Source organism: Tetrao urogallus, assembly GCF_951394365.1.
Source record: "Tetrao urogallus genome assembly, chromosome: 12".
Classification (NCBI taxonomy): domain Eukaryota; kingdom Metazoa; phylum Chordata; class Aves; order Galliformes; family Phasianidae; genus Tetrao; species Tetrao urogallus.
In genome coordinates this window covers 13,678,978-13,751,066 of record NC_136825.1, presented here as the reverse complement: position 1 = coordinate 13,751,066, position 72,089 = coordinate 13,678,978, and the positions used below count along the sequence as shown (strand labels likewise).

The window sequence follows — 72,089 nt, the reverse complement described above, 5'->3', positions numbered from 1 at the left end:
TGTGTAGAATGGATGAATTCATACTTTCCTACTTTCTCCTTTTACCAAATTCACCTTTTGGATTTTCAAGTTTCTGGTGGTCTAGGTGTAATAAAGCTTGTTCAGGAAAGGGCGGTCAACAGGGCATCTCTCTAGTCTGTTCTCTGAGTGATTTTGCCAGCAGCATCCTGAGATTTGCATTCTTCCATCATTACAAATCTCCAACAACTGACTGTCCACTGTGTATTTTAAGCAGGTCGTTCTCTAGGTATTTGGCAGTTGATAGGAAGAGTTACAAACAAGTTCTTTGTCAGATTATAGTAGGAAGTCTGGGTGGTTTCATAGGAAATAATCATTATAATTCCAGGTACTGGCAGTTTAGATGTTTTCATTCATGTAAGTAAAAGTTCTTGTTATTCACGCTAAGTGTGCACATTCACTTTTCTTTGCCGTTTGTTCTTCCTCATCTTTTCAAATTTTCAAGACTTTCCCAGGATTGCACAGAGCAGCCATAAGGCTGACCTGCCAGACCTGTTCTTTGCACAAAGCCGACATCTGGACTAGAGGAAGTCAGTTTAATAATGTTACCCTGTCAGAATAACCATAGGAGTCTGTAAACGTATCCTTACTCTAGCTATTACCAACTGTCAGACAGCCCTTTCAGGGTTGAGAGTAGCCCTTAGTTATTTTTAGTCATAATTTTATTCTACTTTAATACTGTAACATTTGCTGTCCCATCCTGCCATCTCTGGAACAGATGAAAATATCTGGGTCAATGTGAGTTCTGGGACCTATGGAATCTTAAGACCACAGATCTGTTCAGGCTAGCTGTCAAAAATTGAGAGAGAAAAAATACTTTCTCCAAAATAATTTTGCTCGTAGAAATAAGGTAATCATGCTATATTTAAATAAAAAATTATATGGGAAAATGAGAAGAGCTGAAGAGTTTGCTTGTAAGCAATCTCTCTTCTTTTTATAGCTATCAACTTGTGGATTAGAGAACTAAGCACCATTAGAAGACACAATATCCATTTTACAACAAGAACTTAAAAACCATGAAGTGCCTTGTTTCCTGTTCATTCTTTTAGAGGTATATTTTTCTGGCACAGCTAGTACAGGAGTGCCTGTAATGCAATACCAATTTGGAGATCAATGTCTTCCCCAAGATATGTTTATAGCATGTTTACTTTGTTCTTGTCTGAGAGAAAAGCAATATTCTACTAACTCTGTTGCTATTTAAATCATGGCTGAACAGCATTTACTTGGGCTGTAGCCTCAATGACTTCCAAGTTCTTATCTTTAGCAGAAGTTCAGCCTTTTCCTTATATAAAATACACCTTTACTTAACTGTTGCTCTTTTTTACTGTCAAATGCTCCTACCATACCTAGGAAATGAATGGAGTTGCATTCCATGTCTTTGATGGCTCTGAACAGAGTTTTCTGTCTGAGTGAGCCATCTACAACAGGATATCTTTGTCACACCTTAATTGTGACTGCATGTGTCAGCTAGCAACTGGGGAGCTGGCCATGGGATTCTCAAGCACTTTGGCCCAAGTAACTTTCATGCGGCTGTGGCATATGACATGGAGTGCACGTGCTAGTGGCTGACCCAGTGTTTAGCAGTGATTCACCACTGGAAATGGTCTTTGAAATTCATAAATTCAAGGCAAGCCTGTTTTACCGGGACTGATAATGCTGTATTAGTTGCTGGAAGTTAATGAGGTCCTGTGTTTGAGTACAACCAGATTACAATGAAAAACGAACCACATTACGTTCTGTTTTGACAATTATTATCAGTTGGCTGTAATATAAATATGCAAATTTTTCAGCTTGAACTTTAACATCCTCTGTAGACACCATTCATCTCTTTAAAGTATTAATTTAAGTTGTAAAAGGATCCATACATCATTGCATGTCATTTTGAAAACAAATATTAATCAATTTTACACTCTGAATTGCCACAGCGCAAGTGTAATGTCCATTATTTTGGAACAAGTCAGTGGCAAGAAATTTACATATTCATCCTTGGCTTAAGAAATCATATGATAATACAAGTACAACACAAGAAATTCAAAAGACTAAAGACCTTATCGTCATCTATTCAATGGCAAAAAGCCTGCCTTTGCATTCCCAATGTGTTGGTATGCAGATTAGGAATATGTGTCTCATTCCTATCAGTATAACCTTGAAAGCTGGTGACAGCTGAAGTGTAGTCATAAGTTTTCTCTTCCACAAAAAAAAAAAAAAAAAAAAAAGAGAGAAAAGGCAACATAAATGAGTGTAAAGGATACAGCAATTTCAAGTGTTACGGTAAACTTTTTGATAGCGTATCTGACCACTTAGCTAGGCTGTGAGTATGTAGTCTGTGAGTGTGTAGATTGGAAGTGTGTTATCTCTAGATTTAGGTAAAATTTTTATTGCAGTTGCACCTTTGTTACTAAACCCAAGTTCATATTTATAATATGACAGGATTAAACACATCTGTTCTTAGCTAACATTATCACAAGTACTAAATGTGATGTCTTTCACAGTATTTTATATTGGCTCCTCCCAGAGAAGGGAGACAAAGTTCCCACTTGGAAAGCAAGCATTTCTAGCCAAGCACTGTGCTGAAAGCCTTGTACTGAAAGAAGTGGTGTCTGCAATTCAGCTTGTTTCTCTCTTTCTACAGAAAAAGAGAGACTGGGTTATTGGCTTACAGTCAGAATTAAAATAGACAAAGCTAGACAGTATTGAAAGTTAAACTCTGCTGCTGTTCTTCTATCATCAGTACATATCCTCATCTTCCTCATCAGTGGGGAACCTGTTTCTCAGGTTCAAGTCTGTTGATGATGGAAGTGAATCCCAACCAAGTCCAATCAGACCACTGCTCCTGCTTGGGAAAAGCAGGTTGCTGTTCTGGTTATGTCTGAAGACCAAAAGCACTCTGCTCCAACTAGGCCTGTGGAGAAAGCAGTGCATGTATCTCCCCTCATCTACGTTAATTACACAAAACCAAACTCTTCAACATAATTGGCCTAGCAGAGATTATACTGAAGCTCCCCCTAGTGGATTATTAAGCGAGAATTTATAAAAGCACGCATCCTTTCTCCAAACACCTTCTGCCACTGAATGTGAATGTGAGAATGCTGCAGGCGCAGTCCTGTTCCCTTGTAGCTGTCTGTTGTTATCTCGTCTCCCTGCTTGCTACCACAAGAAAGTTTGCAAAACAATGCTGGCCATAAACCTATGTTATAAAGCTAAATGACTGCAGCATCTCTTGGCTGGGTCAGTTTGGTTGTCACTTCAGAATACTGATGTTCCTTAATCATCTCCCTTTGTTTTCTGTTTAAGTGAATGGGGGAATAATTTGCCACACGTTGTCTGTCAATCCAGTATGTTGTAAAAGGACAGTTGAAGCAACACATATGGTCTTCGTTTCATAAATTTGTCATTATAGCATAATCAGATTGTTTGCACTTATCCTGCTCTTGCACAAGCTAATTCTGTATTCCTGGAGGGGAAAAAGAAAAAAGAGAAAAAAAAAAAAACCCAACACTTTCCTGGGTGTGTTTAGGCTAAAACTGCAAAGGGAATCCACGGACACTTGTGTGCACAGTTTACACAGATCTGAAGATGATCCTAAAGAGTACATGTGCAACTGACCAGATAAAAAAGCAGCAGCGCATCAGATGTGTCAACTGGATATAGGATTTTAACAGACATGGAAGCAATTAGGGTATTCTCTAGTTCAAAATACTCACATGAATGAACCCGCATTATCTTCTGAAAAGCGTAATAACACGTAATTGCAGTAACAATTCCTCTTCCTTTATCTCCTGAACATCAACACTGCGTACGTTTGATGATATCCCACGCGATGAATAGCAGGCGAGCTCTTCGCTAAGAGGAACACTTGCAGATGTGCTTATGTCCCAACACTGTGCCTGCTACCTAATATTAAGGAATTATGGTAGAAACGTTTCAATAACAAAGTAGAAGCATTTCAGTTTTCACTTGGCATAGATTGCAACAAACACTGCCAAGCAGCTTTATGGAGTTCTAAATCTTCATTCAATGCCCCTTTACATCATTTGAATGAAGATTTAAACCTCAATAAAACTTTTTGAGTGCTTGTGGCTGTATTTGCTGTATGCTAATCAAAGTGGGATGCAAGCAGACAAATGTGCTATAGTACACCTAATGATCAACTCTATATCTAGTGACGTTTTTTGTTTGTAAGATGAGTTGTCTTAAGGGCTCTTTTCATGGATGGTCCAGCAGTCCACTTTGAAATAGGCATTTATATCCATCTTTTTAGCCAACCATTCAAAAATATTGCTTTTTGTTTTTTCTGCTAGATCATACTTATTTTCCTCTTTTAGATTAATTTATTATAGGGAAAATATTTGAGAGAAAAATGTCTTTAAAAATAAATAAATAAAATCTAATATTTACAGGGAAGCATCACCTTCCACAGCATTATGGTTCTAGTCCCATGTTTGGTGATCAACCTTCGACAGTAATTAAGCTATTACAGTGCAGTGAGTTTGGGCATTCAGTGAGAACTTTAAATGAAATACAAACGTATCTGTGATACTGGCTGGAAATCTGGAAATTCAATACATGCTAGTGTATAGATGCAAACACAGGGTATGATGGTGTGGAATTTGAAACTATTCAGTAGGAGTATCCTGCTGAGAGAGTGTATGTATGCATTTATTATTTTTTTAAATGCAGTTACTCATTCAAGAAACAGACTGGATAAAAAAGGGTCTAGTAGGTGAATTGTGGAGAGGCTTTGGTGTTTGGAGTCTCTTTAGGAGGTGTGAAGCCTTTATGTATCTGAATTTCCACAGGTGCTAAGGCAAGTACAATTTCCCAAACCCATCTCCCTCCTCGAAGGTTCACATCCCATTGCAGGCTGTTTACTTTTCATTATGGATTTTCTTTACATTAGTATCTTCTTGTTCAGAACTACCTCTGTTTTGCACAGAGATACTTCAGTAACATCATTCTTTCTAGTGGAAAAAATAAAGGTGGAAAGCAATGTGTTATTGCTTGTGCTGCTAACATGCTGTGGCAACAGCTTTCAGTGAAGGTTTCAGATGTTTCTCTGTAGTCCCTAAGACATAAAACAAAGAGAAGTGTGAGCATCTTATTTACAGTACTATGAAGCAGTATCAACAGTGAGAAAAATGAAACTGATTTTTTCTTTTTATCACTCTTTCATGGGAATTTTAAAGAAGATTAAATGTTGGAACTGGTTAGCCCTCTCCTCTTGGCTGTCTAGCTGGTTCTGATTCTATAAAAGCCAACATCTAACCTATGAGGAGGGTATTCATTAGCTACTGAGGCAGACAAAAATAGACTTTATTGCAATACCCTGAGGGAGTTGTTCCAATTTTCCTAAAACATTTTAAGCTTAACTAAATCAACTGGAGACAAACTAATTCAGTGTCCTTGTGTTGAAGGAAATCATCTAATTTTTAGATTCTGGGTCAGAGATGCAAAGTTGGGGTGGCTCTGTAGAAGAGAGACCCTCCTCAGAGCCACCGGGTGGGTGCCAAGTTGGAAAAAGGACAGCAGTAGCATATATCTTTTTCCTTGCTGATTAGTATCTGACCTTATGGTTTCAGATTGAATTAAACTATATTTTTCTGCAGGCGAACCGTTTCAAATGTGTGTATGAAAATGTACGCTGTGTTGCACCTTTGCAATGTGCTTCAATAAATATCAGAACCAAAGTAATTCCCCGAAATAAAAACACACCAGGCTCCATTGGACTTATTTTAGAATCTTAAATAAAAAAACAAGATAAGGTCTCAAAAACACCATAGGCTTGTGAATTTATAGAGTTACTAATGGAAAAACAAGCCTGCGGGTTCTGTGTTGGACATCTGTCAATAAGCAATGGTAGGAAAACTCAGAAAAAAGCATTCAGCATCATTTCCAAATGATGAACCCAAGTAGTACATGAGGAAGATGGTGCTTTAAGCAGAATCATCCCTTCTTTTCCTTTGTTTTTCTAAGTATCGTCTTACCTATATTAAGGTAAACTGAATATATTAGACAATTACCTAAGGGGATTGTGAAACTGGGCTCTGCTTATAAAGCAAGTGGAGTTATGACAACTACGACCCTAGAGGAATCAAGGCTGAATAAAGACTGTCTCCATTGCAGACAAATGATGATAAAGTGATCCTTTTAGCCAACAGTCAATGGAACCTGACAAGGCCAAACCTCCAACTAATGAACAGCCCAACCTTTGCTACCAAGGAGATGTATTGAAAGTTTAATCTCAGTAAGCATCAAAATACATTTGCCCAAACATTTTTAACAAAAGAGTGGCATGTATCACTAAATAGCCACAAAGTTAGACAAGTGAGGAAGAAAATAGGGGGTGGGGGTGTATAGTCTTACTGTATCACAGGTGCACAAAATTGTCTTGATAGAACAATATCTTATTTCTCTTCTAAAATTGAATTTCAGATGTTACCTACGTCATACAGACCTAATAATACAGAAAGCAATTGTCTCAATGATTCCTATTAAATCCGTGCATTTCCAGATCCTTATAGAGTAATGTCAGTTACAGAACAATGTCAGGCTGACGGACGCAGCGCAGCATTAAAGAAAAAAAATCATGCACACAATAGGCCAGCTGCACATTAATAAATATGTAATGTTTGATTAAAAATATGGATCGTATTTTTCCCCCCAATTGCTGACTACCCCTAAGGCAGAAGATGTGATCTGGCTCCCACTGATGGGTTTATTTCTTGCTTGCTTTGAAAATACAAACTAAAATGTTTTCCTGTCCCAGCTGTTTCCTATTGTTCATGTTTATCAGCTCAAAGGGTGAGCGGAGGAATAAAAAATACGCTCGCATTTCAAATGTGCCAGTCAGTCAATCTATTGTTAAAAGAAGAAAGCCTAATTGTCTGTGCTGGCAAACTTCTTTTTGGTGAATGTCCAGTTTTTAAGAAAAGCTATTCAGCTGTGCCATTTGTTTAATACATGCATAAAAAATCTCAAGTTTTCTGTGGGATGGGATAGGGGGTGGGGTAAATCTAATCTTTAAGTTATAACCTTGAAACACTGAAGTGATGCCCTAAGTGTTATAGCTTAGGTATTACTTTTTTGATTCTTTAGTGGTCTGACTAAGTGGCTGGAAGGAATTTTCATGAATGAGAATGATTTCTTAAAACTGAAGCTGGGCTCGTTCCTTAAGTCTTAGGCTTAACTTTGCACCTTTGTAAAGCAGCACTCCTTTGAAATTTGAGAATTTGAAATCAGTGCAATGGTTAAGCTGTTTTTCAATTATGTTGAAGGAAATTTTGTATTTTTGTTTAAGTGTCTACTATTCTTCCCAAAATGTAGTCCTTCAGACTCATCCTAACAAGAAAGGGGAATCAGAGAAGGGAGGGAGCAGGTACTACTTTTCTGCATTGGAGCATCTTCCTTGTTTCCTACCCTTTTGATAATTGCACAGCTCTATCCTGTCTTTGACTGGTCTCCAGCTCATTCTGGCAGTGGTACTCTTCCAGCTCTTGAACCAAGCTCAGCTAATGAGAACTAACATTCATTTTACTCTTGAGAGAAACTTCAGGTAGCAGACTGCTGTTTTCACCAGGACTGCATTAGCACACCTTTCTATGGATAGAACTGTTATTCTTTAAAAGTTTTTTGAGGATTGGCTCATCAGTTGCATCGTGCTTGGTGTTATGCCTCTGTACAGTCTGAAAAGTAAAAAATATTTATCAATATAACAAGTGACTTCACATCTTTGCAAGGGGGCACCCTGTATCACTGTGCTGTGCCTCTCTTTGATGGAGGAAGAAACAAGTAGTGGCATTATCGCTCAGCTGTCACCCCCTTGTGACACTGAGATGAGATGTCACTCACAGCAAAATGTGCAGGTCTTTTTTATGTGGGGAGTTCAGTTAATTCCTCATGACATCTAAATTACCATCTCTGGGTACCTGGGTTAACACCTCCCAGAAACGAGTAAGGCAACAAGGTGATTGTCCCAAGTACTCTGTGGATAGAAGTAGCTGCTTTGGTACCCTGTGCTCATGTTTGTCTGGGAATCTAACAGCAAAATGCTGCCAAAACTTGGAAACTGGGGGTCTAGGGATGATCTACTTCCTCCCTCACAAAGCATGCTGAGGGCTTGGGGTTTTTCTGAGTGCACCTTCACTAAGAGTTTCTGGACTAAATGAATATTCCAGCTCATTCTGGAAAACATCTTGAACCGTCTTTATGGAAAGTTATTCCAAAGGTGATCAAGGCTACATAGCGCTTGGAACACTGCATTAAACCAGCCATCACTTGCTTACAAGCTTACTCTTGATTGCATTTGGATGTTTGTGAGTTTCTGAACTGCGATGTGAATCAGTCTGTGGTGTAAAGCTGCATCTCCCTGTTGGACTTTCAGTATCTCACAGAGCTCTGAGAATATACACTGGCAGTCTTATAACCAACACACTCCTTGGTGTCCCTGACTAGTTATGTCATACAATGTCATGAGCCACCTGCGATGTGAGGAAAGCAGTCTGAGAGTCACAGTTGTTGGTATGCTGCTTCCATAACTGTTAGACCTACATGTCCTGCTAAAAATCCATAATGTGTTTTGGGTTTTTTTTGCAATGGATGATTTTTCATGCCTTTGTTTTGTTTTGTTTTGTTTTCTGTTAGTTGAGCTATAACTTACATATGCCGAATATGTAGTATACAAGTCAATGCAAAGGCCGTGCTACCATTTACAAAAGTGCTATAGTAAGATAAGAAACTTTAATGGTCACAGGGAAAATATTAAAAAGAAATAAAAGAAAGGCTTTAACAGTAATGGGCAGATTTTTATTTTTTTTCATCTCTCCAGTTTTGTTTTTGAGATGGAGCAGTATATACAGTTGTGTTCTTACCTGGAAGTGTCTTCATAGCCTTTCAAACAGCACATGTAATAGCTCTGTCCTTTCTCAGCAAGTGGTGTCAGGCAGCTTTGGCTGCATACTGGTGAGATCAAGCTGACCTCACAGACAGGTGAGGTCACATTTCAGGTGCTTCCCTGACTGTTACTGGCTTTCTCTGTGTGTGCTCAGCCCTGGGTCAGAGCAGTAACAAGTTCTGTCCAATGTAAGTTCCAGGCAATGCCACATACATGAATATGAACACATAAAGCCAGCAAACAGGGACCTCCTGTTTCATGATCTGAAACAGCAGATCGGCAGGTAGTGTGTAGGAAAGTTCTGCTTCTGCCATTCTGATGTTCTCCAGCCACTAAAAGGAGATGGTCTGCCTAAATCACTGCTGCTTAATGATCAGGTGACTTTCCGAAACAGAGAGGAATTTGCAAATTGATTGCTTAGTAATTAATTGTTATCAAGAAGCTATTTTTAAAACTTCTCAAAAAGTGATCCATAGCTTCAGAGTTCAGCTCCCAGTAGAAGCAACCTAAAAGGAACCCGCACCTGGAAGTCTGCTGCCTTATTTCAGCCAGATCCCTTTTTTCTTTTCTTTTCTTTTCTTTTCTTTTCTTTTCTTTTCTTTTCTTTTCTTTTCTTTTCTTTTCTTTTCTTTTCTTTTCTTTTCTTTTCTTTTCTTTTCTTTTCTTTTCTTTTCTTTTCTTTTCTCTTCTCTTCTCTTCTCTTCTCTTCTCTTCTCTTCTCTTCTCTTCTCTTCTCTTCTCTTCTCTTCTCTTCTCTTCTCTTCTCTTCTCTTTTCTTTTCTTTTCTTTTCTTTTCTTTTCTTTTTTCTCTCCTCTCCTCTCCTCTCCTCTCCTCTCCTCTCCTCTCCTCTCCTCTCCTCTCCTCTCCTCTCCTCTCCTCTCCTCTCCTCTCCTCTCCTCTCCTCTCCTCTCCTCTCCTCTCCTCTCCTCTCCTCTCCTCTCCTCTCCTCTCCTCTCCCCTCCCCTTCCCTCCCCTCCCCTCCCCTCCTCTCCTCTCTTTTAAGATTAAAGAAAAAATCTCACGCCACAGATCCTTTCCTGGTTTAAAAGAACATTTCTTCACAACAGATTTTCCTTTAATATTTTGTAAAAAGGTAATTTTCTCTGTAGGAAGCTTTTCTGTATTTTTAATCCTTTGGGAGGCATAATAGCTGGCAAGACCTGGCAGAATTAGTGATATTATTGGACTTGTAATTGTCTAACATCTTAGTTTTCTAGATGGAAAGTCAATACAATATGATATCCCCAAGCCAAATTAATATAGTGTTAAATGTGTTCATTTGAAACTGCTTGAACTGCCTGTCTGAAATCATGCATAACCTAAGCTTCTGGCGGTAGTAATGGGGGTAGGTAGGGGTTTGATCTCTTGAGAAAAAGCTCTCCCTTTGTCAGACTTTGTAGCAAAAAATTCTGTTGTGACTGATTTTCCTCCGGTGGCCCAGGGCCTTTCCAAGAGCTCTAAAGGATACAGAAAGCCATAGGGTCATAGGGTGTTACTGCACAGACCATGTTTAATACAATATTTTTTTATTATAATTAACATTATCTTCTGTGTTATCAACTTCTTTTGATAGTAATGCTCACTACAGTCTGGTGTGTGAGGCAGGACTGTTCATTATTATTACCATGAATATTGTTCTGCATAGCTCTGAGTACATTGCATAGCTCTGCATTTAATATATTCTGCATGACAGTTTCTGTGTCACCCACTGTACAGCCCATGCACAACAGGCTGGAATGTATTATAAATAAAACACTATTGCATTTAAAAAACCATGTAAAGTATATAGTGCTGCATAAAGGGAACTTCCAAAACTAATTAGTACTAACTCTGCTGTCTTTGAAATTAAGAAATGTTTTCTCATGCTCTGTGTGACTCAGTCGGGGAGATAGATTTGTAGCTCTGTTGTGCTTTATGTAATTTTGCTACTACCATTAGAAAGAACAGGTTTCTTATAGATTGTGTGGGCCATCTGTTGCTTACAAAATGCACTCAGGGCTGAAAATCACCATTTTGTTTTTGCCTATATAGTACGCATAGCCTCTGTGCACTGCTGTGTTTTATGCAATAAACCATAACATTTTGCAGCAATCAGAACAATTAGTTTTCTCAGAAATCATGTCTACCTACCCAAGTGATGGGTTTTGACATGCCACAATGGGAGTTATACATGGTTGATGTCAACAGTTGCCTGGATATGCTTATAATGAGCCATACTTTTAAGAGTCATAATCAATCATTCTTCATTTAAAAAGTCAGATCTATCAGCCTGACATCAAAATGTCATAACCCATTGATCTCACATTGCAGTCATGGATTCTTGACTGTTATTAATGGCATTCATCTGTGCCGGTTACATCAGCAGTTTTGAAGTTATTTCAGTGGCATCATTTAAAATATTGAAGTTAGTGGCTAAATCTGTTCATCCTTTTCTTAATGCTTACTAATAGTTCTCATTAATTCTAACATAGTTGTTTTAGTGGCTCAAACAAACTTAAATCCGATGTCATCTATGTAAAAAATAAGGCAAAACACCTGTGGGTCCTAAAGAACAGAGCGGATTGGATGCCTTTCTGGGGTCATTCTGCCTCTGCTCTCACAGTTGGTGGTGTCAACACAGTCTCTTGAAAAGTCACTTGCTGCTATCTCCCTGCTGCCCGTCTGTTATTGCTGTATCTCCTGATGACATGTCACCAGGAGTAGTGACAGTTCCTTATCCACTGCTGTCAGAAAAAGAATGGCTTAGGAGCTCGGAAACAAATTTCAAACTCAAAGTTGCTTTGAAGTTTAATCTGCTCCTCAGTGGAGCGCAGTGTTAAAGAAATAGTAAACACGCCACGATAAAGGGAGGGGAAGAGGGAGCGAGAATGGTGGAGTGTGAGAGAGATTAGCTGCATTTGCATGCATAACCAGTGCACAGTTTAGGCAATGATACTTCAGATACACGTAGCCCAGTGTGGAGGGTTTAAATCTGTGCTTTAGGATGAGGGTATGGACGTTGGTGAGACAAAATCTAACTTTCTGTCTATGGCAACAGTTTCTGCAATATAAAATTTTAAAGCAAAATAGTTCCAATAACTAGAGAGTCAAGGCTCTTCTCTTAATGTTGAGAAGTTGTGGTCTGATTTTCAATTTAAACTTTACAAATGGTAACAAAAATATTTTAAATCACTCTGGGAAATGAACGATAACGTCAGGACGCAGTATGTCAATGCCTAATTTGTTTCTAATACATTATTTTCAATAAAAGCAAACGTGTCCCCAGTGAAAGGTTTTGTGTTTAATAAGCAACATTTTCCTGGTAGGAGAATATCCAAGTGAGAAAATGTTGGCCTTGTATAATAAGCACAAATTAACCGGGACAGGCAGCCGAGAGCTTGCCGTGTCCCACAAGCCCACTCTTGCCAGCCAGCCCCGTGCAAGACTCCCCCAAAGCAACAAGTGTGTGGAACCAGGCCCTGCGTTTGGATCAGTGCTCATCCCTTCAGGCAGAGCTAATTGGTTAATTCAATAACGCTGCCTATTTAATTAATAAGGAAGATGAAAATTCCACATGAGATGATGAAAAGATGAAGAGCCCAGGAATGACCCTTGATAATAATAAAAGATAATTACAACCAAGAATTGCATTATTCAGACTTTGTTATCGGCATGATAAGCACTGCCATATGCCGTGCAAGCTGCAATATGCACCCCAGTGATCCTAGGTATAACAAAAGACTTTGGGTAGAACTGCTTGCTGTAGTTCAATGCGAACATGGATTTTTCTGTTTAAAAAAAAAAAAAAAAAAAAAAGCTTCCCAGAAATAAGGATGGGAAAACATTTAGACCATTCTGTATCCTGTGTTCAGGTCAAACAAGGTACTTGGAGGATCACAGATTCCTTTTTTCTGTGTGCCAAGTTCCAGGGCAGGAGAGAGGTGATTCACCAGGATGAGATTCAGGGAAAAGCCCAACCGAGCACCTCAGCTCCTGAATGAGAGCAGGGAGTGTGGGCATCTGGGTGGCTCTTAGGAGTAAGGGTTGAATTAATTATATGCTAGTTGTGAAAGAGGACTAATCTGCTGCGAATTAGAATTAGGAAATGAAGGTTGGAGCTTACATTTCAGTTCTTCCTTCCACTCCTTATGGATCTTGGGCAAGCCACGTGTAGCACTGGGTCCAGTTCGTTTATCTCTTCAGACTGCAGATTCCTCATGTAGGAACCAGCGCTTTATTTGAGCGTAGCAGAGGAAATCCCTTTAGGGTTTCTTAGACAAAATTAAAAGTTTTATAAAATGCTGCCCACTTTCCTGAAGAATTCCTGAGCTTTGTTGCTCATTAGAAGTCCGAATCTGAGAAGCCAATGTGTTTGATTTGTAATGAATGTAACCCTTCAGTAAGATCACAGCTGTAATGTTACAGAATCAGTCATGTAAAGAATAGTCTCTGTGAGAAAACCTGCCTTCTCTTTTTCCTCTTTAACCTCAATAGAGCAGTTCTTTTGTTAATTACAGTTACTGCACACTGTGATATTGAAGTGCTCTGTTCTCAAACATATTCTTATTTATTTTAGTCCTTTTTTTTCCCAGGTAATGAAATGTCAGAACCCTACTTTTTCTGGTTTTGTAGTATGTTGATCAAAGTGACCTTTGCTTTGCAGCAGACACAAATCAATATAGCGCTCTGCAGTATTTGACAGATAAAGGTGCAACATATAATAAATGGCAATCACTGACGAGGAGAGCAAGAAAATACCTGCCAACCTCAGTTCATACCAGCAATTTTCAGACAATGCCACATGTTATGTTCAAAGTAAAATTCATTTGTCCATCTAATAACAGAGATGGGGGATATTAAAGGACTCGGTTTTGTTAAAGAAATGTTTCATCTCACAGTAATAATTCAGAGTCCAGTCAGTATCTACAGTGGTTGGTTGCAAGTAAAGTTATTACATTTTGAAGACAGGTTAGAAGAGCAATTTTCCTTGCCGTAAAGGTAAGGAGGGGGAACGTTACCCAAGAAATGAAATAGTAATTATATATACACATACAAACACAGTCTCTCATCCTCTCCTGCACATACACAGGCACACAAAAGAAGTGTCTTGAAATCCTACAGCAGCCATTCACTATAGCGTTTCACAGCTGGTGGTTTGATTTTCTCATATTCTTCCTAACCTGATGATAAATTCTGTACAAATGTAACCAATTTCTGTTTAAATGCTTAATGGCAAGTAGTATCTACAGAGTATCTGCCAGGGATTTGAAGTCGATTGGCAGCTTCATCCTTCTCTAAATGAAGCCTCTGCACGGCCTGTAAAGTCTGTGATGGCTTTTTCTTTTACTGTGGCTTGATGTCTTATTCTCAGTGATGCAAATAGCTTAATGGAAGAATTTTGTCCTAAGAGAAAGAAAAGCTGCATTTTGTCCACTGTGATGAGTTGTGCCAAACCTTATCAAAAGTGGTGGCTGAGCAGCTGCCTTTAGCTGCTGGGCGAGCCAGCCCACACAGCAGAGTCATGGCAAAGCATGAGAGAAGCTGAACTGTGTGACCCAAAACGTTTCCCATCATGAGAAAGTGAATTGGGAGAGGGATTTCACTAGTTGTCAGCTCTGTGAGAGGAGCAGCAGAGACCAAGGTCTCCCTGTCCATTGAGTGGAATTCTGGGCACTTCAAACGAAGATGAAATCTGTCTGATGACTTCTAGTTCTGTTGGTTGTTTCTTGTTTCCTAACACAAAATGATGCAAAAACCCTGTTGGCAGGACTTCCTAGTGAATGTTTGTTTGGACATTTAGAAATCATCTGTATTTTCATTTCTTCATAGGAAGTTATTATACATTATCACCGAAGGGCCTTTTATGTACCTGTTCATAATATAAGTACTTACAACTGGCATTTGAGTACTCATTTTCACTGCTTTAACTGACTCCATTGTGATTGTATTTGAAGCTGTGATTTGAGACCTGTATTTACCAGTGTTCCTCAGGGATCAGTGCTGGGCCTGGTCTTGTTCAGCATCTTCATCAGTGACCTTGTTGAGGGGATGACATCCACCTTCAGCACATTTGCTGATGTTATGAAGCTGGGAGGAATGGCTGACACGCTCAGAAGGCTGTGGTGCCATTCAGAGAGACCTGGACAGGCTGGAGAGTTGGGCAGAGAGGAACCAGATGAGGTTTAACAAGAGCAAGTGTAGAGTCTTGCATATAGGGAGGAATGACCACACGTTTCAGTACAGGTTGGGGGATGACCTGCTGGAGATGAGATCGGCAGAGAAGGACCTGGAGGTCCTAATGGACAACAGGTTGGCCATGAGCCAGCAGTGTGCCCTTGTGGCCCAAAAGGCCAATGGTGTCCTGGGGTGCATTAAAAGGAGTGTGGACAGCAGGTCAAGGGAGGTGATCCTCCCCCTCTACTCTGCCCTGATGAGGCCTCACTTGGAGTATTGTGTCCAGTTCTGGGCTCCCAGGTACAAAAAAAGACAAGGATCTCCTGGAAGGAGTCCAGTGGAGGACCACAGAGATGATAAAGGGCATCGAGCACTTATGAGGAAAGGCTGAGCAACTTGGGCGTGTTCAGTCTTGAGAAAAGAAGACTGAAAGGGGATCTGATCAATGTCCATAAATATCTAAGGTGTGGGAGGCAAAGGGACAAGGCCAGATTCTTTTCAGCAGCGTGTGGCAATAAGACAATGGGAAATGGCCACAAACTGGAGCATAGGAAGTTCCACACAAATGTGTGTAAGAACTTTATGGTAAGGATGATGGAGCACTGGAACAGGCTGCACAGAGAGCTTGTGCAATCTCCTCAGATGTCCAAGACCTGCCTGGACGCCTACATGTGCAACCTGCTGTAGGGAGCCTGCTTTGGCAGGGGGTTGGAGTAGGTGATCTCTAGAGGTACCTTCCAGCCCCTGCAATTCTGTGATTCTGTGAGTTGCCCATTGCAAACACAGTGCCACTTCAGCATGATGGCCAGAACATGTCATCTTGTATTGATGTCCAAAATAAGAAGTCTAGTTCTAGACAGTAAGTACCCTAAAATAAGGGTAGGAATCTCTTAAATTTTGTGGACTTTTCTTCAATTATCCTACTTCTTTTTAATAGAAATACTGTGTTTTTTACACTCGGTCTTACTGACTCCACTGTCAGATGTTCAGTACAGGACAGTTTGTACTGCATATGTGATACAAAGAGAATTTACTTGCCTCTGATTACTCTTCTTCCATTTTTGTACTACTTTATCATCCCTTCTTTATGAAAGTTTACCTTTGCTGTTTTTTCTTGTGGTGGATTGTTTGTTTGCTTTTTACTAAATACTGAACGGGAATAGTGGGATTTTTGCTAAGCTGTTGAATGCGTGATTAACCTTAAACTGATCCTACTTCTGTGTACCATTTTTCCTGCACCCTGCTCTGTTAAACTGTACCCATCGTTAACTGTGAAATACAACGTAGGCTCGTTCACGTTAAACTGTTCTCAATTTCTGACTCTCTCAGGCTTCTGTAAGACACACATTTATTTAATTACTATTCGCTTTGCCATTCAGTAGTTTACTGCAAAACAGCCACTTTGCCTGTAAGGAAATGCTAATACCTTCTGACCCCTCTAGCCTGGGCAATGCTGCTACACAGTTCAGCAAAATTTCTTCGTTGTAGAGCATCCCTGTATTCAAAATGATCAGTTAGAAAAATGTTTCCATACCAAGTTATCACAGTTTGGCGTGTTGCTGGGTAACTGGCAGTGAGGAAAAGTCATCACATTAATTCTCCATAACACTGTGTTGAGATTTTGTGTGGTTTTAGGGAGAGTATGTCTCTAAACATCATAAACTTGCTGAGGGAATTGTCACCCCAACTGGCAAATGGTCAACTGTGAGCAACAGATTTATTACCTGACATAATTAATTGCCTAGATAGTGACATTTCCCATATTATAGACAATTGTGAATTATGAGCCCAGCTGCAAGCCTTCTCATTCACTGAAATCGGTTGATAAATATGTTTATTTGAGGTCAGCTTGGCCTCATCCATTAGAAATATTGTTTTTCTAAACATTACATTGATTTAATTTAACTCTAATCAATTTAAAATGGTTCTGACAATTAACAAAAGCTTCAAATATGACCTTAAAGTAATAGGATTCATTAGCTATGTTTAGGATTAAACTTATCCTAATAGGGCTATTTTTCTTCTGAGGGCATGTAGTAGGCCGATTGGTGGTCAGTCAAAATGAAATCAATTATTATAAATTATACAGTTTGGGTTGATTCTGTCATGCCTGCTAATTTGTATAAATAAGGACCTCGCACAATAGAAGCCATTTATTAATAACTATCTGTATCCCAACCTGTATCACACTTTATGTTACAGCTGCAGGATCATCTGTTACCCGTGAAGTATTATATTCTCTACTGCTAGGCATATATGCTAATTAAACTCATAATTAATTGTAACAGTTATAGTTAAAGTCAAAATGCTGACAGCCTTTTTGGCGTATTATTCATGGTAATCAACTGATTCAAAAGGCAACGTAATCAACAATTCCTGCACTAGCCAGGGGATCATAATACCATGACAGCTGGCACCCACAGGTCTTTGGATACAAAAGGAAATATAAGCCTCTAGAAGTGAAATGCTTCAGTACGAGCAGGGCCTATTGTTTTTCTGAGACAAGATACAAACATAAGCTGTATTTAACAACTGAATCCTTGATGCAGCGGTTAATAGAAATGCACAAGAGCCGTGCTCCAGAGAGCACGCACTGCCTTGTTGGGTCAGGGGCAGCACTGAGGGTGCACACAGGGTCTGGTTTTACCCTCTTACTGATCCCTTCTACCTCCACGTGCTGCAGCAAGCTGTCTCAAATTAACAGTGAGAATTCTAGAGAAGGCTTTGAATGCCATCAAGAATGAGTTTTATTTGTGCAGTTCTCATTGAACACTGGAAGTTTGACAGTGCCCAAAAGGCACATCCTCTCTCTGGGTATGTTGTCTGCAGAAGGAGAGCATTAGGCAGTGCAGGGAATGTCACATTTTCAACAGGTATCTGGCTGTATGTCAGCCTTTGAACCTACGAGAAATTCCCTTTACTTTGTTCCCAGAGTAGTGAATTCCATTCCCACAGCAGCCATGGGAGGACCAAGGTGAGGAGAGGAAGAAGAAAGGGAATCTGTCAGCAGCCGTGTCCCCAAACACTCTAATAAGTCTTCTCTGAAGTGAGGGCACGTATTTGGGTGCCTCCGGAGTAATGAGAACTCTTGAGTAGGCCACCAGCAGTGCAGGAGGCCGTAAAAGTTAGCAGCCACTTTTGGCAATCACACCTTGGGACTGAAGCGCAGGGCCAGGAGAGCCTTTGAACCCACTGCATCCACCAGATCAGTGCTTGGAGCCCTTGTTGCTTTCCACCTCAATTTAAAGGCAGTCTTGCTATCTATAATTGCACGTGGCATCAGATCACATCTATTTTACAGTCCTTCTTTGTGTAGTTGAGCATGCCCATGGCCCCAGCACCACGGAGCCAATGAGTTTATACGAGTTTATACACAGCTTCAGATGTGCTCCTTCTAAAACTAGGTTAGCCATAGTTTCATTACTAAGATTTACACTGTCAGTTACAGGGATGCCCATCCAATCCTATAACACACAAATTTATGGCCATCACAAAGAAATTTTTATTGTTAGGGCTCATATACAATGTGTGACATTTGTGACACATTTTTTAATAAAACATATTGTACTTGTGATTTCTAATGCTTAAAATAAAATAAAATAATAATCAACTTTTAGCTGCAGTTTCCCCCTGGTTATTGAGCTGAACTTAATGACTGGCTGAAAAGTATTTGTCAACACAACAGCTGGAGAGCAACACTTTCTTGTAGCTTTATGTCACAGCATATGCCAGCCACTCAGAACATGTGATAATTCAACTGGAGCTGGTACTACAATAGCAGATGGGTTGAAGCATTGTTATTCTCACTCTAGCTCCCAGCCCTTGAGGGATCACTAAATAAAATCAAAGCAGATGGACCATTACAAGCTCATTTGTGTTCACTACAAGCACCTCAACCTCCAGTTGTGATATACTGCACCTTTGTATAAAATGACATGTATGGTAACATGACCTAATGAAAATAGCATCAGACTTGGCAAGTGAGGAATGAGGCTGGGAAATATGCACAGATCTATTTATCACTGAGTTCTTACCTTGAATAAAAGGTTCATTTTTCCCTTCCTCCCTCCATGTTTATCATTTTATTTCTGCCTATGTTTATCATGTGATTTCCCCACGCTTGTAAAAACTGAGAGGCGACCATTGGTTCAGGCTATAGAAGGGCTGGCACGTTTCCTGTCCTCTGCCAAGTGTGAATGCTGCTAACCACAGTGCAAAACTTGCTGTTATTTCTGCACACTGCTGACAGGGGTGTTCAATGAGGTGTCCCGCAGGTAGAAATGCTTCCACCACCCTCATCCCAATATCTGCAGCCACACAGATGTGTGAAGACAGATGGACACAGTTATTGATGATTCCCAAACTGAAATCCTCTCAAATTTGAGTTTTTCATATCATCTGCTTGCATTATAATTTTGTATTATTTTTCTCTGACTGTTTTTAATCAGCTTCTGCATACTGCTCTAGAGATGGGTGTGTTCAACACTAAGGAACATATACAATGAACTCATTACAGGCTTTGGGATTTCTTTTTTATCTGTGTAAATAGGTAAAGCAGAGGCAGCCAGTGAAGTGCTGGGGGAGAGCAAGATGCTTTCATGTTCGCCTGGATAAAAGACCAGATTGTAGGGAATATCAGAAGTGTTATATCTTCAGTAAAAGTTCTGGAGGTAAACTGGCTGCATAGGACCTCATCACAGCTGCTGCTGCTGTGTGCTAAGGGCCCAGACAGGTGCAGCAATGGAAAGCAAGAAAATTGCTTCAGTAGCAACTCTACTGAATACCTTTGAAGTTCTGTGGCTGCAATATGTGATTAGAAGAAAGAAACTTGTCCAGCTTCCTTTTTGAACCTGTTGCTTAAATGCCATTAAATCCCATGGGGCAGCTAACAGATCTCCCCTTAGCCTGAACCCTCTGGCAGCCTGCAGGATGCTGCTCCCAGGTTGTGTGCTGCATGCATGCCCTGCCACATCCCTAGCCTGCTCGTTGCTCTTCCTGAGCGCCTTCTGTTGTGCAGCATCTCATCCTCATAGGTAAAGCTGCCTGACTCCATCAGAAGCATTTGCAGGCCAGGTCATATGTCAGCACTGCATCTTATCCTCCAGCCAACTTTCCTATCAGCCCAACTGATTTGCTGAGATAGTTCTGTTTCCTGCCATCAATTATAATAAATCAACCACTGTAGCTTCATTGAAATCTCTGCTAACTGAGGAGCTGCCCTTGAAATTCTCAGACTATATGCAAGGAGGGGGGAAAAGCCTTAATTTTCTAAGTATAAAAAAGTTTGAAATAAGCAACTTGACATTCTGGGTAATGCTGCATCTTTTCACTCCGGTGTTAATGGCTCATTCTTGCCAGAGTCAGCTCAGGCTGGGACAGGAGCAGTAAAGGCATCAGTCACTCCTCTGAAAATAAATTTTCTGAATAATGTGATCTTGTACGGGGGAGTGTGTGTGTGGGGGGGAGTAAACACAGGCATGGGGGGAAAGGAGGGAGAGAGAGCACTTGGGGGAAAGAGAAGGACTAAAATGGCATTTCCCACTGTTGTGGCTATTGAAGTAAGGAATGAGGATTTTTCATACCAGAAGGTAACCCTCTGGCTGTAATTGTGAATAGGAGTTGGACTTAGTTGGACTTCCAACTTAGTTTATTATATGACCACCGTAGATAGACCTGGAATGAAGGACACGGAGCATCCCAGAACATGCCAACTAAAGCAGCCAGAACTCTGGGACAAAAAAAAAAAAAAGGATTAAGAGCATTCTGTTTTTTCCTTGCAGCAGTACCAAGCTACTGAGCACATACTAATAATGCTATAATTGATAGCCATAAACTTAGAAGACTACTACTGATAGGTAGTGTACACTCTGTGTTGTTTCATTCAGCTTTGCTGTTGAATGCTGATGTTTTTCTTACTTCAAAAAGGGATTTCTGTTCTTTGTGGAATTTCAGAATTTCTCTCTTTTCTTTTGGCTTCTTCCTGAAGAACAGCACTGGTTTGGGAACAGCTTTGCTGGGATAAAACTCAGTTGCACTGCACGGCAGAGGGTAGCAAAGAGAGCCAACACTCCACAGTGCTCCTGTGTTCTTTCAGACAGGCATTTGACAGAAGGATGTTTAAAAATAATTGCATATCCCCTACTCTATCTTTAAATATTCAGAGAAAAAGTCACCGAAGAACCGATAATGTGACAATAATAATGAGGCTGAAGAACAGCACTGTAGCGTGAACTCATATATCCCTTGGTTTCATTTACATGTGTAGCAGCTGCTTGTTTCTCCACCACAGAAAGATCATTACCTGGCTTGTAAGGAGAGAGGGGAAGTCTGTTCACCTTTGGGCAACTAGCTCTGCATCTATGAATAGTTCTTCCTCATCTCATTACGCATGTAATTGCTGCATTATAATTTATTTATTCATTGATTTAATGTAATAGATGAGTAGAAAGAAAATTACTTTTGCAAATAAATTTGATAGGTGGGAAAGCTGCATGGTTTAAAGGAAAAAAAAAAAAACAAAAAGAATACAAAACATGCAGTGTGGAATGTGAGGTGGATGGCATCACGATGTGTGAGCACTGGTATACAGTCCAGGCTCATTAGAAAATGAAGGTGAATCCAGCCAACTTCAGTGCTGGTGCAAAAAGGAAATGACCGCGGAACTCATATGCAATCTTTATTTACATTCTCAGGTATGTGATTTCTTCATGAAATGGGGAGCCAGCTGAAAATGAGTGATAAATAGGATGAGAAAAGAACTCTAACATCAGAAACATAAAGGTAGGAAGTTTGCAAACCATCTGGGGAAGCTGGGGGTGCCTTTCTGTTAGTGGTGGTTTTCCCATTTACAACAAGTGAATTTGCATCACTCCTGCCTTCAGGCTCTGACTACCTTGCCTGGCGGGGTTGGGCTGCACCAGAGGTCATCACAAAATATTTCTTAGTCCTGTGCTCCAGGTGAGACACTGAGCATCACCGTCCCCGTGAGCAGGACAGGAGTGTTATGGGCGGGAGGCACAGCCCCACCAGCTCTGTGTCCATCACAGGAGTGGCAGTGCTGTGGCCTCACCCACTGGCACAGCATTGAATTGGGAAAGGGTGGAATGGGGGGAGGTGCTGTGGTTTGCAGCTATCAGATAAGACAGCATCAACAGTACCGAATAAATAAATGAGGCCATGGAAATTCATGAATAGAGGGAGATAGAAAATACATCCATGATTTTTTTTTTCTGTTTTCAGTGTCCATTGAGAACAGTTGCATGCACGCATTAGGTTTTGTTACATTTGTAAAAACGTGTAAATACCTGTATCTGCTATCAAACTACTGCATCCACATGGAAACCAGATGCAGAATTTGAATATTCAGACCAGAAAGCGGGCTTTCCTCCGCCTTCCCACCCATAACCTGTTCTAACTGTGCTGTTAGCTCAGTTATAAACTGCATCAACCGTACTCGCAGCTCGTGAATACCTGCAGCACTGCTGTGTGCTGAGGTGTGTATGGACTGAGCCGGCCGGCTCACCCTCCAAGCAGGTGAGGGTGAGGACTGTGAATCACCTCGTGCTTTTCTCTTTCTCTCATGTTGGTTTTTTGCGTGCCTGTTTGTGTTTGAAAGCTACTGCTGCTCTCACACTGCTTACCGTCTTCGTTTGCTTCTAGTGAGCGATCTTAATGCCTCAGAATTCCTTAGGCAATTTGCATCTCCCCGTAGCACCCGCTTTAGTCCCTCAGGCAGCAGCTCGACACGGACCCCGTTTGCCACCACCTGCGTTGCGCCCCGGAAAAAGCTGCTGCGGTGCCCGTGCGAATGGCATTGCGGTACCTGCGGACGCACTGAGCACAAATCCTCATCCTGCTAACCCGGGAGCAGAGCAGTCCAGCCGGCACAGGCAGCGCCCTCTGGTGGCGGAACACGCGAAGCGCAGCCGCAGCTCCAGCCCAGCGTCAGCTGCAGCTCGCTGCGGGCAGCAGGTGAGCAGCTGGGGGCCTTTCCCGCAGTGAGGCACGGAAGGGCTGTGCTTTAACTTTGAATAAGTTCAGTACTCATTTTATTTCAAAGAAAAAAGCTCGCTTTTACGAGTGGAGGAAAGCTCTTCTCACTAGAGAAATACGACATAAATTTTCTTAAGATACATTTACAGATATTCTTACAAGTATGTCAGTATCTGTAATAAGGATGTAAAAAAATCTTTGTTGTGAATTTAAAAAAGGGAAACCTTAAGATACCGGCTGCCAATCTTTTCAGAGAGAAATAACATTCCAAGGTGTACATGCAGAGCCAAGTGGCAGCAAGGGAAGCAGTGCTGAAGCTACAGCATGACCCAGCAGTTACTTGTCTAAGAAATGCAATCTTTTTCGACACTGCATTCTCCTCCTTTGACCCTCCAAAACTCAAAGCCCCTTCCCTCCTCTCCCCCCCCCCCCCACCCGAAGAAGTACAGAGAGCAATAAGAATAATACTTTTAATTAATACAGAAAGAACACATGGTACATTGCAGCAGCAGCTAATTGCTTTCTACCATTGGGGAAGAAAAGTTAAGGCTAGTTCAGGGCAACCTGATACAATGGTTTGTTTCCCTACCCCATCCTGCAGACAGCATTTGTAAGTTTAAGGAGATGATCTGTGCACAAAACATGAGATGTTTATTTAGCAAAACATCAAGAACAGAGAAAACATGCTTTGTTACAGTGGTAAAAATACACAAAGCTTTCAAGCTGCTTTTTACACCATCTCAGGTCTGAAACACCAAGTTGCAATCTGCAGCCAATTGTGCTCCAGCTTTGTGTGACACAGGCTGGCAGTAGGGACCGTGGTGACCAAGTTTATCTATTCAGTGGAGCATAAAGTGCACAAGAAAAATAAGTGCATTGAAATGAACCAACCATTTGTAGGAGTAACTCCTGTCACACACTGCACTTGCTTAAAGTAGCCACTGCTGAAGCTATTCAGTAAAACACAGTACTACACTTTCAACGTATGTTCAGGATCCTTTAACTGAAGATAATTTTGCAGCTTTTTTCTCCAGTTACCAAAATACACCAGCCTTCTGCTGCAGCCTACAGCGCTTTGGGGATTTCTATTGGTGAGCACTAAGTACTGCAGTCCTTTCTTTTTTCTCTCAACTTTGTTTGCAGGCCGTTAGGAACTGTACCTTGTATGTGCATTCTTACTCATACCGTAAGACCACATCAGCAAGATGTGAGAGGTGAACCATGAAGCAATCATCTCATTTAACAAGTGCTATTAATTTAGGGGTGCATCTGCATTTTCAAAAGAAATAGGAAAAAAAAAATACCTGGGACATTCCCAAATGCATTATATATATCAATGGTGAGTGCTCAGTCACTGGAACTTTTGTGCACTGCCTTTACCAGAAGGGCAGGTATTAAATGCGGGCTCTCCTCAAATTAGCTTATTCAATTCCCTTTGGCACATCCTGAATTCTCTAACTTATTTTACACATTTCTTTTTAGAGTGAAAGACATTTGCTTTGTAATCCTTCCTGAAATAGAAAACCCAGCTTAGGTTCCATGACATCTCATTTACATTGCTAGATTACCACAGAGCAGTCAGATGAGAAAAACTGCAGCCAGGAAGCCAAGCAGTTCATTTATTCACACCCATCTACTTTAATTCAGTCCTGTTTGTTATTAATATATGTTTTTTTTTGTTTTTTTTTTTTCTTTTCTGGGGGAGGAGGGGGTGGAAATCATACTTTGTGCTCCCACTGTGTAAGTAAGTGGCATTATAAAGTAAATACCAGCCTAGTCATTTTTACCTTATAGTCCCTACCCACTGCTTCTATGGCATCTTTGTCAACACATCTGAGCACCTGCAGCTGCTTTCCCAGAGCCAAGGAAGAACCACTGCCAACAACAGCCCTCTGCTGACAGATGTTTACCAAATCCAACAGGTAAATAAAGCCTTACAGGAATTCTTTGGGAGAAAAGGAGTTTAAGAACTCAGTACTGCAACTAGAGAATCAGCATTTTGCCAGGAGCACAGATGAGATAAATAAGGCAAGGGTCCTTGGAAGCCAGGAGATTATTAGAGGCAAAAGCAGCAGTGACACCAAAAAGTTCTTTGTTCTTGAGAGTGAAAACTCAGACCACACTTCATGCAGCTGCCCAGGGAACAGATCAGTGCTCTCAGCCCCCCTTTGTTTTCCTTAGAGCTGACAGAGTAGTCCTTTGAGCACTTCCCTACCTTGCTCTAGCAGAACCCAGTGGTAGAGCATGTCCCACAGGGAGAGTTTTGTTTTCTTCAAGAAGCATAAAGTAACATTTACAACACAGGATCACTCCCCATCCTCTTTAAAACAGTGGATAAAGCAGCTTTTCCTGTTGCGTTTTCTATATGGACTTGATCCCAAGGAGGAAGTTTTCCATATAAAACATCTCTAGTTGAAAATGTACAGCTCATACATATATGCAATTTGTAACTAACTCCTTTGTACAACCAGATTTCACTGTGTACACACATTATATATAGCACTTAGCTACAGAAGTAGCTAAAAAGCAACAACACAAAAATTCATGGCAAACAGGAACCAACAGACTTCCAAGTGCATTTTACACAATACAGATTTTGCAGCTTTTCAAATTAGTTTTCATTAAGTACTAGGTAAAACTGTAGAACTCTGATCCTGTACTTCTCGTTTCATTTTTCCCAGCAGATATTTTTAATATTCATTAGTAATCCTGATCTCAAGAGTCAGATGTGTAATGTATTCCTAGGTAGTAGCTTAATGTATTGTATAAAAGTCAGTTTTGTTTCACCAAGAACTAAACTCTGTTTCAATACCATTCCCTGAGGCAACCCTTACTTTATTTTGTCCTCCAATCATCTGTATATAGTTGATGATCTGTTCCAGTCTGCTTTCTTTACACATCAGTTAGATACATACCCTTGCACTGCTAATTTTAAGCAGTTATCCTTCCTCTCACTGCTCTCTCCTTCTCTCCAACAATCCCGACTTCCCAAACAACAAGTCAGTGTGCTTGACTTTCATAGGACAGGAACTGAGATGTTTAAGTAATGGACATGAATTTCTGAAGATGTAAATGTATGACAGCAGACAGCTAACAGGACAAAATTAAAATGCAATGAACAGTTTAACATTTATCTTATTAAAACTGAAGTTATTCTCTTGAAGAATTAATGGTGCTAAAAAGGCAGTGCTGAGGGGGAGAGAAACAAGAATTATCATCCTTGGTCCATAGAAACTCACCCGAGCAGTAACACCACATCTTTACATTCTCAATGGACTAAGGAGGTTTCTCCTGAGAATAACTCCACTTTTCTCTTTTTTTTTTTTTAATGTCCATATATAATGAATGCACTTAAAGCTTTAAGTTTTAGTAACTTCATTTAGACTTTGTTTATAAAACAAACACACACAAGCACACTTCCTAGAGTGCAAAATGCTTAAATACTTCCACCTCAGAACTCCACAAGTAGTTTTTGGAACAGTGATCCTTTTGTTCTCAGTCAACTTCTTCCTTGTCATCGCATCCATCGCCAGCAACGGTTGCATCAAAACTAACAAAAAATGCAGAGAACGCAACAGTAGAAATCTGTCATTTCTTCAGCTTCCCAGAGGGCGTTGTTCATTTGTACAAACTCATGGTTGGACTTTGATACATGCACATGTAAGCATCACAGAGCAGTCTTCGTGCACAACCTTGAATTTTTCTGGAATCCAGTGAGTGCAGTTCTTCTACAGACATCTTCAGGTATTCTCCAACTTCTGGGCACGGGGTGACTTGTGGAATGTTAAAGCCATTCTGACCTCCTTTTATGCATGAGGAAAGAGACAGATGAGGATTAGGATTCCATCTACATACATTTACCCTTTATAATATGCTTCAATTACAGCAGCATCGCTAATTCTTGAAAATGCCTTCAGAAAAAATGTAACTGCTATTTTGGACTACTTCAGGGTTCACAAGGAGGTATGAGAAGCATATTTGCTCCAGAGAAAATACAGAATAGCTTCCGGCATTAGAATTAGCCTTTAAAGAAAATCAGTGCACAATTTGTTCTGCACAGAGATGTCAGAGTGTAATGAAAAATATAGTATCAACCACAACTACTTGCTTTTCTGATGGAACATTCATGCATCTGTAATATTTATCTGCGTAAGAAAATAAATGGTGAGATACTTATCATCTCATTTGGAAAATTTGATCTGGAAGCTTCACGAAGAAAAACCCACACAAGCACCATGACAGAACCATGGCACAGAAAGGGCTGTCGGGATCTCTACACTGACACTACAAATTCCATACAGCTTTGGGAGAGTTGCCTGAACACACATTCCACCTTGCACGCTACTGAATTTGTTAGTAAAGTGCTATCAAGTAACAGTAAGATGTATGGACATCCATGGCACTGTTCCCTAGCAGACACTTTTTAGCTTAAACTCCAGCTGAAGAAAATTATTTGTGATAAAAAAAGCTAAGCTCAGCAGGATCTCGCGATCCTACATTCCTGGAATACAGTGGTTCTTAACAGACTTAAGTCATACACATTTCAAGCCCTTCAATACAAAGCTTTATTGCTATGTGCGTGATAGGATGATCTTAGTCCTACAGCAATTTCACTTTTGGCAGGAGGCAACACTTCTCCCAGTCTCCCCCAAAATAAAAATAATTTCTGAAAAAAAAGCACCAGAGCATAGAGGGACTCAAGAATTCTGCACGCAAAGAACTGTTGCATTCAGTCCAACACTTGTATCTATTGCTGCTTTTCACAGGCATCAGAATTCAACACAGTCCTTGTTACTATTTAATGCAGCAATGTCTAAAAGAATATTTATTTTCCTGACATTTGTGTTTCCCACTGCTAACTCTAAAGAGATTCAAAGGAGTAGCACAGATTGCACCGCATTACTCGGTGAAGTTGTATTAGAAATAACAAAGTCATTTAAGCAAAAGCAATAGAAGAGATATCTGCAAACTATCTGCTAATTGTGTACATCCATTTAAAAAGACTGAAGGAATGTGTTCTTGCAACTTTTAAATACATCCTCTTTAAATCAGTTCTCTCTGCCAAATTTAGAAAATACAGAAAACCATAAAAAGCCCTACTGGAGGATCTCTCCAGTTAATTCAGTACCATCTACTTACTAAGGCATCCAATTTTGCTGAAAATCAGAACGTACACATTAAGTCTGCTATAGCAATGTGCTGAGGAAAGGATGGGTTCAAGATTCACATCCCAGCATTAAACGCTTCAAGTGAGATGGCACTAGTATCACCAAGTGTTAGGAAATAAATAGGCACTAAAACTTACAGAACTGTAACACAAGTTTTAAAAGTTAAGAAAACCAAAGAGAATAATTTGAAGATGTACCATCCCGATCTGCCATGCTGTCAAAGAAAAGCCAGGCGGAGTCATCTCTCCCGTACTTCACAAAAGCTACATAGTGGCTTGTTTCTATGCAGAGGACAGCAAACAACTCCATCTTCTGGTATGGGATACAGCCATGTCGCCAATCCCAGTCTGGCAGATCTTTGGGGAGTGACAATGGATTGAATTTATGACTCTGTCTCCTGGGATGAAGATGAACCTACAATTGAAGTAATATTTCAGAAGAGAAAAAAAAAAAAAAAAAAACAACAACAACACGAGATTATTTGTTTCAGTGGCAGACAAAGCTGAGAAGAACAGTCCTGCTGAAGATCAACGGTCTTAGAGAAGGAACTGCAAAGTAGCAGTAGCACACATTTATTGTATTCCACAACCCCCCAGTCAGTGTAGCGCAGTATTTCCCAAAAAATTCAGAAGGGAAGTCAGATTTAATGCAAGAATTTTCTAATACGCTCAAGCCTTGAAAATAAGCCATGAATTTGACAGCTTCATGCAATTACCAAACAGCTCTAAACATTAAATGGTTTTATATCATGAAATTATTTACCAATTCCAACAAGTAAAACGTAAAATTATGTTTTAAAGAAGACTGAGAACAAATTCCAAGGTACCTGCAATTACTCTTTCACCACACTTTTAGTACAGAACTGCTTGACAAACTCATTACAGGGCCATGCAGCCTTCCCAATTTGCCACAGCTTTCCCTGGCAGGGCATCTCACCAATGCTCCCTACACTTTTTTTATTACAGCACGTGCCATTTGGGGTAAACCCACGCAGAACAGACAGCAGCTTACTTGTGTATTGCAGGTTTTGCAGAACTGCTTGATTTTCCCAGCAGAAATATCGGTATCTTCATAACATTCTCTGCACTCATACATAGCCAGCCCTCCGCAAATACGGCACTGCCTGGGAGCTGCAGTTTTAAACAAGATGTTAGTCTACCATTTAGGACCCTTTTTAAGTTGTCTAAGAAGAAAAGAGTATGGAAAATAAGATTATTATTACCTTTGCAGAGAGAAAACGCATTGTAAAAGGCTTAAAACCATCTAGCTAATCAAAGCAGAAACTACATTTAATTTCTTCCCTTTAATTTCTTCTCTAACAATGCGGAAGAAAAAAGGTTTTAAAAATGGGAAGCTGCAAACAGTGATAAAAATGAATTTATATCAATTCATGGGCAAGTGAAAACAGGCTGTTATATTAAAATAGCTCTGTCATCATATCAGTCTTCATCTTCATCTGTTGACATCGGCAAACAGATGCAGAACAAAGGCTGATGGCTGCGACAGTGAAAGAAAACACTGGGACAGTTTAGAACAGAGATGATTATTCTAATAACCTGTAGCAGTCTTATTAGTTATTGCATAAGAACTGAAAATCAAATTTCCTTAGGTAATGCAGAACAGTAAAGTCAGTAGTGACAAGAAGTGAGATTTTACAGCCAAACGTGCACCATCACGGCATGCTACAGGTTTACATGTTTGTCAGTTTTGAATACAGGTACTTAAAAACTGCCTGAGGTAATTTCATTGCGTTAGTTGCTTTCAAAAAACTCCCTTTCCTTATTCAACACAATACTGTGTACTTACTGTCTTCAAGTAAATCTGTTATATTTAGCTCCAAGGATGGAAAAATTTTGTTGAACATTTTGAAGTCTTTTCCAAATCGAGGCATCTGAATAATCAGGCAAGAAGGAGCCTGGGTGAAAAGTTAGAAAACAATCAGGCAAGCTTGAAAAAGATAAATCTAAATTTAGAGGCATACCTCTTCTAATGCTGTAAATGTATTTAGATGTTATTTAGAGTTGCAGCCTACTGTCTTAAAAATTAACAAAAAAGACAAAATTAAGTCTTAGAAAAAAAATAAATCTACAGCTAAAACCCATGAAACTAGCATCTAATTCATTGTCAAATGTCTTAAGTGCCAGTTATGCTGGCATGATATTAAATACTGAACTACACCCCCTTGTAAAAACAAAGATTTTTTTTTTTTTTTAAAAAGTGGGGTTTTTTGTTTGTTTGTTTTAAGCTTTTTCTTTGTAAAGCTTTTTACAAACATAGGAATCCCAAAAAAGCAGTACTTAAGGCAACTTACCAACAGTAACCAAAGAGTTTTATTTTGGTAATGCTTTGTCTGAACAGATCAAAGCAATTTTGGTAACAAGCACATCAAGTCAACCATAAAATATTTCTGTAATGTAAGCAACCTGTACCACTGAGCACTCCACCATCCCAACACATCTGCGTTTTCTTTTCACACCCAATCTCACTTTTCTCTCACTGCTGAATGGGTAAGTATGTAGCTATCATCATTTCTGACAAAGCAACAGTGTCACCAACCTCTGCAAACTTCAAGTTGCTGTTGATGAACGACCACTCCAGTAACTGCTGAATTGTTGGGACTCCAACTTTCTCATTTTTGTCCATAAAAATTTGGTAGAAGTAACAGTCTTGTACTTTCTGACCTGCTGATCTGAGAACAGAATTAAAAAAAAAATAAAAAAAATAAAAAAATAAAAAAAATCAGATCTACCATAACAACAGCTGTACTTTGCAAAGAAAATATTAACTACAAAAAGTAGCCTATACAACATCCTCTCTACTGTGAAATATATGTGCTTAAAAAAAAAAAAAAAAGAAAAAAACAAACAAAAAAAAAAAACAGGAACAACAAAAAGCCTTAAGTAACAGGCAACCATTACATCTGGACTGACTGTAGAAAAGCTATTTAAGAAACAAAAGCACCGTAAGTATGTTTTGAAGATGTTTTTATATTCCTGAATTACCAACTCAAAAATACTTGGGGGCTGCCCAGCTCTGCTTGATGCAATTCCTGGGATAAAGGAAGAACGTAAAAACTACAGGAAATGCAGCTTTGCTGATGCCACAGAACACAGCAAGGAACCTGAAAGTATCAGGTGCTAGCTAGCAGAATGTCAGCCATGTGCAACAATCCCTTCCTCTCTTGATTTCAGTTGAGACAGCTGAATCCTTGTGGTGCCACAGCCAGAGCGAAGGCTTACCTACGTGTCAGCATCTGTTACTTTGTCAGAAGTTAAAGCAGCAAAACTTAATCAAGGTGAGCCACTGAAATGCTTTCACGAGCCAGGAAGAAATACAAGTCTGATTCCATGGCTTAAACACCACCAAATCAGGAAACCCTGCAGCTTGCCCCAAAAATAAGCAGCTATAAAGCTGCAGGCCTCATTAGTAAGGTATACTCTAGCCTCTCTCCAGCACAATTAATAGACATACACTAATAAGACTTTCCCATCAGCAGCTGTAGGGAATCTTTGTTCCAGCACTCACGTCATGACAAGGTCGAGTTTTTGCAATAACACATGAATAGAGAAAAACACATCCTACCAAAAATGATAGGAAACACCATCAAGTTTGTCAGTGTAATTTTATGAGCCCTATTAATATATAATATTAATAATAACCACAAGTCAAAGATGTCTCAGTAAGAAAGGTGGCAGATAGTCCCTCCCCATCAGCCTCTACAGAACAAATGAGTGCAACACAGAAAAGACTCACCTTATTTTCAGCAGTGGTTCAACTCTTAGAATATGATGAAATAAAATATTCAAAAATTCTTCTGGATCTGGGAAAAAAAAAAATAAAGTCTTCTTAATATCTTAAAAAGAAGCAGTATTTAAGAATGAAAGTTGCAAAACATTAAATAAGAAAAATATAAAGGTTCATTTGTACAATTTCATGATATATCAAGGTAAATTTATGACAAACTACAAACATTTTGATGGCACAAACCTCTATTTTCTCTCTTGGCATCAAATGGCCCTAAAAACAGACACATGCTCTCAACAAGCTAGCAGGGTTTTCCAGTACAGACTACAAAGACACTGTATTCCAGAGGAGTCATTTGGTACCAGTTTGGTGTTTTTTTAACAGGAGAACCAAAAAATACAACTGAGAAATTGGAGAGGTGAAGAGACACGACAGTTAACACTTGTATGAAAATACACAGTATGACAAAGTTCATCTAACCTAGAGAATGAGCTCTCTAATCAAGAACAAACCAGCATTAGATTAGAGATCTAATCACACCCAGCAGTTTTCTGTTTTATTCTTCTTCCTGCCACTAGCTGCAATAAATATTAGTTCTCAGCATTTAACATTTTCTAAGAACATGGTGTTCTCCCACACAAAAATCAGAACTAATACATAATGAAAATGTTAATTAATCCTTATATGCGGCAGAAGATCAAAAGATTGAGATTTGGTTTTCCTAACATGTTACACATTTTATTTCTTAGACTACTGTATAATCACTGTGGTGACAAAACGTTGTGGTGGGAAGATCAAAGGAAGCAAAGTGACACTTTGAAAGAGGACAGAGACCACAACCTTACCATAGTCTTTATTTCTGAGATCTCCCCTAACTACTAGAAGGGAGTGTCTCAATTCATGGAGACATGGGCACAGGAAGCAATAAATCCAGTCAGAAAAAGACTGGATGCAGAAACTGATAAAGCTAGGAGGTTCCTTATAGAATAGAAGCAGCAAGAAAAAAAAAAAAAAAAAGACCTTTTTACCATCCAGTGGTCACTCAAGTCTCTGGTACAGATTTTACTGCTCCAGAAAAATCTGTATTTTACTTTGTATAATATGTATTTTGTAGTATAACTCTTACAAATTGTAAAGAAAGGAAAAGCCTTCCCAGTTACCTTTTTCCTCTGAAGTGAATCCTGATGCAGCCTCAACTTTTTCAAGTATTTTCCTCAGTTTCATTATTTTTGTAGCACATACATATCCATATCTAAGATAAATGGGTTTAACAAGCTATTAGCTAGTTTATAAACAAGTCAGAGGAAAAGAAAAGACTCAAGTGCTGAAACACGGGCTTGCAGATCTTTTTCTGTGCACAGTATTTCTGCAAAGCTATGTACTGAGTCCTCATACTCACCTGATTCAGTTTTCCAAAAGCACCCCAAATATTGAACATCACTCAAGTGTTCCTGCATAAAAGGGTTTTTAAACTGTAACCCAGCACTAATTTGCACCACTTAATGCAGCATTTTCAGTGTCTCATACAACAACACCATCAGAGTCATTAATGAAGAGTTAAGAAAGATACAGAACTGTATTTCTGATCTGAGGAGCTGATGCTTTCAGCAATCATCTCAAACTTTACAAAAAGTACAGAGAACTTTCTAAGCATGGTGGAAAGGCAGGAGTAACCCTTTCAGTCCTCTCAGCCACTTGAGATTGCTGCACTCTGTGTGCACCCCACTACCTGCACTACAGATCCCCAGAACACACCAGGCAAACTAGGGAAGGAATGGTTCAGAAGACATCATCTTCCTCCAGGAATGCAAGGAAAAACTTGCCCACAGAATTTCAGAATTGTGTTATATTTGCAGGTTTAAAAAAAAAAAAAACAAATATGAAGACAACATAATAAAGATTTTTGGCACACTCCCTTTGCTCATTGTACCTAAGAAATTATGAAATTAACTTCCTGTTTAATAAAAAGCATTTTGGTCACTTGCAGAATTACTGAAGCTCTAGCCCCCTGAAGTCTATGACACTGTGAAACTTCACAGAAGTTGACTCAAATACTTTTGTTGTCAAGAACAGCAACAATACAGATACAAATACAGACATTAAAAATAACTCATTTATCAATGTTCTTGTACAAATCTTACAAAAGTTTTACGCTCATTCTATTTCCAAATCCAGACAAATATAGTATTTTATCACCAAACTACATCCAACTATTTCCAGGTAGCACTGATGAAATTTACTATAAAAAACAATTGTTAATTTAAAAAAAAAAAAAAAAGCTAAGGAAACTTGGCAGGTTTGCAACAGGAACGTGTATGCAGAAGGCTTTATTGTAAAATTTATTTTAGATGAAAGACTGGTTTATGTCTCTACTTACATTCTAAGAGGATTCACAATCTCTGTTCGCAATAACTCTTGAGTCTCACTATAATACTCTACATCATTCTTTTCTTTAGGCCTGAGTAACACAGTGTCCAAAACGGAGCTAAAAGAAAACAAGCTACAGAAGAAAGAAAAAGAAGGCAGGTTGGTTTTGATTCTGCAGATAGAACCATTCAGATGCCTAAACAACACAAGATGAGCAAAGCAAAGCAATGGGAGGAATTAAAGAACTAAGCAAGCACAAAATGAGATCATTACGGACAAGACAACACAGCTGTACTAAGCAGTAAAGGTCCACTCTAACCCCATGCCCTCGTGCCAGCAGAATACAAAACTAGTTACTGAGGCAGGATTCCACAAGCAGGTTAAAAGAGTTCCTCTCTGACCCTGTCCCACCCACATACTCTCTAACCCTTCAGAAGTCCATGGACTCACGGCAGTCCAGAAGAATATGAATCATAGAACGGCATGGACTGAAATGGACCTCAAGGATCACTGAGTTCCAATGCCCCTGCTGCAGGCAGGGCTGCCAACCACTAGATCAAGTACTGGATCAAGTGCTGGATCAGACTGCCCAGAGCCCCAGCCAACCTGGCTTTGAACACCTCCAGGGATGGGGCATTTTCCACCTCTCTGGGCAGCCCGTTCCATTCTCTCAGTAAAAAACTGTCCCCAGGCATCTAGTCTAATCCAAATCTCCTTCCTTTAGTTTAAAACCATTCCCCCATCTGTCGCTATCTACCTTTGTTCAAAGTTTATTTCCCTCCTGTTTGTAAACTCCCTTTAGATATACTGAAAGGCCAGTACAACCTGGACACACGGGAGACTGATTAGCACTTCAAGTTAAGCAACAAATCCTGTAGAGCTTTCTCAAATGTAAAGAGCATAGTATGTGCTAAAAAGTGTAATGCATGACTTTTTAAGCTGTACAGTAATAAAACAGAATCATTACAACAAGGATTACGTGTTCTGTGCTTCTAGCATACCTCCCACTAACCCACACCTTGGGACGCCACTATACAAATTGTGAACTTACCAGAATAAGGTGGAGTCTAAGTAACAGGAGTTGTAATGACCCTGGATACCTTTCTTCTTTCCAATCATTGTCTCTAAACCTTCTTTTTCCATTTTTGGAGGAGTGTTTTCTTCTACCACTTCACTTAAGTAACCTCCAAAGGCTGAAATTTTTTTTTCAAAAGACACTTTAAAGCCTCCAATTTTATCCCCCTTGAGATTTTCCTATTAATGTTTCATAGCTAAACTGCTGCCTTAGCACAAAACATTCATTTTCTGGACTAGAATAGCATTTCATTATAGCTAAGACTCACTCTCTTCCAGAAAGTGAACAAGGCCTCACATTCCACACAGTGAACACAGGACTACTTCAGATAGCCTGCAGCACTGAATTAATTTTGCCCAGTAGGAGTGAAATTCTCAGTTTAAATGCCCTGTTCACATCATCATGCTAATATCGAGATGCTTTATCCTTTGCTGTTCTTCCCAGCAAAATGACATGACTCAGGAAAGCTAATAATGTTAGGAAAGAGAATTAGCTTTTCCACCACTGATCTTCATCATACAAATACATTCTTTTCTTTCAGTATTTAGGACAGAAATATAACTTAATTCTGATACTGCAATCCCACATTGCTGGATTTGCTAATACCATTTTCAGCAAGACTGCTTCACAATTTCTAAAGTAAAAATATACAACGTAAATTCCCAAGATTTATGAAATTTCCTTAAATTACCATGAAGTACAAAAAAGCCAGAGAAGCATTATATTCTATAGATTGATTTCCTGTTTGTAAGCCTCATTTAAGTACTGCCTATAGAGATCTCCACGTGTTCAATGAAACCAAACCCCGTGTCAGTTCCCAGCTGATAAATAAACCATAAGCAGAAGCTCAGTACCTAGAGAGTTGCAGCGTTCAATCTGATTGGAAACCGGCTGTAGCGACGCAAACCTGGAATCTGGTCTGCAGCTTTTCAGTTTAACAAAAAGAGCTTTCTTTGGAGCACAAGTGAAGTATCGAGTTCCTTTAAATGTTCCATCTGTACAACCTGCACATTCGTCTTCCTGAAAATTAAAGTGAGAATTCACCGTTTTCATATTTCCACAGTTCTGTACTAAGATGTTGAATTACAATATCTACCCAAAAAAATCACCCTTTGAGTATTCTGAAGCTTAATAAGCAGTGTTGCTGCTTTTTAGTGTGTGTACAAAGCTTCAGCTGAGGTGTTGTTTGCCTGGATTTACTGAGGCAATTAAGTGTTACACTTTCTTCAGAAGAAACATGGGGGAGGTGGGAGATGAGAGTGAGAATTAAACCTACTCAACTTGAAGGACTTTCACTAAGCTAGCCCCTTAATCCAGATACCCTCTGAAGTAGAAAAAGCATACGTGTACTACCAAGCATCTTTCAGAACTCAGTTAAAATCATTAAGCACTAGAAGTGTGAATATTTTCAGTGTCACTACGGACTACATTCGACACATCAAGGAAGGCAATAGAAGCTAGATCTGAAGTATTATGACTTGTAATTGTTAAATATCTTTGATACCATGATTTAAGGTATATTATTGCTTACAAAACCTGCCATGATCTAATGCAGAAATGGATGTCAAACAGGCACAAGAGCCCAGTTTAACAAAAACCATCTTAAGATGCAAACACCTGTGGCAAACTATACACTGAGCATCACCCACTGAAGCCACAAACATCAGGACTTTTCCAACAGCTGAAATATCAGTTGCATTCTCACTTACTTTGCTAGAAATGTTTGTTGTTTTATACAATTGTACGCTACTTTATCTGAAATTCTACCAAAAATGATCCCAAAATAAACAACTCCACATCCCTAACAATTTAGTAATAGCACTCAGTAGGTCAGGTCAATGGCTAGACATAATCCTGAAAGCCTTTTCCAACCTAGATTATTCTAATTGCACACACATTAATAAGTGACAGCCATTGACTACTATGGCAGCAACTGGAGAGTAACTCTAAGTACATAGAAGTAATTCATGTTTGCAGCAACTGTGAATTCATGAAGGGCTGGTAGGAACACCAAGCACTTCGCTGTCAGACCAAGAATACTGCTACCATTGATTACCAAAATCAGTATTGCAGTTCTGCTGATGGACTCTGACACTGCCTGCGTGCTGGTGTGCCACATACATTTGAGCTTCTTACACACAGGACTTTTTTATTTCTTTATTTTACAGAACTGTGTATCACAGAGCCTTTAAATAGCATGGGGCTTTTTGCCTCAGTGACAAGTCAGTCAGTAAGTAAGATGGACAAAGGACACTCCGCTTAAGCAAGTAACCTACAAAGCAAATGAGTCACCTACGGTCCTTCTGAGTCAATCATGCTTTGTAGCACAAAGCCACCTCAGAGCCTATTAATGGAATAAGGCCTAGGGCAGCCACTAAAGTCAGAGCCCATCTGAGATTTCATCTACCTTACAAGGAGATCACATAGCAACTTCAGACAAATTTTCATCCAGACTGACCACTACTGTAAAGTATTCATGCAGCAACTCTCAAAGCAGATAATTAATACTACTATGAATCAACTTATCAGATGATATTTACCAGCTCCAGTCCAGCTAACACTTCATTTACCCCAGGAGGCTGGCCAATCCAGCGGATTACTCCATAGAAAGGGGGATTTTCTTTGACTTCAGCCAAGGAACCTGCTTCAAGACCATGCGAGTTACCAACAGGGCCTCCTGTTGATGGACTTTCCTGGTTAGCTGTAGTGTTTACATCACCAATGACTGACTGAACAGATAAAGACAGAGGACTGTGTCCAATAGCACCGTTAGTACTTGATGCTTTTGTCAAACTGAAAGGGAGAGAGTGGAATCTGTTTTCTGTAGTCACAGAGTTTGTTAAAGGTGGCTGCAGTGGTGGTGAAGAATGCCCAAATCCAGGAGATGAATCAGTAAGTGATTTTGCAGGGTCTTCAGCAACTGTTAAGAATCAAAGACAAGACATTAACTCAGGTTTTGTTTGGGGTGCCTCCATCTCCTTACTGAAGGGGAGGCTTAGCTGTCAAATTGATACAAGTATCTGCAACTACCTCTGATTTAATGCATGTCCTGCATAGGATGAGTTAAGCAGGAGGAATGTAGGAAGATATTTGTCACTTCACAACACCAGAGACACAACTGGGTGAGGAAAAACTACTACAGCCCTACAACTTACATCACACAACTGATGGAAACATGCAGCACGAAGAAAGGTGTTAACCAGAAATTACAGGAAGGTTTTAAATTAATGTTTTTTAGTAACCCAAGGCAGAACTGGTGTTTGAATGCAAGTAAACAGCCCCAGTGATTACAGTAGCGGGTCCAACTAGGAACACAAAACAACTGAGGAGAGAACTCAGCTGGTAGTTAATACAGAAATGAGTAACTGCTTATGGACATCATTTGCAACTGGAAAAGCATTCTTTTCCACCTTGGCTGCACTACAACATGTTTTGGTTCTAGGACAGGGAATCAATCTGTGTCCAAAGAGAATAAAGGGTTTTAATGAGCCACAACTAATGTAGTGCTTAATTAATGAGATCACAACTAGATATAATAACACAGATGTTTTGCATCTACTCTCATCTCTCTATGTGGCCTCTATTACACAATTGATATTTACAGAGTAAAGTGCTTTTTTTACATATTACAATAAACTAAAACTAATTTTTATATATATTTCCACGCTTGGTATCTGTTAGGGCACCATAAGCAATTTTAACCAATTTTCTTTTAGAGTTCACAGAACACAGGGCCTGCCTCTGATTTACTGTGGAAACCTGCAGCAATGCTACTAATTTAGTGTTTACCCCTTCAGTCAGCCACACTTCAGAAAACAGTAATGAGATGAAAAATACACATTAGATCCAGAAGCAAATAAAGATCCCCTGGTGCTCTCAGTATACGCATCCGAATTTATGAAAATTCAGTGAGGTTTTACAAAAATAATTTTAAACACAAGTGTATGTAATTTCAAATACAAGTGTATGTAGGTGACACGTATTTTTTTTCCTACTTTGAGACTCATCAGCTAGCACAGCAGTGTTATAGGCTTAAGGGAACTACATGGTTAGAAGACAAATGCACACAATATACAGTTACTATATACAGCTGCCTACAACAAGGAGTGTCTTGTCTTCCTACTAAGCTGTTACTCTGCCTGCAAGACATGAACGTTCCCACAGTGCTGCAAATACATTTCCAAGACGCAATCTACATGCAGGAGGAAAACAGGCCTACCAATTAAGACAAAATATTTCCACTGGGGCTTCAAAATGCTTTACAACAGAGTATGTTTTCCTCTACACGTGCCAACTGTTTTGCTCTAAATTCATAACTGTTTTATGTGAAGAACATACATACACTTGTTTTGAAATAAAATGTATGCCTAGGTGAAAGACTATCATCTCTCACTACCTTCATCAATATACCATGGGGGTTTTGTTTTTGCTTGAGGCTGAGAATCAACTGATGATCCATTTAATGTGTAGAAGACTTCAGATCTGTTTCTATTTCCAGGCTCAGAGGTAGATCCTGGAAAAGAAAGCATATTGTACATGAGAGATCCACTGCCCTTCACAGCTGGTTAGCTTATATTGTGAAGGAGAACTTGGTTTGCTACCATAATTCCAAAATAACAGAACTGCCCTTCCACAAAGCAGCAACTCTTGCATCAAAAATAACAGTTCTAAGCCTGCCACCAGATAGCAGTTTACACTGACATTAATCCATCGTCCAAATTAAAAATTAAAGTTAGGAATCTGAAAAGAAAAAGAAAAGAAAACCATCCACAAGTGCTAATTTTTCATTACTATGAAATATGGATATAGGAAAGCAGTTTGAGAAACAGTTTACATTAGGCATTTTTTAATCTTTGCTTTTAAAGCTAAAAAAAATTTAGAATAGGCAAATAAAGTTCCAATCCCACACAGCTTTAACTTGTGCTGACATACAACCACAGTTACTTCAGTGAAAGCCATCCATTTCAGTTAGCAGAAGATGCAAGGGAGAGCAGCTTACAGAGCATACATCCCATCATTAGTATTCCACAGCCCAAAACTGACAGCAGGAATAAGAGAACACAGCACTTTGATTTATGCCTTTTAAAAACATTTATGTACACACACAGATACTATTACTTCCTTTCATTCTCCCCCCTTAGGAAAAAAATCTAGCCAAAACCAAAAGTCAAAATAGGCTTTTATAAAACTTCATTCTGGTTCTCAATCACAGAAAAATTGATAGATTTGTTATAAAATAGATCTGCTCCACAGTTAAAAATTCAGAAGTTTCTTAAGCAGAACAAAGTCAACAGCAAATTCAACTTAAAAACAAACAAACCACAGTTTCAGAAAAGGACTGGGCTGTGAGGTAACATGCCCCTGAATTTTTGTTCAACCTCAAATTGGTTGTTGAGTAGTCTCAACTTCTGCATGCATTTTAACAACAACAAAAGAAACCTCAGAAAACTGCAAACTATTCTTATTATGGAAAATAAGTTCATGAAAATATTCTGACTATTCACTGCTTCAGACAAACTTGATAAGTGGCTGCAAAAATGAATGAAGCGTAAGGCAATGTTTTGCTCCAAGCAATATAAATTTGTAATCTTACACTAAAAAAAGACCCCTCATACGTACCTGTTGCCTTTGGCTTACTATGGTTGAACACACTTTTATCACCACCACCTCTTGCGGTATAGGCAAGCTTGGGAGGTCTCCTGTCTTGTGACACAGTCTCTAAGATGGTGCATATGGATGGAACATTAGTTTTCTACACCACACAGAAATTCAGCTTGAAATGCAAGTGGGAATAAAACAGTGTTTGGTACACAGCCAACAATTTCTTCTACTAGTAGGGTTTGTTTCCATTGCATCAATCATTATTCATTCTAATTCTGCATTTGTTTAGCATAGCTAACAGACTAACTCCAGATTTTTCAATGAACATTTCATGCCTACACTACGGGAAACACATGAAATTCCTACTTCTTTTCCTCCCTACAAACAGAACTACAGCAAACATTTCCTTGAATTCTCCAGAGAAAAGAGGGCCCAAAAACACGCATCTCAGCAAGCCAACAAGGAGGAGGTTGAATGTAGGAAAAGCTGGCCAAACTGAAGGGAGAAGGACAATAGCTACATGTTGGACAAAACCACACTCTCACTGGTACCTGATATCAGATAATTTCATGTTATTTGTTTGTGCCCTATTTTCTTACCTTCAGAAGAAAAATCACGGGATCACAGTTGTTACAACTGCACTGAATTACGGGAATAGAGAATCTTTGAACAGCCTCGCTATGAACTTTTCAGAAACTTTTCAAATGTTTACTCACAGAACGCACACATACTGCTGTCAATACATTTCAACCCAAGGAAGACATGCTTAATGATCCACAGTATTTAAATTCCTTCAGCTGAAAGGCATTCAAGAATGATTTCTGCTGTCACCTCTCACATATTTAGGTGTGCCTATGTCATATCCCATACAATCTGAAAAGCTCACTGTCCAATATTAGAAAGTTTCCACAAGTGAGATTGCAGCCAAAGAAACTGAACACAAATTAATTCAGGTGAATTCAGGATCCAGTAATTCCACAGTACTGTTTTATCATGTAACCGTGCGCTGGTTGTTATCCGTCTGCCTTAGGATTAAGAAAGCAGAGCATACCTGGTATAACATCATTGATATGCAAAAGAAGGGTACTTTCAACACTTGCAAAACTGCACAGCTGTATGCCATTGTATCTTCCATCCCAGTTTCCAATAGGATTATCCTAAAAACAGAAAAACATGTTACATGTATCCCCAGAAAATAAATAGGGCATGCAGAACACCTGCCTTTAGGAACATGTTTAACCATTTATGGTAAAAAAGAAAATCATAAAGTTTGACAGCAAATATTTTTTTCTGTACAAAATGAGTCAAACACCCCTGTTCTTTTCTGAAGTAGTTCCTATTTTAACAATCATTCCTTTACTACAACCCATTATTTTTACACAGGTTAAAACAGTTTTTAGTGCTATTAAGTAACAGCTGTGGCAACCAAGGAAATGGAAGCACCTGGTCTGAAAAGCACCCTTGAACTGCCAAAAATTTGCCAAATAGTCCATTTTAAGAAAGCTGAGTTTCTAATTTTAATTACAAACTTCATGTTTCCCAGAAACATCAACCTTTAAATACTGAATTTTAAGTACAAACTAAAATACAAACAAACCAAAGCTACATGAAAGAAAAAAAAAAAACTAAAAAAAAAAAAAAAAAAAAAAAGGAATGCAACCTAATTATTTTTTCAAAGGCAGGACAAAGCCAGTCTCACAAGACAAACATTCAATGCTGTTACTTGAAGACTGACATCGAACACTGCAAGTGGCTCAGTGGAGGCTCCTCAGCATGACCAGAATATTTGTCCTGAAGCACTTAACATCAAATAGGGTTCTATTTACCTACTGACAAAAAACAGTTACGATCGAGGGACGTTTTTGAACACTACTGTTTAATTCCCATTTTAGGTCAGCCTCCACTGAAGCAGCTTGTGGATAATGTTTCTTCTTTTATATTGCATGTAATTTACTAGCTAACACACATGCAAAAGTTATTAAAGTCGGATTATTCTCTTACCATGTCCACTCCAACAACGTATCCTAAACTTTCGTTTCCTGGTAAGACATCACAGAATATAACTGTCCCATACTCTATACTCTCTCCTATCTTCAGAGAAACCCTGGAGTTGATCTCCAGAGGAGGAAGTTCTACCTGCATTGCGTCAACTGGAGCTGCATAGTCACTTTCCAGTTCATTGTCATCTTCTTCCACCAGCTCCAGTTTGTCCAAAGCAACAAAAACCCCACAATCCTCATCACATCTGAAAAGCTGCTTGCCTTGGTACTGCCCATCAGTAAAGCCCTGGCCACGACCTTCTTCCTAAGTATCAGAGGGAGAAGAAGAAAGAAAAACAGTGTATTTTGTGCCAATGCAGGCTACTTCAGAAACAGTAAAATAATCCACTGATCTGGAGAACCCACAGTATGAATTAGCCTGATGAAGTATCACTGCACTGGGAGAAGTTGTCAGAATTTGCAGCAAATACACACACTGTCTACCCTAAGAGATTAAATGGCAGAAAGCTTGGCAAAGAATGTATTCTTCAGCTGCAGATTTTGCTTTTATTATCAAACTTTTGCCAGATCAAGGTGAGATTACTTCATACTAAACACAAATGTTAAGAAATCAAATGAAGAGAGATGATTTTCATACGTGCTCAGGCCTGACGTTCCCTGAGGTTCTTACCAGCAACTGCAAAAAGCGTGGAAACTCTGAAAAATACATTTCTAGAACAAGAGTAGCACTTTCCTCAATCGAATCCTTCAACGTTTCATGCCACTGCAGCACAGTAATGCCTTACTGAAGCACACAATGGTCACACTTTCTCTCTTAACTAGCTGCAATTTGAATTGTTGTGCTCTGCAAGAGCACTGAAATCTAGGTCTGCACTACAGATTGTATCCTGGCACTGCTGACACACACAGAAAACCAAGGTACTCAACAGAAAGCTGAGAGTCAGAAGTTTGCCCTGATGGAAACATAAGGTATTAACTCTTCCTAGACTAGAAGAGTCAGAATATGTTCAAGTCTTTCTGCTAGCTCCCGTGTCTTCATTAAAGGCATAGCATACAAGGCTGATGTGACATGCTGTGATCTCACAGGTCACATATATTTGATACACAGCTCTTACTTATGATTTTTATGAAAAGCCTGAAGGTCACAAAACTGGGGGGGTTGTGTGGAGGGGTAACAAAGCTGCTAGATTCTGTTATAACTGCCTCTTTAAAAAGCATTTTCAGTTCATCTTACAAAATACGTGTGATGCTCACCCTTAGCAAGGAACTTACCAGCAGTTCTACTCCAAAATATATCCCTGTTAGGGACCTTTCCTGCAGCAAGGGTCCTCTGAAACGAACAACTCCAGGAAACTTCTCTTCTCCCGACCTAAGCTGTACTCTAACAGGTGAGCCAATATCTATTTGGATGCCTTTAGTTAATCTGCTTTTGCTTTTAAACAAGCTGTACCTTTCCTCGCAGTTAGTAATTGCCAAAAGCAGTTCAGCCAGCTTTTCATTTATTTCGATAACATCCTTCTCATCCACAAAAAGAACTGCATGAGGTTGTTCCAGAATTTTTAATCCAATCTGTAGCTTCTTGCCTTTACAAGGAATATTTCTGGAGTGTCCCATGGAAGAACGGTCTTGAAAAAACTGCCCAATGCTACCTTTGGGCACCTTCAATAGCTTCTGAGTCTGCTTGTCTACGACACTGCATTCTTGGAGAAGCAGGTAAAAGATGCGCTCTTCCCAATAGGATGAACTTCCTTTTTCTTGACTCCATAACCCTGAACTCATTGTGATTGAAACTTCAGAAGCTGCACAAAAGATTTCAAGAAAAAAAAAATAAAACTGTTGATATACGTCTACTGATCTTGAAAAATTCTACTGGAAGGTCCACGCTTTGTTAAATGATTCAGTTTTCATATTGCAAAGAACCAACTCCAGAGCAGAAGGCCTAGAAAAAGCAGAAAGAAAGGCAAACTTAAGCTGGAGAAATGCTGCTAGTCTTAAGTAAAAGAACAGAAAATCATTTACATCTGTGACCACAACCATTCCCCCAACAGAACAAAAACACTTCAGCAAAATCCAAGGCAGCAAAAACAGTCCCTGAACAGCCGCAGCCCCACTGACCACACACATACTTGTGCTTGTTAGTGCTATGCATTTCCTCCCCTTGTTTCCTTGAAGGGGCTATGGAAAAAGCGTACTGAAATGCAGGAACCACTCAAGTGAAAGGATAAAAAAAATCTCAATTTCAAATGAACTGGAAAAAACATCCTCACAAATGGTATTTTGTGGAAGCTCCCTGCTAGGAAGACCTTTCCTCGTACTCTGTGACTACTTACTTCTGACAAAGTGCACATCTGTCATCTCAGATAACGTTTTGTTTTAGCGAAGTAGAAAATTGTGTCAGTGTAAGAGATGGACAGAAAATGGAAATTCTACCCCTCTGCAACAGTCGTTTCTTTAAGCAACAGAGATGGGCAGTTACAGTAAGCAATAAACAATGCATGAAAGCCAAATTGTATCAGTGCTGAAACATTCCATTACGGAGAAAAACCTAGCAGCTTTCTTTATCATTTGAGAAAGGTAATTTGCTTCAACAAAGTAGGAAATTTATCACTTAATAAAGCAGGCTGGGTGAAAACACCTTTGTTAAATATTATCCTAAGAATTATAGTTCACAATCAAGGAACTTAACAATACCTTAAAATATTTCATTGCTCACGGTAGCAGAAATACAAGTAACACACATATATAGTTGCTCCAAAAGTAACGCCTCTTCTTCATTTTCACAGAGACTACAGCAGATACAGAGAGCAAATATCTGATAAAGCACACTGTCAGCTACAAAACACTATCTTTCAGCACAGTCACCACCATTCACTATGCATTTTCACTGGTGATGAACAAGAGCCTGCATGCCACGTGCAAACAAGTCTGCACCAGCAGAGGTGACCACTGTTTCACAGCTGCTGTAATTGCACAGCTGCTAAGAAAGTGATTGCCCACACAACAGATCTTTCATCAGCCCAACAGATGGAAGTTCTAACACTCCAAATCCATGTTATACAATGAGTTTGGCAGGACAGTCTGAAACATACATCCACTGCCTCACTCTGCTCACATCCACTGTCTGCTCACCAGACATTCAGCAAGCCTCAGAGGGCGCCATTTTCTCCACATGAAGAATTCAAAGACACCTCTGGCTTCATCCATGCTTCTATGTCAAACACCAGTTGTCAGGCTGTCCCTCTGCTGCCATCACACGGCATCTGCTGTCACACGGCAACAAGACGTAACAGAATATTGGTGGGAAGGCTCAATCTCTACTGCCATCCCAGCAACATCTGCCTCTGACACTGTGGGCCAACACAATAAAATAGAAGGCATTACTTTTGGAGCAGCCCTCATACATACATGTTACGTGTTATAATGGATACATGAAGGAGAATCTTCAATAGCTTAACAGGAATTATTTTTTTTGTTGAAGAGCAAGAAGGGTCCCATACAAGTAAAGAAAATACCTCCACATAAATTGTCGTGTCACCACTCTGTGGAGCCAAAGCCAGTTTGCATTTAGTTAAAGGTGAAGTTTAACTTCAGTATATAAAAAGCAAATATGCTCTGTCCTAACACTGTTATTCTTTTCCTCCAAGTCCTTTCTCCAATAGCATTTAAGTATCACAAGACCTACTGTTACTTCCCCTACTCAGTCTGATCTGAGTTCCAGAAGCTATCAGAAAGACTCTACAAGTAATTATCTTCAACATACTTAAAGAAAGTTTTAAACTTTTTCATGTGAAGGAAAATAACAGCCAAGGAGCAGTTTAACTGTAAGCAACGTAGCATCTTTCAGCCACTAGGAATTCACACCTTCCTATCTGCCCTGCTATGCCTCCAAGCAAGGCACTGCTCGACAGAGCCATGCCAGCTCTCTTCATCTCCAAGATGTTACACACAGGTGCCAGTCATGCCACACTTAGACAAAGCTGCTGTGGCACCTTATAGAAAATCATGCATTTTTCAGGTGTTTTCATTTTTGAAATTATTTAACTCCCCTTCTCACAGTCCCTCCACGCAGCTCATCAATGCCCCACACGATGCAACTACCTGATACTGCAAGGATCCAGGTCCTCCTTTCAGTAACCATAACACTAAGTACGGATATAATAACATATTAAAAGAAGTCTGCTTAAGAGCTTACGAAGAGAAGCAAGGAACACATCAGGAAAGCTTTGTTTGCAGCTACCAACCCCCTAATTCTACCCCACGTGCAGCTGCGCTGCAGCAGTATGCAATCTTAACACAATGGCAAAGAATTCAGTGAGAAAACACATCAATAGCTACAATCAGATCTCAAAATAACTTTACACCGTGCACAGCCAGCCTTTGGAAGTCCTGCCGTCCACAGGGATGGCACAAAGCCACTAAATAAAGTGCTAACGAGTTTTCCACGATGACAGAGTTCATTACCAGCGTGTTACCACCACACAAAAACGTCTATTAAAACTTATTTACCGCTCCCCCACTCCAAAGACACCGTTCCATAATAACAGAACGGATAGATAAGCATTCCCATGGCACAGAAAAGCCAGCTGAGAAGCACGCGTGCCAGGAGCGATTATAACAAAGCTGATGAGAACAGCAGGTGCCGGCAGCGGCTGCAGGCAGCTCTCACACGGCGTGCGAGGAAAGAATTAAGAAGCTTCTTCAAAATATCAATTAAAATACCCGCCAATATCAATAAATCCAGCATTTCTAAAAGCTAAATGCGGTTAGAGGTTCCCGTTCTGACACACGCGCTCCGCCCAGGAGGAAAAACGAGCCCAGCCGGTAACCGGCGGAAAGCCCCGGCGCCGCTGCCTCCAAGGCCGCCCCTCCCACCCAGACTCGGCAGCACCGCCGCGGCTCCGCGGCGCGGCCCCAACCGCGCTTCGCCCTACCGGCCGCGGCACAGAGCCGAGCGCCCGGCACAACGCCCGCTCCCGGGCCCGAGTCGGGCGAGGCGGCCTCGAAGCGCTCCGTGGGCCGCGGGAAGGGCCTGAGGGTGGACGCTGCGCCGCCGGGAGCGCTCGAGCGGAGCGGCCGCGCCCCGGCGAGGGCCGCCCCTACCTGAGGATACCTGAGAGTACCTGAGGGAGCCCGACGACGCGCGCCTCCTCACCCGCTCGTGCCCGCCTCACGGTCCCATCTTCGGCGCACCGCGGCTCCGCCACCGAAACGCAGCCTGCCTCTCCGCCGGGCCCGCCCCCCTCGCCCCCCGCGCAGCCAATCAGGGAGCGGCGACACGGTCGCTTCGCGTCGTCATTGGCGGAGAGCGCCGCCCGGTGACGGGCCGACTCGAGGTTTCTACGTAGTCAAGGTTGTGTGAGCCGCAGAGGAAGGTTCGGGGAGGAGAGGAAGAGGCGGGCGGCCTTCGTGAGGGCGCCGATTGGCTGCGCGGAGCGCGAGGCGGGAGCGGGCCCCACTTCGGGACCTGCGGGGGAGCTGATTGGGTGACGCCCGTGCTCGCTGCCTGCCCATTGGCGGCGCGGCTAGCCGGACGCGTGGGCCGCAGCCGTTTCTGTCGCGATGGCAGCGCGTGCCGAGGACGGGCCCTGCCGTGTTCCGCGCGCGCCGCCAGCGGCTTCGCACAGGTGCGCGAAACGGCGCTGATACGGGGCTTCGCGAAGCCAGCTGCAGCTCGTCCGCAGCCCAACGTCTCAGCACGCGGTCTCTGAGCACGGCTGTGCTGAGTCCAGCCGGCGGTGGCGCTCGGGGCGAGCAGTGCTGCAGGAACGAGCGGGCGCTGAGCCCCGTCCCACCGCACTGCCCGCGGCTCCCGGCACAGCTGCTGACCGCACTGTGGGCACTGAACGGCAGGATTCCCTCTCAACGTTGCTTAATTTATAACCAATAAACAGCAGAGAAAGTACAGTAAGATTTAAGCGGTCCGCCTCGTTCCCGTAGCTGCAAAGCGGGCTATGCTGTGCTAAGCCTCCAGGTGGCTATCTCTAGCTGCGCTTTGCTGCCTTTCACACCGCGCCTACAAAACCGTGTGTGCCGAAGTCCTGTTAGCCCAAAGGCTGTCATGTTTACATTCGGCTATAAATAAACCACACGTGGAACGCGACTGTAAGCACTAACGCCGTGCCGACAAAAAAAAAAAGAAAAAACGACAGACACGTTGGAAGAGTTAGATAACAAAATACAAGCCAGGAATGACTTTACACGGCATATCCAGCAGCTGAAAAGCAAATATTTAAAAATGCTTATCTAGTCCATGTAATTACGTGCTTATGTGATTATGTACTCGGCTCTCAGTGTTATCAGCAGGGAAAATGACCAACGTGTACACACCATTTAGGAAGCCTGTCGCTGTGCACAGACAGAAGTGCCCTGAGATGTAACCCGTGCTAATATCCCATGTTAACATCCCATAGAGCCGCCGGGCGTGCGCTGCAGCTCCGTGCCACTGACAGAGCACAGCTGGAAGGCAGCCTAAGCCTGTTACTCTACTCTGCAGCTCCTTTAGAAGTATGAAAGAGCTGTAAAGTGATAGCAGGACTTCGGCAGCGCAAAATGGGCCTGTTGCATCTCTTTCATGTTACAAACCCTGTCTGTAACACCAACACAATGTATTTGCCATTAAGCAGCACAATATTTTTTAAAATGGCACTCTTGGTAAAACTTTCTGTAATAATGAAATATTGTAAACAAAACCCACTTTTAGAAGACACACCAGCATACAATTAAACATTATATAAATATCATGGAACAGTATTTTGTGCTGTGCCAGGACAGTAGTTTGCTATACATTTATCAGTACCCAGAAGTGCTGAATAGTCATGCAGAACATATGATTATTTCCACTTCAAACATGGAAACGGTAAGTATGCAGCTGCAGTAAGAGAAAAAAAGAGAAGAAAAGTTCCTGCAGAAGCATAAAAGTCAACATCACAGCACTTTCTAAATATTAGTTGTATGGTAGAAGAGGTCTTGGACAAATATGTTGGGTATTTCTGCCCCCTCTTGGTATTTTTCATTACCTGCAGTTCTAATGAATTATTTGCTAAAATAAGTAAGGATTAGACACATAGCTTGGAGCCTGAGAGCAGAAAGCAGCACAAGCCCTAGGAGGTCATCTGAAGCTGTATTTCACAGGGCTGGAGCTGAAGAGGTTTTATAATTGGGTATCACAGCCATATTTAACTCAAATAGGAGTTTGCAATGCCCGCTATAACAGGAAAAAACCTGGTAGTAAACTGCAGTTCCTATGTAACGGTGGTTTATCTCATTTTTCAAGCTAATATGACTTTTAAGTATTTTCTCTGTTGGGGTTTTTGTAACTATGAGATTGGGAAAACGTTAGCTGTCCAAATCAAGGCACAACATATAACACTGTTGTAGCAGTCCCTTCTGATTCTTTAACCATCAAAAGCACAAACACTGGTCTTTCCCTAAAGGCATCCTTACCTTGCCATCACAAGGTTAGCTCATCTGGTGGCTAATTAACGAGTTTTAGGCAGCTCTTCCTAAAATGGGTCCTTTCCTCTTAAATATGCATGAAGGACATAATTCCTATGACGACCACTTCTGTAAACTGCAGTATTACAACTTTAACCTCACCTAGCTCCTATGTTACTGCAGAATATTTTTTCCATATTCCTCAGTAAATGCATTTAATACTGTGGCCTTTATGTATGCCAGCCAAAGTCAGTGCTTGTGCAGAATGCAAACTCTGAGTAAGCCAGTGCATAAGCATCCTTTTTTCCACCACTGAATGTGACACAGTACGTTTTTTCATTAAAATTTACCATTGTTTTATGAATACCCAGATTAATTTAGAATGTAAGAGCACTTGCTCGTCTCAGAATGGTATGCTGCTCCTGTGAACATTCCCCTTTGCTGCTGCTTAATCTTTTATATTTGACTGCTGAAAGTGAAACTGAAAGTACAAAGCAAGAGCTATCAGTTACGCACTCTGCTTACAAACCCTACTGTATGATGTAGATTTTTTTTTTTTTTTTTTTAATGTGCTGATCAAGCAGACATTCAAAAGTAAAGTAAAAGAAAAGTAAAACACTGCTAAACAACAGTTGGTCCTGGTCAAGGGTTGCCTGGAACAAGCCAGAGAGTATGGGAGCAGCAGCCAGGTAACACGGATGTCACAGCCAATGGGGTTAGCAGTAGTCCTGGGGATGCTTCCAACCCACCCTTCAGGAACCAGATGTAAACAGAATAGCTTATGCTGCCAAGGCAGGCAGAATTCCTGCAGAACACCCTTGATTTATAAGCTATTTCATATCACTCAGTCATGCTCATAATTGCAGATTTCACATCTAATTATCCTGGATGATTAAAAAAACTAGGAGGTACTCACTCTGAAATTATTAATAATGACCTTTATGTTTAATTAAGTGAAAAATATACTTTCTCCTTTTCCTTCGGCTTCAAGACCAGGACAAGAGCATGAAGCACCACAAAGTAATACACTGTTTTCTGGCAACACATGAAGTAGCAAATTCAGAATTCAAAGCTCAGATATGTCTGTGAAGCGTCAGCATGAGTGAAATGCACCAAAATCCTCCTTGGATTTCGTTCACAATTGTAACCAAACCCGTAAATCTAACTTTAAAGGAACGAGGCTCGAGCCAGAAACCCATGCCTTGTCTACACTTAAAAGCTTTGGCTGGTACAGCTACACCTTAGAGCTGTATTGGCAAGCACACATTTCTTTTCTGCTATAATTTAAATCACTTTCCGCATGGATCACATTAAATGGGCTGAAGGACTCTGCCAGTCCCTCACATTAAGGGTTTTGCCAGTATGGCTGGAGTTGCATAGGAGTGATTTTTCATCATTCTGACAACTATTTTGGCAAAATGTCTACATTTAGACAGAGTCCAAGTTAAAGTTGGCATTGTTTTATGTTGTGAATAAAGCTGAAGAGAGACATTGTCAGTTTCTGGCCCTGATCTTACATTATTTGAAATTGTTTGTTCTAAAGGAATGCGTGGGGCAGGATCCATGTGGTTCTTTGGATGCTTGCCTCCCACATTTGTGCTGCATTAAAATCTCTTGGTTTTTCATTGAGTGAGCTTTGGCAACAGGGAAACTTACATTGCTAAAGAGATAGCATCCACACTACTTACCCCAGAAATAGTTATCTCAGTGCTTTAAAGCAAATTTCCAAAGCAAAGTGAACTATAATAGGAAGCATCTCAGCCAGTGGATGTGTGGATTAATGCATCATTCTTCTTCGCTTTGTCCTCAGCTCAATAAAGAGCTGAAGTACAGGATTAATTTTAGGCGCACACAAGTTCATTTCAAGTTTAGTAGTCACGTCAAATATGATAATGTTCCTTTTTGAACTTCAATTAAGCAGATATTTGAAATTAATCATATATTTAAGCACTGTGTGGAATCAGGATTTCTGTCAGAAGTGCAATTTTACATTGAACAAGGCTATTTATTGTGGTACCATCTGCATGTTCTTTCCTGAACTGGATGTTAAGTCTCTACTTTAAAGAGTCCTACAGGGCATATTTTTCCACATAAGTGCATTTACATACTTGACTCATTTTTCCTAATCTCTTATTTGCTAAGCGTGGGGTTTTTCGGTTTCAGAAATCCATGCGGACACGTTTCCATTGATTTTGTAATTGCATTGACTGTTCAGCGCTTTCCTCTGCCACGCTTTATGTTTGCACGTGTAGAACTGACTGGGATTTGCAGTCCTGCCCTTGTGGCTGCTGCATCTTGTCTGCAGACAGCAGCCGAGCTGTTTGAGGCAGATAGGAAACTTAACGCACCAAAACAGCAAGCCAATTGGACGAGGAAGTCTGATTTAATCAAGACTTCTTCCTTCCTTTCTGTAACACACAGAATGTGCCTGCTCAAAGCACACACACGCGTATTAGTCTGTTTTTACAAATGCAAAGCAGGCCTCTCCTGACTTCCTATGGACTACACACACACCACAGCTAAAACCTCCTCAGCGTTTTGCAGGTGAGCATTCTGTGCACTTCTGTTTCTGCTGTTACTTGTAACTCAGTTTGAGGGGTGTTTACTCTGACAGAGAGCAGGCCCGCTGTCTGGTCAAAGTAAAACTCTGCAATTTGCTGCACGCTTCCTTGAATTGTTTTCCATTTTTCTTTTCTTTTTTTAAGTGTAAAAATAGTTGTTTAGCTAAAACTGCTTACGGTGACTTGCAGGTGTGAAAGTGAAACAAAATGTTTCTGTGAAGTACAAATAGTTTTCAAGGCAGATACTTGAAGTCTTGCAAATATTTGCATTTCTCAGAGAAATCATATTTTACACTTACGTTTATACATGTACGCACATATATTTAACATTAAATATACATATATGTAAATATGTATACTTGAATATAAATACACTCTTGCTTGTCAGGCTAGACAAACTTGCAAGCAAGAAAATTTTTCTGATTCAATCTGGTGTATCTGAGATTATACTTACGTGAAAAACAAAGATTGGAAAGTTTATACTCTCGGTAGAAACTGTCACAACTGGAAATAACTGGCTACTCATCAAGTTCGAAGAGACTTCGTCCCCTAGTCCAAATTCCAAAAATAAGGGCTTTCGCGGTTCTCTTAATAATGAGAGTAACAATGTGTACATTCTTGTATAGCCAAGGCAAGCAAAAGAAAGAAAGACTGTTGTTAGAGGAAAGCACTTCTGTTATTTCCAGCAGGGAAAGTAATTGCTTTTCCTTGTATAGTTTACCAGAAATCAATAGGTCTGCTGAAGGAGTTTCCTCACCTCTGTGTCAGGTATTGCTCAACTGTGTGGAAGACAAGTGGTGGCAAAACGATATGTAGTAACACCTCTGCCTGCCTTGCTTAATAACCTCTCCTTGTGCATTATTTTTACATTTCTAGCAAGGAAACTCAGATTCGTTTAGAGCAGGTTTTCATGTTATTTGATTTCCACCCACTGGATGAACTATGAAGAATATCTCCCTCATACTAACCAAGCACAGCCCCCTGGCAGAATTGTTAGGATGCTCTTAAAACATTCTCAACTGCTAGTAGAACACAATGATGTTTTAAATAGTTACTGAACAACAACAACAACATCTTAAGGGGACATTTACATGGCAGAATAACCAGTCCACTCTACAGAGTAGGGGTATATTTTGTTAAGCATTTTATGAGTATCTGGCAAAACATCTGTCCGAGGAGGACAGACCTACAAACCTATCAGCAGCGCAGCGTATGGACTAAATGCTGTGCATAGTAAACTCTGATCACCTTCCAACAAGGCATTATCAGGCTCACTTTATTCTCAACATGTAGTGACAAATCTCTGGAGAGAACCTGAAACTATGAAATAAAACTAAAATATTATACTGTTACAGATATCACTTTATTTTGCCTTATGGGCCCACATAATGATTAAGAACAGATGGCAAGTTTGGGAGTCTTTAGAACAGTAACTTCTAGCAATGTAAGAGAGCCAGGCTGGTAGTGATGCTAATAATCTCAGAGTTCATCTGAACTAACACTTGTGAGGTTGAGGGCAAAATACAAGAACAATAAATCACCTCCCAATGAAGTTATGTTTTTCAGTGATTCCCTTTACTTTCCATAAAACAACGGTTGCCTTCATACATGTTCACAGGGAGCAATGAGCAAGCCAGTAAAAAAAGATTACCAGACTGGATCTTCTAAAGGCATGTCACTAAGTAATGTCACATTTTTTATAATTTTTTGTGACAGCTTTGCAATGGAGCAGGACCCAGAGTGCACAGCAGAAAGGGAGCTGCTGGACGCTGCAAGTACAATTGCTACGTTTTCTATCACAGCTCCTCCTGACGAAGAACAAAGTCAACCCAAAGCTGAAGTTTCTTGTGAAATGAGCAAAGAAAATCCAGAAAAAGACAAAGGTTCCAAGGACCAAGGTAGATACCACTCTTTCATTTTATTCTTCACGTAGCTGTTAACCCGTTATATTAAAAAAAAAAATAAATTGCTTTATTTACTACAATAGTAAAGCAGTATCAGCAGGGACACCAGGTACTTGACTGATATGAACCTGAGGCAGTAGTCTCTCACACACCCTGTGAAGAAGCAGCACTGGGCTTTTACTATGCCAAACATTACTATATGTTATTAAATAAAATATTATATATAAACATAACATATACAATTTCATCAAGATTTTCAGCCTGTAAAACTGTTATAAACAGCACCTCTTTCTAATAAATTATGCTTTGTAGAGTGAGCCAAACCCCAAAGGCACTGATAATTGAAACTGTATGACCAAACGATTAACAACATGTAAAAATGGGGCCACTGAGGAAGTACTTTATGTTTCTATCTCTGTATCAAGCACTTATCCTCCCACTCATCTGTGGTCATTCACTTCCATTATCTGAATGCTGGATAAGACTTCAGCTGACTGCATTGACAGAAACATTGCTGACAGAAGACTGAGAATGATGTGCCCACTGAAATACAGATACACCATTTTTTTTATCCACTTTGCTAGCCTCTATGCCACCTCATGAAAACTGTTGTCACCATATTTCAAAGACAGAGAAATCACCCTTTTGGAAAGCTATGTCAAATTCCCCCATGAGCAAACACTTAAACCAGCTGACCTACGTTTTTAGAGGACTTTTTGCAAGATTGTGACTGTATGTGGGTGGTGAGGGAGGTGCGCAAATAAATATCACAAGTGTAGCATCACTTCAGCTACAAAAGAAAAGGAGGATGTGAAAATTCCTTCTTCATCTGAGCTGATTACTTGAGTTTCTCCTTTAATCATTGAACGGCCTGGAAAAGGACCACAATGATCATCTACTTTCAACCCCCCCCACTATGTGCAGGGTCACCAACCAGCAGACCAGCCTGCCCGGAACCACATCCAGCCTGGCCTCGAATGCCTCCAGGGATGGGGCATCCACAGCCTCCTTGGGCAACCTGTTCCAGTGCCTCACCACCCTCTGGGTGAAAAACTTCCTCCTAATACCTAACCTAAATCTCCCATCTCAGTTTAAAACCATTCCCCCTTGTCCTATCACTGTACACCTTCTTCATTCTCTCTCAGCTTTAGCCTCTTACTGCACGGTCCCAGTATTTGAATATGGTCAGTATTTCAACACTAGTCTGAATTTGCATCTGCTTTGTATTATCTCCTCACCTTAGCAATGATAGAAACATCTTAGCCTTGTCTCCTCCGACCCTGGAGAAGAACCTGACTCAGAAGAGCAAGTCAGGGTTTGGTGGGGCTGCTTGTAGAATGGGGAGGTGTACCTCCTGCTCAGACTGTGCCTGAGGTTACAACCTGGACATACAATGCTTCTTATCAATGCTTTTCCATAATAACGAATGTACACATTACAGCAAATTTATTGTCTTTCCAATTCCAGAGCACTACAGTTTTCCTCAGAGCATCTGGAGCTGTCTTTGTTAGCAGAGAAATCATTTAATCTATCATGCTCTAGGTTTTGCTTTTACAATGAAGAAATTCCAAGCTCTGCTTTCACAATAAATGTGTAAAAGGTTTCTTTCCACACACAATATAATTTGAAATACTAAATATATCATTTTTAGATTCCAAAGCATCCCTACGTCCCAACTCTTCAATGACTACTAAGGAGCTTCAGGAATACTGGAGGAATGAAAAAAGCCAGTGTAGACAGGTCAAGCTCCTATTTGAAATTCCATCAACCAGAATTGTAGAGCACCACTTGTCTAAATACGTGGTAAGTGAAAAAATGAATATGTAAGAAGATCATTAATTTTTATTCACTCTACAGGGATCTGCACAGCACACAGCACGCTTCACTACATGAAAGACTCACTGACGTCTGAGTTTTGCAAGCCATAATCCTACCAAGTAGAACCTGTTCTCACTGTTCACATAGGCATAGCTGGTGGATCTGCCCCTAAAAAACCCTCTGACAATTGCTTCATAAGACCTGCAGCAGTAGAGAAGTGCTATCAAGCAAATTAGTACTCAAATACCCTTCACACCTATAGGCTTGTCAACATTAAAGAAATTCATACAAGTATAAAAATATCCATGAGATTACACTTGCACTGAGCCAGGCTGCACTAACAGCTGCATTATATTTATATAACTTACACATTGAAGATTTATGTTAGCACAAGTGCAAAATTCTTTGCTGTTGACAAAGCTTAAGACATGCACCAGCTAGCACTCCTCTGGGATTGTTCCCCTTCCCTACCCAGAGGTCCATTAAATGACATTTTTCTATTCCATGTTAAAGTGAAGCATAAGTGTGAGGGGCAGGAATGAAGAACAGGTTGGATTTCTGCTATCTTTTCCTCAAAGCACTAAGACTTGTTTTTTTTTCTCTAATTCTACTCCTGGACTTGTGGAGAACTGAGCTAGAGCAAGTCTCTTTCAGTACCCTGGTTGGTGATTCTCAGAAAGGGATGTTTTGCAGCAGCCTCTAGGATCTATAAATTAAAAATGCTAATAGTCATTCTGCTGTTATTGATGCAGCTCAGGATTTAAAGCAGGTACATTTACAGTCTAGAAACTATCCTAGGATCTTGTTGCATGCTATACACACCTATTTAGATGCTACTGTCTTGCACACGCTGGAGAGTATCCAGCTTATTGATTAAAAATATTTTAGTACAGCTGTAAGAGGACAAGGTTATCACTTGGTGTACATGCAGGTAGTTAAACACAGCTACGTTACAACAAAATTGAGCCAATCTGAATGACGGTTTAATTAAACATCATTTCTCCCCTTTCTCGTGCTCCATAAAGACAAAAAAAATCAAGTACTTGTAAATTATTCACTTAGCTGCCCTTGATAAAATGATAACTTTAAAAACTGCTCATATGATTGCTTTGGATATGCTTCAAGAGTATATACACTTTTCAGCAGGGAGCAGGGCAAAATACAGGAAAATGTCACAGTGCCTATAAATGAAAAGAGATCAGAGAAGTCAGCTCAAATTTACAAGCCTTTCAAGAAGTGCCTGTAAAGATCATTTATGAAGATTAAAACAGAGAATTTCTCTTTAAGAAAAAAAAAAAAACAACAAGGAATAGAATCAGAAAGAAGCCATTGCTAGTACAGTTTTGCACCCTTCTATACCAGCACAGAAAACAACTCGTGTGCATTAAACTGCTCCAGTTGCTGTATAATTCAGTGAGAATGGGAGAAACTTGAATGCGAACACGGTCATCATCCAAAAGCTAGCAAGCCAACAGTCCTTGCCCTTGGCTGGCGCACAGGGACATGGCTAAACTGGCCCCCCTGGAGCTCCACTGGTTTACGCATACCAGATATTTGGCCCTTCTTCAGTATTGCTGTATTTGGATCAGGACCACAGGAGAATATATTTGTACAACACATAACACTCAATGTTATTTTGCAGCTATTTTGAATATCATATTCATTAGTTATTTTACTTTAATTAGTTATTTTACGCTAGTGAAGAACTACAGAAGCCATACAATTGAGTACTGGTAATGTGGGACAGTGCTGCTGTTAGACAAGGATTTTGGCTAGCACATACAGACTTCTGTAGAAGTGTCACTTCTTTGAATTATTTATATGCCAAGTAAGTATGAATTACAGGACAAAGATTTAGAGGGGAAAAGAGACTCCAGAGTTGCTCCATCTTATTTTTGCATACACCAAATATTAATGCCAAATATTCCTTCTTTCACAGCACCAATAATGCCTCCAAATCCTTAAAAGTGTCTGATATAAACATTTCTGAGTATTATGGCCAACGTAAATTACACTGCATTCACTACTAAGTCTGGGAAATTCATTCTGTTCACTGACAATGACTGCAGCAGCCACGGCTGTTACAAGCAAAGTATTTGTACAGAAAGATGTGGCTGCAGTAGGGTTAGGATGGTCCTTCTCATTTTTCTGTTTTGTTGTGTTTAGATGTATAAAATCATAATTTTGCAAACTGGAAGCTTTGACAGCAGCAAGTCTGTAATCGAACGGCGTTATTCTGATTTTGAGAAACTGCACAGAAATCTTCTGGAGGACTTCAGTGAGGAAATGGAAGATATGACCTTTCCAAAAAAAGCCCTAACAGGGAACTTCACAGACGAAATAATCAATGAGAGAAAATTGGCCTTTAAGGACTACCTGAGGCTTCTGTATTCAATGAAATATATCAGGAGATCAAAAAAATTTATTGACTTTTTAACAAAGCCTGAGCTTCAGGAAGCATACGGCTGCCTGCGGGGTGGCCAGTACAACAAGGCTTTGGAAATCCTGTTAGAAGTCATCGGTCTGCAGGAGAGGCTGACCAGAGGCAACCCTGTTGCAACTGTCCCTACCCTCTGTGCTGTCGTGGTGTGCCACAAGGACCTGGGAAATGCAGCAAGTGCCTTTGAATACGGGGAAAAGGCTCTGTCACACCTGTGCATGCGTAGCAGTCACAAGTACTACATTCCATTGTTAGAAGCAATGATCACTTTGGCATATGAGCTTGGCAAGGACTTTTTGTCTTTGCAAGAGAAACTGGAAGAATGGAAGGCAAAAAAAGATCCCGTACGTGTTTTCTCCCTGAAAGAGCTTGCAGTTCGGGAATATGTAAAATGAATATAAGAAGCAATTTCTCTAAAGTGCAAAGCTGCCTGCTCCTTTTCCTGAACACAATATCTTGAAAGAGTAATAATTGGAAATTACCTGTTAAGATAACATAACTTTCATAGGGAAAAAAAATATCAAGTATTTCTCAACATGCTGGGAAATTTTGTATTTACTCTAGACATAAGCTTATTAAGACTTCTGGAAATAAATGTGTAACAAAAAGTTTTGTATAGTTTGTTAATTTTGATAGTGTTTTGAATATAACCCATTTTGTGTGGACAGTCAGGAAAATACCATGAACAAAGCAGTAAAGCTGCAAAATCAACAGTATTGCTTGCTTATGGGAAAATTACTTCATTTCAAGAAGAAAAATATCTTTTCAGTCAATGCAACCTAAAGGATGCATCTTTGGACATTTACTGTAGGCTTTTCCTCCTCCAGGTGAAGCCCAATCAAACAGCACTTTGCCATTTCTGAGAATGCTGAATCCTACCCAAGTTAACATCTCTGGAGGGAGGACTGGAGGGAAGGTTAACAATCAACCCTAGCAGGAGTGAGAAATACTACTGAATCAGTCCATCAGATGTGGCAGAAGGTGCATCCTTGTTTGAAGCAATCTCCAAGTGCAGCTCAGACCTGAATGCAAAATTCATACCCATGCAATATACCTGTACTTCCTTCCTATTATGGAAGGGTGCTATTGAGGATAACATCTGGCTAAAGAATGGCAGTATTTAATTCTGATTATCAAGCTGTGAGACACGTGGCTAATGGACAATCTATCCAAAGCGTGTGCTTCTCTGTTGTCTTTCAGAGGTTTATGTAAATTGGGCATTGCCTCGGCTAACTGCCCAACTGGTAACAGGCACTGTTTCAGTGGCTCTGGAATATTACATTAATTTCTTGAGGGACCCCATCACTGTATCTGACAGCTACACTTGCCTCTAATGCTGTTGTGAAAGCTTTCTAACAGCTGAAAACATTTGTATTTAGCTGCTTCACATATTTCCTATACACTAGGAGCAGTCTGGCAAACAGATTATCATAACACAATTAGCAGGTCATGCTAGCACAGTTCATTATTTTCTACAGAACGTAGTTCCCTGCGTACTTCTAGACCTGTAATCCAGGAACAAAAACCCAACTACATTGTCTGTAAATTAGAAATAACTGTATTAAGTTGCCTCCCAGGTGTATAAAAGAATCAGCTAATTGAAAATGCACCGAACCTGAAAAACACTGTTGTGCATTGTTACAAGAATAATGGGTTGGAAAAAATACAGAATAATAGAAGGGCCTAGAATGGAAAGTTTATATTTTAAGTAGTTTTTAACAGCTAGTAATCAAATTCAAAATATGTGTATTATTTACATTATTTAACATATATTAATATGTTTTCCTAGTTGTATCAAAAGTATGAGAATTGGGAGTAATTAAGAGATTCAAAGGCTGATCTTCCCAGAATACACCATACCAACAGAGTTAAAATGGACCAAAGGTAGCACCTTCTTATGGGATCCTGTCTGAATCAGTGACAAAGCCACGACAACAGCAGCATGTCTGTGCCATGCTCAGGCAGGTTGGAGCTGAGGCAGGAAGGGAACACAGCCATGACTCTGCTCCACCTCCACAGCAGTTATGTGGTGAAAGACCAAACCTACAGGAAGAAATGATTTTCCCACTTTTACTGTCCCCCACCCCTCACTGTTCGCAGCACTGCATGTTGTCCAGCTAGGCTGAGTACCAGGAAAGCAGCGCATCAGAAAAATCTTGCTGAGCCTTAACGGGTGGTAATGCTGTAAGTTTCCATCTCTGTAGGATTAATTGATCTATAGCTAACCACTTTTTGTTGGCATGGCAGCGAATAATGGTATTGCTTTGCCCTCTTCTATTAAGTTATGTTTTACTTATATTTTATTCCAATATATCATTTTCCCCATTTTACAGCCTGGGGAATTGTGGTGCAAATAAGAGAAGTGATTTTCTCCAAGTCTCATTTAGTGGTCTGGAGACCACACTGCTTGTCTGGATAAATGGCCAAGCATTACAGGCTGTACAGCTTTGCAGAACAGACACATGCCTCCATTGCATGTTCTTAAGTTCAGCTTGGAGGTCAGCAATACAGCTTTATCCATGAGACAATTGCACACGATGTCTGTGGCAGAAATACTTGAGGAAACCTGAGTGATATATTAAAAGATGTAATAGGTGAATAGTAAAATATTTTATCTGCTGCTTTTTACAAGTAGCAAAAGAGGAAACCTTATGTGTTTTTAATCATGCATATGTAGCATATAGAATATATAAAATGTAAATAATATAATTTTCAACAGGAAGGAACAGAAAATATTCTCAAACACACTTTCCAGTTTTAAGCAATTCCTAAATCTCCAGTATTTCTTTTCCTTGCTCCTGTAATCTAAACCAGAAGAAAGAGACAAGCAGTAGAGAGTATCAGAGCTGTTAGCAATCCATGATGATCCGCTTCCCCTGCCATTCAGCAGAAGCAAACAGCACACAATGCACCAGAGCTTTCCAGTATGCTCTTACTCTTCTCACTGTTACTGACACTTTGCTCTGAAGTATACAGAAGATAACAATCCAAGTATACGTTCACATTTCTTTTTTTTCCCCCCCCCCCGAAAGGTCAAAAAAAGAAAATGTTGCCCAACATCTGGCCAGCATATTTAACAAACCACAGACTGCATACACACAAGCCGGAATAAAATTTAAATAAAATCTGGGCAGAGCATCTCCGAGAGTCCACAGAGAATTGTACTACAATCTATTGAGCTTTGCCCCATTTCCATATCAATTATTATATCATTTGGGGCATTAAGTAGATAATGCTGTTTACACAACTTTCTAAAATAACTAAAGAAGCCCATGAGGATGCCTAGTTACTTATGAAACATATGCAGACAAGATGCTCTCTGTGCAATGCAGCATCTTGTTTACAGGGAATCCTGTGATCTTTATCACATACTTGTTATTAACTGCTGTTATCTGCAGCATCACTAGAGGATAATATTTGCTTTTCTGAATCTTAATAAGGCTAAATACATTTACTGAATTCAACAGTTATGTACAAGAGGCATGGGAGTCCAGCTCAGGTCACAAGCTGGAATCTAGAAAGGTTTTGTGGCTCAGACAGCAGCTGAGCAAATCAAATCAAGAATGTTTATTTTCTTATTGGATCAAAGGCAAGAGCTAGATGTGTTGAAAAACTAAATGTGGATGTAATGGTGTAAAACACTGAATGTGAGCTCCCATCTGGATAAGGTGAGAACCCCGAAGAACCAACCTGTTGTTTGCATTAAGATCACATTGCAACATATGCTCATCACACCCCGTGAGTGAGAATTTGCTGCATATACAGATACACAAGACAAATTTCACGTCAAGGCAGTGATAGTTGAGAGTAACTACACAGAAATAAATTGTTGCACCATAACTGAGAGCAGAATAACATCTACTGCCCATATAAACAAGCACACAATCTCTGTATGCTGTGGATGGGTGGACAGACAGATGAATGAATGAAGCAAACAGATTTGGGTGTTTTGATGCTTAATAGATGTTTTCCAGATGTTTCAAGAAACTCAGATAAAATTACTTTTACAAGGACCTCATGGTCATACATACACACACAGTTTAAAATACACAACCTTCTTTCATCAGTAATTCATATCTTTATGTCTGTGGCTACTTGGGCAAGGGAAAATAACAAAGAGAAATAGATGGCCTTCTCTGATCAACTCATCTCTCCAAACGAGTTACCTAAATATTTTTCATTCCAAACAGCGCTCCAGTAGACCCAGATACCCATAAAATCCCACATAACTTCCCCAAAAACACAAATTTGAATCCTAACACCTTCCTTCAGGGTCTGAATTTCTCAGATTTGCCTCCTCCCCGCCAACTGCCTGCAGGGCCACTAGATGGAGCTGCAGCATTTGTAAGAGAAGGCACCTCAGCAAGCATGCGAATGAAAAAATAAACTTTTTTAAAAAACAGAAAGAATTGAACTGCTTGAAGTTAAATATATATATACACACACCTCTCACGCCTGCCGCTTATGTTTTAATATGGTTAAACTAAATATATACGCGTATCAATTCCATTGTGAGCTCAGGCTGCAGCGCCCAGCTCTCTAGCTGTCCTTCAGGACAATTTAACAGAGCCCATTATCAGCCAGCTAGCTCTATGAGCTGGCTGGAAAGCTGAAAGAGAAAATGTTCTTGCAGGCTTTTAGACCTGGTGAGTTCAAAGCCAGAGTCACTGCAGCACCTCAGTTCCTGCAGTACCTTTTCCTTCTGATCAAAAGGAACCAAGTAAAACTCGCAACTCTTAAAAGAACTATCAAATAATGGGGGGAGGGAAGTAAAAATAAATGAACCCATAATGCCTTCTGAACAGTGCCACAAAAGCTCATTGACTCCATTTTAGGTTGCTGCACCCCCAGTGGGAAAACGAGAGCTGGGCACATTTTGATTTTGACTACTGTACGATATTTTAAAGCTCCAATAATTTATTTACATAAAGGCATGAATATATCCTAAACAGTACATATATGTAGCAATCCAACAGATCAGTACAAGAGGAAAGGGTGCCACAACAGAGGTGTGATGATGGAAGGACAATAGAAAGGCACTATAAAGGAAGGGAAGAAGATTGCTCACCTCTATCAGAAGATTCCAAGTTTGTAGGGGAAAGCTTCACCAAGGAAGGATCTCCAACCAGAGATCCTCCTCCTGGGGCAGTTGGCTCTTAAATGAGGTCTAAGAGAGATGCAGCCAGGCTCCACCCCTCTGGTCACACAGCTGAATTGCCTTCACCTGTGCTCCCAGGGCTGCCTGGGTTCTTTCCCCAGGTGCTCAATCAGTGGGTCAGGCCATGGCTCAAGTTACCATACAGCATAGAACCACAGAATCGTTTGAGTTGGAAGGGAGCCTTAAAGGCCATCTAGTCCAACTCCCCTGCAATGCACAGGGACACCTACAGCTCCATCAGGTGCTCAGAGCCCCCTCCAGCTTGACCCTGTGTGTCTCCAGGGATGGGGCAGCCACTGCCTCTTTGGGCAACCTCTTCCGGTGCCTCACTAATATATACACACCTTATTTCAAGCATCATCCTCTTGTTAATAACATGGAAGGTGGAGACACATTGACTAACCTTGGGCTGTAGTCACCACTCATCTTCTTCATGTACGCATTAAGTAATAAAAAATTTTTGGAAGCAGCTCCTTAAAGATCTGGCTATAGGCTTACAGTCCCCGTTTTGTGCTGGGATCTTTTGGATTGCTGGGATAGCTGGGATCTGGAGGCTGCTTTCCCCCAGCATGGGTACCAGACCAGAGTTTGAAAGCAGCCCCCCCTGCACCAAGATTTTTTATCCCCAGAAAGGTTTCTTCCAAGGCTACCGGCTTTCAAAAGTGCTTAGGAAACAGCGTGAGGGAGTTGGGCAGCATAGCAGCAGTGAAAGGCAGGGAAGCTATGCCAAAATCTGTGAAACAATACTCTCAGGAGGTGAAATCTTTGAGGGGGGTCTCCCCTCTCATCTATTTAGCTTCTTCCAGAAATCCTGGAAGGAAAAAAAAACAAAAAAAAAAAAAAACAGAGAGAAAAAAGATGCAGTCTCCAAAGATGAGACGCAGATTTGGCTGTTTCTGTCACTTCACCTTACCTCCAGGAACAGCAGCTTAATATGTGCTGAGTTAGCAGGGGGGATTTCCATGCACTCAGTAATAATATACAGTGCTTTTATAGTGCTTGCCATGTTCAGAACATTTTATATAAATACCAGGCCAGATTAATCCAGGCTTTAAATCTGCATAAACCTTGGCAGAGGGCTCTGGTGCCCATGAGATTATGAAGTCTGCCATGAAACTAAACTGTGATGATCAAAAGAAGAGACTCAAAGAATGCAGAGCCAGGAAGAGAAGTGTGTTATTTGGGAATGACAAGGAGAGAAGAGCAATCTGGGAGGAAGCAAACAAATGGGTGGGCAAGGAGTGGAGCTCAGTCACATAACAGATGGCCTCATTCTCAGAACTGATGTTGGCAAACTTTGGTAAAGGAAGAACATAAGTTTATTTTCATTTAATCTTCTCTGGAGAACAAAGGGTCATGAGGATTTGTAAGGTAAAACATTAATTCAGAGAGACTGACAGGAAGAAGGGATTTGGTTTATGCACTTACATTTCTTTTTATCTTGAGGAGTTATCACAGAGGACACTTGTTTACCAGTAAACAAACAGTGGTATAAATTATGTAGTCTTCACAAGCAGCAGTGAACCCTACTGACTTGTTCCTCAATTAATACGCTTCCCGTGCATCTGACTGGTCCACATAGCAACCGTAAGGAGCTTCATTTGTACTGTAACCTCGGAATGTATTTTAAAAATTATATTTTAAATCTATTTAAAATTATGATTTGACATGCTGTGAGGTAACGTAATGATAGCTGACCTAATTTGCCAAATAAATCTCCTGTTTAGGAAAGTAATTCATGTCTCTTTGTGAAAACGATGCACTCTCAAACAGCCCTCATCTGCTGCCACCACCCCAAACCCTTCAAATGCCTACGCTGAGAGGCAGATAAGGATCCTTTATCTGATCTCAGCGTGTTTTCCTTATTGCTCCCACCCTGTAGCATGCCACTGACACTAACAACAGAGAACGTGAGTGAGCACTAAATACAGCAGAAAAAACAACCAAACAGAGGAAATGCCAAAACAAAGGTCATCTAATCACAGTGAGAGGAAGCACATGGAAGACCTTGTCAGACTATTTCTGCATCAGCCCAGAGGTTGTCTTTCTGCTGGATGTGTTTATAGCTGCCATTGGCATCCCTCTCACAATGTCACCACGCAGTTCAACAGACGTCACCACTCCGCCAACAGAAATGTAACTCACCTCACTGCAAAGGTTTGGCTGCAGCAGCACAGGCTCCAGAGACATCTTAACTTCCTAATTTGCCTATGTTTCCCCAAACTCAGCTGGGATTTATTTAATGACTGCTGTAGCTTGAACGTACACTCTCTCCATATTTTGTCTTCCTATTTCAATAGAATTCTTAATCTCAAAAAAGCATGTGAAATGCAAAAATCTAATTTCCTCCAGTAGGCTTAACACACTGCCAGGCTCCGCAGTTTTCTTCCGTAAAGGAGAAACAGTGGTGACCAAGCTGCTACCTTAAACTTTTTTTTTTTTTTTTTTTTTAAGAAGAAGAAAAAGATTAAAAGAAAGTCTTGTAATAATGTGAAAGATGATAGGTCAGTCTGCTTTTCATTTAGATCATAAGATGTGGAGAAGGATCTAACTCAGCCTTCTTCCTCATCACCTGTCCATCCTAACAACGTTAACAACTTCTGGCAACTATTTTTTTATTATTTTTAATTTTTTTAAGTGCTGAAATACTACCCAGTGTTTGCTCTATCTCCAAAGCCTTTGATCTGGCACAAAAACAAACAAAAAAAAGTCATCTTGGATCCACTATTTGGGTCTCTCAAAACTATTTGTCTATTCCTCCCACTGTCTTCCTCGCATACAAATGAGGTCAGGTATCACAAGGAATTGTGTGGCTTTCTCGTTTGCTTATCAGAAAGAAGAAGTGTTAGAACAGCATGTACACACATGGAGAGCTGATAACCCAGCTATATGTTACTTCACCCGCCACCTCCAGGTCACTCACAGTAGTCACACAACTCATTCTGGTCAGTATTGTGAGAGCAGCACATTGCACTGCTCAGAGCATCACGTTCCAAGGCTGCTATGGAGGAAAATACTACATCAGTTTCTCCTCTGTTACTCTGACATCCCTTTGCCCATTTTAACATTGAACTGAATACATATATTTCTACCTCCTATTTACCAGTTTATTTTAAATGCATCTTTTAGGAATTTGTATGCAGTTCAATTTTAGCTTGATCAGAAAGTACTCAGGGGATGCTTGCATAGAAAGTGCTATAGAAATGTACTACTTTGCATCATATCAGAATCAAATTCAATATAGTTAAATATTAGCTGTGACAGTAAAGAACACTGCAGGGCAAGGATGACACAGTGTCTATGCTGGAAGAAAACGGTTAAATAGTTCCGGTCTTTGTATTTTTACTGCTTAAGACAAGGGCATTCAAAAGCAATTCGTATCTGATGCTTTGAGATACAAGCTGCTCACATGCAGAAGTCAGAAAGGTATGTATAAACAGTGGGTTAACTGAGCTCCAGCCATTTAGAAAAACACTGGTGGCTCTAGACTGCAGAAAGCTCAATAGCTCTGGGGAGGAATGCATTCTTCGTCATTTCTCACTGCCTTGTTGCTAATAATGGAAGACACACAACGAGGGCAACATGCTAGGTGAGGCAATACTCAGAAAAATCTGATTTTCCCATAGAACAAAGAAGGAATGACAGACTGAGGTCAGAGTTAGGCAGTCAGGTACATGTGGATAATTGCAAGTACTGCTGCTCCTACGCGGCCTTCACAAACGGCACATTGATTCACCACAGAATGCCTCCAAAAGAAAGGGAATTCTTAAGATTTTTCAACATTCTCCCATGAGAGCAGGGTTGGGTGTTTTATTTCTTTCCGACCCATTGTGCCACCATACAACCTTATTTTCAACAATTTTCATTGAATCACAGAATTCCTTTCTGACATAGTTCACCCTTTAGAGATATTTTCCAATTGATCTAATCCATCCATTCTACTGAAGAACTCCTTCGCTTCTTTCTCAAACAAACAAAAAAAACAACAACCAAAAAAAACAAAACAAAAAAACCCTAGGATGCATGTAAAATGTAGCATCATTAACAATTCTTTAATATATACAAGCAAATCTGGCAACTTTAAATCACGTTACTTCTTTGAAACATGCCACAGACTGTCTTTTCCACTTTCTACTTAGTGAATCTTCATAGGGTTTTTAATACTCTTTCTACTTTTGCCATGATCAAAGGAATTGCTCTCCGTTTGCTTGTTCCTCTGATAAGTGATAAAAGATGTCAGTGAGACTAATGAGAACTGCCTCCAGCTTCCTTCATAAAGCCCTGTAGAAAAGAAATCACAATGCGTCGTCAAACCTGCTAGTCTTTTAGGAAATAAAGTGTGGAAAAATACCAGGCACAAAGACAACAGGGGGATGGGAGTGCAGAAGAAGGGGGAAAAAAGCTTTTAGGAATGAAACAAAACAGGATAACAATGAGTAAGTAAAAAAATTACTCCCAAGAATAACCTGTGTTGGGGTAAATCCTGCAACAACTGTGCATATGAAAACATGGAGCTTCAGCGCTCTCTGTAATGCTATTTGCTCTCTGCCACCATCACATGTGCTGAAAAGGTAACGGGGTACTAAAACCAGAAACCAAACCCGGATTAGGCCTTTACCCTCCAGTGCTGAATGACAGTTTACATCACTTTTCAGGATCTGCCAGAACAAAACACTTTTCAGGCTTGCAATGAATGATGCTTGCCAGAGCCAGGACCCTCATTCCAGTGACTGCAGGCAGTTAGCCCTGTGCCCTCAGACCCCAGAAGCAGGGATGTGATTCCATCCCCTCACACTGAAAGGAACCGCAATAAATATACAGTATCAGATGAAGGCTGTGTGTGGAGACCAGTCCTAAAGCAGCAGCAGGCCTTTAATTCATGCTACGAAGAGCCACTCAACCTTCTGAGCAAGTTTCTCCCCCAGCTGCTGTTTCTAGCCTGCTTCTGTAGATTCGCTGACCGATATCTCATCAGCAGGGGCTGCTTGCATACATTTCCTCTAACCCAGATAATGGCCAAATGGAAATAGATCAGTATCTTGCTGAGGTAGAAAAGGCAGTCTCAGTTCTTTGAACTGAACAGCAAACTCAAAGCTGTGTGCAGATCAAGCAGCAGACTCCTTTCCCGCACAGCCTCCTGCACCCAAAGCACACTCATGCCCTTGCCACCTCCGTGGCAGACCCTGGGGAACATGCCCTTCTGTGGCAAGGCAGATGCTGGCATGCCAAAAGGCAGCAGCACTGTAATTTTCCCTGTGACACCTGTGCTATCACATCTGGTCAATTGCACATTAAATCCTGTGGAGCTAGACCAGTGGGTTTCCCACCAAGTTTTCTGAAGGCTCAGAGCAGAACAGGCTGAGAGAGAATTGCCACCTTTAAGTCTGCACACAGAAAACTTTGCTTTATTCTTGATTTGTTTTGCATTAATATTTCTCAGTTACTTTTCTAAGGAGAAGCTGATTACCTCAGGCTGGCAGCTACTGATACTTGTTGATTTATGACCAAGTATAGCAGTAATGTGTCTGTATGTGTAGTTTTGTAACTATACATGTTTATCAAAGTAACCAAAGAACGTGGGAAAAAAAGTCTGCAAAAATATGATCAATATTTAGAACACACACAAATAATTGCAGGTGTTCTCAAGAAGAAGGCAAAGTTATCAAAGTATGTTTGACATCTAGAGCTAATTATTTTAATCAGTCAAATAAAAAAAGGGTCTCGTATTAGTGCTATTATATCATTCAAGATCTTACAACTAGTAGGTCTTACCTTACACCTCATTTCTAACCAGATGATAGAGGAAAAGAGGTACTTTGCTTTGTGTGGTTCCGATCAGAGTGATTTGTAGCAACATACATGAATTGTATTCTAAGGAAAAAGTTTCATATTGCTGTATTTTAGGAAAATAAGTGCAGAGAACACAGTATAGACAATAAGCCCTGATTTTCTTTATGCTGACTTTAGTCACCAAATGAAATCAAGTAAATAATTGGAATCTACAGAGCTATTTTCTCTGCACCACTAACGAGTAGTGATTCAGCAGCCCAACATGAAAACTCTGATGGCACATCACATTTTTTGATTTTTTCTTTAAATGTTGAATGATTAAACACATCAGAATAAATTGGACTTAATGTAGGTTTAAAACTTAATTTTAAATGGTTTTACTCAAAGATTTTTTTAAGCCTAAATTAAAAATCCAATTTATTTTTTTTAAGTCATTGATTTTTATCCATCCTGCTGTTCCTCTTCATTAAGTGAAGAATGACTCTGGTGCCTCAACAGAAGAGAAAACTCTGATCTTTCTCCCGGGGCTCTATTTCCCCTTTTATACTAATATTAAATATGAAGGGTCTACAGAATCCTAAAGAAGAAGAAGAAAATGAGTTTCTAGGCTGGATAGGGGAGGGATTAAGCCAGGAACGTAGCCTAGGGGACAGGGGAGATGTAGGAACAGACAGACCCCCCGGGGCAGCTTCTGTCTCATTACCTTCATTGGGCTGAGCCAAATGAACACCAAATGAACAGCCAACACCAGCCCTAATTTTGGCCTGTACCTCCAAAGTCACAACCATACAAACTCCTAAGGTTACGTTCTTTTCATTAAATAGCACAATTTGTAATAACACAAATATAATTACAAGTTTAACCACCAAAAAAAAAGAAAAGAAAAAAAAGCAACAAGAAGCTGCTTTTGGTTTTGGTTCTGTCAGGATTACTGTTATCATATGAGAAAAAAAAAAAAAACAGCATGCTAATTAGCATCACCATAAATCCATGTTTGAATTCAATTCACTTCATGATCATATTCACTGGATGACTTATCAGCTGGGGAAGATGCATGGTTCTGTGCTCATTATTTCCATCTCACAAATGCTACCCTTGCAGCTTTCCTTTGTGCAAAATACCTACAGAGAAACAGCAATCTTTATGTTCTAAACAAATCTTTTATGTTCTCACGTGCAAACTGTCCATTTCATGCATTTTACTGAAGAATCAGCATGGTCTCCAGAACAGCAGGGCACATTTTGTGCTTTTTTTTAAACAAATCTCAAAGCTAAGGATCAGTTTTCGCATCAACCTGCCAGAAGAGCTGGAGACTCACATCAGAGTTCCAGCAGTACAAGCTGATCCAACCAGCTCCAGAGGAGAGGGATTTCTCAGAGATTCTGAAGGTGACTGCTTGTGAAGGAGTTAGCAATGACTTTGACATTTGTAGGCTCCAAAGACTGAAACTGAAAACTTTAAACTGTTAAAACTTTTTTTTTTTTTTTTTTTTTTAAAAGAGGGCTTTTCATCAAACTGGAAGGTGGTGGAGGATATGCTGATTCCCTTTCATGGCCACCTTAGAAGACACAAGTTTTCACTTGGTATTTAGCTCTGCTTCATTTGTCAAAGCTTTCCAGGGCATATCAAGAGAGCCTTGACACTGTTTGATGAAAATGCATGTCTGATTTTCAGAGCTACGCAGCAAAACTGACTGCCAGACATGCACTGGGGAAGAAAGAGAATCTGCAAATTAAGAAAGGGAAGGGCGATAAGAATGGTGTTCTTCAGAGAATGAAAAGAGGAGGATACTGAAATGCACTGCTACCCATCATGCGCTAAGACAGCAGAGTGCTTTCTGATGTCCAGCAGCTGACTGTGTGCTTGTCCCCTGATTTACAGCCCTTCCACATTTTGGTGATACTCTTAGCTATGGGATAAAGTATTCAGAAATACAGTCCTTAAAAACTTCATTTATGAAAAAAAAAAAAAAAAG

The 72,089-nt window shown here is 40.2% G+C and overlaps 2 protein-coding genes across 3 annotated transcripts; one reads left to right on the top strand and one right to left on the bottom strand.

Moving 5' to 3' along the window:
• Nucleotides 1–26,672: 26,672 nt before the first annotated feature.
• Nucleotides 26,673–44,788, bottom strand: CYLD (CYLD lysine 63 deubiquitinase; the record flags this gene model as incomplete). 2 transcript variants are annotated; one of them, XM_079541268.1, is made up of 16 exons in its annotated part: nucleotides 26,673–26,857; nucleotides 28,420–28,636; nucleotides 29,234–29,352; nucleotides 30,029–30,137; nucleotides 30,779–30,911; nucleotides 31,976–32,042; nucleotides 33,127–33,218; nucleotides 34,344–34,466; nucleotides 35,385–35,526; nucleotides 36,263–36,428; nucleotides 37,949–38,328; nucleotides 39,802–39,921; nucleotides 41,028–41,126; nucleotides 42,061–42,166; nucleotides 43,011–43,313; nucleotides 44,282–44,788. In XM_079541268.1, 16 exons carry the CDS (start codon nucleotides 44,786–44,788, stop codon nucleotides 26,673–26,675), a joined length of 2,868 nt encoding a protein of 955 aa, XP_079397394.1. The 2 variants fall into 2 exon arrangements, with proteins under 2 accessions (XP_079397394.1, XP_079397395.1); XM_079541269.1 differs by having other exon boundaries at nucleotides 39,805–39,921.
• A 9,939-nt stretch (nucleotides 44,789–54,727) lies between these two features.
• Nucleotides 54,728–59,561, top strand: SNX20 (sorting nexin 20; the record flags this gene model as incomplete). Its single annotated transcript, XM_079541364.1, has 3 exons — nucleotides 54,728–54,902; nucleotides 56,560–56,711; nucleotides 58,893–59,561. The coding sequence occupies 3 exons, from the start codon at nucleotides 54,728–54,730 to the stop codon at nucleotides 59,559–59,561; spliced, it is 996 nt and encodes a 331-aa protein (XP_079397490.1).
• Nucleotides 59,562–72,089: the final 12,528 nt, after the last annotated feature.